Here is a 72089-nt window from a genome sequence, read left to right on the forward strand (position 1 = left end):
TTTGCCATTTACTTTTGCACCATCCTACTTTTTGTCATCATGTTTGCCTGAGCACAATTATACCTTTAGTGGGATATTATACGCCATGTGTTCCCCCAATGGGCCTTCCTACTCCTTCTCCAGAAACTGTCCTACCTGCTATTTTAATTTTAATCCATTCAATCTTCATAACAATTCTGTACTACACTGTTGTTATTATTATCATTATTATCGATATCTTGATTGTATGGATTTGAAAACTGAGGCTCAGAAAGTTAAGTAAATTGCCCCAGGTTATAGAGGTAGTAAAGAATAAAGCTGTGTGTTCCTCCCATAATTATAAGCTCCTTTACTGGTAGAATGATGGTTTCAATCTTTTCTTGGAGACCATAGTCACTGGCACGTAGAAAATGCTCAATTAATGTTCACTGATTGAATTAATAAATTCCTAAGGAGAGGAGGTCTTTCTATATTATTCTAGTGCTTTGTCACATACTGTTTGCTAGAAGTGACTCATTCATTAAATTGACTGAATGCTCCACAGTCCCCAGTTTCTGCAGATCCGGGATGAAAAGCAGGCAGTCCTGGACGTGATTTCTCTGTGTTTGTTCTCCTCTTCCCCAGATGCATGGGAGATAGGATTTAAGAAAGGAACACCACTTTCACCTTGGAGGAAAATATTAGTTCAGTAATTTTCTGATTATTGTACCTTGGAAATAAGAGCTATGGGAATCAGCTGGGAATGGGAAAGAAAGATTTCAGAAAAAAATACTCATTTCCAATTTCTTGGCATAGGAAAGTTGGCCACAGGTTTTGAAATTAGATAGGGATCAGGGATAGAGGAACATCCTCTTTCTCACCTTCTGTCTTCCAACCATTTCAAAGTCCCTCACCAACCTGCACATTCCAAGTGTGCAGCAACCTTGTGCCAAGGCAAATATAGGCTTTGGATTAGCATTTGAACTCATGGGCACTCCTCTGGCCAGTGTTGATAAGGTTATACAGCTGTGTTCTCCCAGCACAATGGGCCCCATGGTGAATGAGGCCATGAATTGGTATTTAGACAAATTGGGCAGTATTTTCTAAACTTTCTGTGCCATATGTCCATTCAAGAATGGGATAATGAGTGCATGTGCAGAGGCAGCAGCACTAGACTTCAACAAAAATAACATTTCCAAACCAGCAAAACTGCAAACACATGAAAGGCAAACGTTTCTAAACCAAATCTTATCCCCCAAATCAGTTGAACTATAATAATAAGAATAACCATTATTCTCATTATTACATAGATTTCTCATCTGTCTTTCATTACTGAGAAACAAGGAAGCCCTTGTAAAGTACTTTTTCTGATAAATGAGGCTTTCCATTCCAAATATCAATGAAGATCATTATAAATAACCTACTGTCTTCTCTGCCTTCTTAAACAAAGTCTCTGAAGAAGAAAAGCTAGTGGAGTTCACCAACACCACTGGGGGGACTAATGTCTCCCAAAATGCATGTTCACTGGTGTATTCGTCAGGGTTCTCTAGAGGGACAGAACTAACAGGATAGATGTATATATAAAGGGGAGTTTATTAAGGAGTATTGACTCACACGATCACAAGGTGAGGTCCCACAATAAGCCATCTGCAAGCTGAGGAGCAAGGAAGCCAGTCTGAGTCCCAAAGCTGAAGAACCTGGAGTCCGATGTTCTAGGGCAGCAAGCATCTAGCCTGGGAGAAAGATGTAGGTTGGGAGGCTAAGCCAGTCTAGCCTTTTCACGTTCTTCTGCCTGCTTTTATTCTGGCCAAGCTGGCAATTGATTAGATGGTGCCCACCTAGACTGAGGGTAAGTCTGCCTTTCCAGTCCACTGACTCAAACGTTAACCTCCTTTGGCAACAACCTCACAGACACACCCAGGAACAATACTCTGCATCCTTCAGTCCAATCAAGTTGACACAGTATTAACTATGACAACTGGGAATCTCAGAATGTGATTGTATTAGTTTGTTCTGGCTGCATAACAAAATGCCACAAACTAGGTGACTTAAACAACAGATATTTACTTCTCATAGTTCTGTAGACTGGAAGTACAGTACCAGGCTTGGGTTCTGGTGAAGGCTCTCTCCTAGGGCTGCAGATGGCCGCCTTCTTGCTGTGTCCTCACATGGCAGAGAGAAAGAGCTCTGGCATTTCTTTTTCTTCTAAGGGCACCAGTACTACAGGGTCAAGGCTCCATGTTTACAATCTCATTAAATCTTAATAACCTCCTTGGGCCTTGTCTCTAAATACAGTCACAACAGGGTTAGGGATTCAAAATATGACTTTTGGGAGGACACAATTCAGTCCATAGCAGTGATCTTATTTGGAAGTACAGTAGTGATTTCGCAGATGTGTTTAGTTAAGATGAAGTCATACTGGATTAGGGTGGGTCCTAATCTAATCACCTGTGTCCTTATAAGAAGTGAAAACAGAGACAGGCGAGAGAGAGAGAGAATACCAAGTGAAGACAGAGGCAGAGGCAGAGACTGAGCTGATGCCACTACATGCCAAGGCATGCCAAGAATTGCTGGCAACCACTGGAAGCCAGAAGAGATGAGGAACGGATTCTCCCCAAGTTCCCAGCCAACACCCTGATTTCAGACTTCTGGCCTCCAGAACTGTGAGAGAATGCATTTCTGTTGTTTTGAGCCACTTAGTTTGTGATGATTTGTTATGGCAGCCCCAGGAATCTAATCCACTGCTGTTCCATTACCGTAATGACCATCACTGCTCTTCAACATGGCGACTTAGCAAGGTGTCTGCTGGGCTGTTTTTGTGTTGGTTTCCTGCCATGCAAGTGTGGGTCTATGGAAACTTGAGCTCTTCCCATCAGTTTTCTTCCTCCACACTGCTGTAGGCATGAAGACACCTCATTAGCCTGGGGTGGTTGGAAGGAAGAGGAGGCTGGAGGTGCAGCAGTCCTTGGCACATGCTAAGTGTTAGCTATTATTCCATAGAGTGGGGGCTGCTGGTATTTTCTCTTTTTATTTCTCTAACCAATATATATCTACCTGTTTAAAGCATTTTGAAATTTATAATGCTTTTTCATATTATCTCAATAGATCCCCCTTGCATCACTAAGAGCTAGACAGGGTGAATATTATTACCCCCATTTTACAGACAAGGAAACAGAGGCTTAAGGAGTTATTTGATTAAAGTCACTTGGCTTGAATATGATGCTGCTGAGTATCAATCCGAGATGACAGGCTCCTTTCTTTAACCCAAACTTACAAGAGTATTGAATGAGGAGTCTCAAGAGAAGGGCTCTGATTCTAGCTCCATCCCAAATTCCCTGGGGTTGCTGGTGGTATACCTTCAAGTTAGATAGCACATTGCATTTTTATGAATGGTATTATGCATTTAAAATCCATTTGTTCCTACAGGTAGATGTAGTACGCTGATGGTGAGAAAGCCACAGAGCCTTGTCTCATGGAGTTTTTGGGTCTGCGGGGAAGACAAGCAACCAAACAAGCAATGGCCATCACGTGAGGCAGATGCTGTGACAGAGAAGGCCCACAGTGTCTCACCTCACTAGAGCAGGGGACAGGGAAGGCTCCCCAGAGAAGGACACCTCGAGTCCAGAGCTTGGAAGCTGCATCTCAGCTGGCTAGGTCTTTAGGAGGCGTGGCTAACCCGGGCCGAAGGAAAAGGCAAGAGACATTCTGCTCTGACAAAAATTGAAGGAAGGAAGGATGAAGGGAGAGAGAGGAAGGGAGGGAATGAAGAGAAGGAGAAAGGGAAAAAAGAAGGAAGGAAGCTCATTCTGGCTAAAACTTAAGAGGGTTGGGGTAGTGTGCAGCGAGAGATGAAGTTTGCAACGGAGGTAGAGGCTAGGTGAGAAAGAACCTGGGGGCCCTTCTCATGGATTCAACATGACCTAAGAGCAAGGGCAAGCCACTAAAGAGTTTCCTGCAGGGGCAACGTGTCCAGATGTGTTTTAGAAGGCTCGCTTATGCTGCTACGGGGAGTCTGGATTGGAGTGGAAGCAGAGTCTATCAACTGGCTACACGGGAATTCAAGTGGGGATTGGGGTAGTGACAGCAGAGAGAAGTGGACCCTTGTAGAGGAGTAGAATCGACAGGTCTGGTATTTAATTCAAGGTAGGATGAGGCGGAAGGAATGGCAAAGACAACTTCTCTTTCTGGCTCAGGAAGCAGCCCCGAGATACACTTTACAATAAATCATGTCTCTTAGTAACCACAGGAGCAAAGTGAAAATGAGTGAGTTTAGAAGTGAGAATGAGGTTCTGCTGGGTTTTAAGTGAAGTAGTGTTTATATTTGAATCATATTTGAATCATATTTTCCATTTTCAATTCTTCACTTGTTTCATTCACACAATGCATTTCTCATGGTTCTGAATGGACTTTTTAGTTGGGATGTTGATTTGGGATTATGATGAAAATAATTCCCTTACATATAATAATTGGTTATATAATACCTTATTCAATGAATTTTCTCAGATGCATGTAGCATGCTGAAGGCTGATGTAAATACATCTGAATGAAAAGTATATTAAAGACAGGCAAGATGGTGCCCAATTATTTACTGGGAAAAGAACAGTGTCCCTGGGAAGAACCTTGACTACTTCACAGAGTCTACTGGGGCTAACTGAAAATATTCATTAGGAAATACATGAGGGGGAAAAAAGAAAAGGAAAACAAGATGTTAACACATGTGTGCATGAGGGATGGAAGGGTGATGAAGTTAAGTGGAAAGAACTCCTTTTGTTCTGTTTTTAAGCTTTATTGAGGTTTAATTGCTAATTAAAATTGTATATATTTAAGGTGTACAATCTGATGTTTTGATATAAGTATATGTTGTGAAATGGTTGCCAAAATCTAGCTAATAAATATATGTATAACCTCACATAGATACCATTTGTTTGCAGTGAGAATACTTGAAATCTACTCTGTTAACAAATTTCAAGTACATAATACATTATTATTTACTGTAGTTACCTGCCATACATTAGAACTCTAGGTAGTGCTATTTATTTATTTATTTATTTATCTGAGACGAGGTTTCTCTCTATTGACCAGGCTGGACTGCAGTGGCATGATCACAGCTCACTGCAGACTCAAACTCCTGAACTGAAATGATCCTCCTGCCTCAGCTTCTGGAGCAACTGGGCCTATAGGTCATACCACCATGACCAGCTAATTTAAAAAAAAAAACTTGTAGAGATGGGATCTCACTATGTTGCCCAGGCTTGTCTTGAACTCCTGGACTCAAGAGATCCTCTCATATCAGCTTCCCAAAGTGTTGGGATTACAGGCATGCATTGCCGTGCCCGACCCTTATCTTATAACCTAAAGTATGTGCCCTTTTGATAAATATCTCCCCATTTCTCCTGTCCCCTAACCCCTGGTAACCATCCTACTTTCTGTTTCCAAGAAGTCAAGTTGTTTAGGTTCCACATAGAAGTGATATGATGCAGTATTTGTCTTTCTGTGTCTGGCTTATTTCACTTAGTACAACATCTTCCAGGTTCAACAGTGTTGTTGCAAAACGTCAGGATTTCCTTCTTTTCTAAGGTTCAATAATATTCCATGACATATATGTATGTGTGTGTGTGTGTGTATCACATTTTTAATCTATTAATCTGTTCACAGATACTTAGATTTTCTCCATATTTTGGCTATAGTCAATCATGCTGTAATGAATGTGGAGCTGCAGACATCTTCTCTAGCTACTGATTTCATTTTCTTTGAATGCATACTCAAAAGTGGAATTGATGGATCATGGCGTAGTTCTATTTTTAATTTTTTGAGGAATGTCCATACTGTTTTCCATAATGTCTGTATCAATTTAAATTCTTACAAGCAATATATAAGGGTTCCTATGACTCCACACCCTCTCTAACATGTATTACCTTTTGATTTTTTTATAACACCCATCCCAACAGGTGTGAGGTGACACATCACTGTGGTTTGATTTACATTTCCTGGTGAGTAGTGATGCTGAGCACCTTTCCATATAACTGCTGGCCATTTGTATGTATTGTGTGAAAAAAGGTGTATTCGTGTCCTTTGCCTATTTTTTAACCAGGTTGTTTTTCTTGCTGTTGAGTTGTATGAGTTTCTTACATATTTTCAATATTAACCCCTTATTAGATGTATTGTTTGCAAATATTTTCTCCCATTCTGTGGGTTGCCTTTCCATTTTGCTGATTGTTTCCTTGGCTGTGCAGAAACTTTTTAGTTTGATGGAGTCTCACTTGTTTATTTTTGCTATTGTTACTTGTGCTTTTGGTGCCATATACAAAAAGTCACTGCCAAGACCACTGTCAAGAAGCTTTTTCCTTATTTTTTCTTCTAAAAATTTTGCAATTTCAGATCTTACATACAACTCTTTCTTTTTCCTTTCAGTACCAATCAGCCTTTTTTCATCGTATTTTCCCAGGGAAAGGAGAAGGGAAGAGAAAAGAGTCAGCATGCCTTACAAAATGATTAGAAAATGGGAAAGGAGGTTCCAGGTACAGCAAAATCAACCATCAAATAAACACACCCAGTGATGAAGTCACAAAAGCATGGAGGGGCTCAGTTTCCTGCAGTTCAGGAATGAGGGGAGGGTATCAGGAAAAGAAAGGGCAGGTAAGTCTTTAATTCATTTTATGTTTATTTTTGTGTATGGTATAAAATTGCAACTTTATTCTTTTGCATGTGGATATCTAGCTTCCCAACATTATTTGCTGAAAGATGATCCTTTCTCTATTGTTTATTCTTGGTGTCTTTGTGGAAGATTAGTGGACTATATACACCTGGATTTATTTCTGAGCTTTCTATTCTGTTCCATTAGTCTATGTGTCTGTCATTATGCAAATACCACACTGTTTTGATTACAATAGCTTTGTAATATAATTTGAAAGCAGGAAGTGTGATACCTTCAGCTTTGTTCTTCCTTCTCAAGATTGTTTTACCTACTTGGGGTCTTTTGTGGTACCATATGAATTTTAGGATTTTTTTTCTATTTAAAAATGTCATTGAAATTTTGATAGAGATTATTTATGTATAGATTCCATTGCATAGTATGGACATTTTTACAGTATTGATTTTTCTGATCCATGAATACAGAATATCTTTCCATTTATTCATTTTTTTTCAATTTCTTTTATTGTTTTATAGCTTTCAGTGCACAGATGTTTCACCGTCTTGGTTAAATGTATTCCTAAGTACTTTATTCTTATTTTTTTGATGCTATCTTCAATGGGCTTGTTTTCTTAATTTATTTTTCGGATAGTTTGTTTTAGTGTGTATAGGACTAATTTATTTTTGTATGGTGATTCTGTATGCTGCAACTCTACCAAATTCATTTATTAACTCTAACAGTTTTTTGGTGTAGTCTTTAAAAGGGCATGGGATGTGAAGTAGAAATGTTTCGGTTTTATTTTTGCCTCAATTATGGTATGATCTAACACAAGTTATAAAATTTATCTGAATCTCAGTTCCTACATCTGTAAAACAGAGATAATAACATTAGAGTTAAAATATTTTAATTATGTATAACCTGGTGCCAGGCATATAATAAACTATTCAGTGCCTAATAAATAACTCTCATTATGATTCATTTCTCTAAATTTTTAGATGTCAGCAGCATCTCCAATTTGAGGCAATGGGATCCCCCCTGTAATGGCTTTTACCAAATGCCTTCTAACATTCACAAAGCAAAGAAACAAATCAAAACTCTTCCTAAGGGGTGGAAACTTCTCAAACGTAACCCAAGCCAAGAACATTGACTTATTTTGGAAAGTTTCTTTAAAAATTCATCAGGCTATTGTTTCTGGGTTTGAGTTTGATTTGGTTTGAATTATGTTAGTACAAAATAAATATTGTAAATAAATAACAGATATACCCTTTAATTTCAGAGCTGAGGAAGAAAAGTACACTTTGTGCTGGATTTGCAGCCAGCCAGTTTCCAGACAGAGTTTCTGAAAATCAGGCCTCTTCCAATAGTCTGATTGTGTGTAAACCAGTCAGCATAGGAATATCTCTATAGCCAGCACCTGGCCAAGCAGTGGTCAAAGAACAAATCATTGCAAGTCCCCATGTGGAGAAGTCATAGTGTCACAAACCTCTTAAGGAATTTTACAAGTCATCACAAATGTGCATTTGGGTCCATCAGCTGATAAAGCTGTAAGAAATGGCCTTAGTAACTGTCAGATATGGACCTCTCATTGATATTGAAACAGTAAAAGTTCCCTTGTCCCCCAGGCAGGGTATGTGACAGGTGGAGTGGCTAGCTTCCTCAGTGCCCCACTGCACAAACCTCTAGGGGAGCATACAAATGGTCAGGCTGTGGGGTGACCCCACAGCAGCGTCTAGTGATGAATGTTTCCCTTTCCTGAATCCCCAGGGGGGGTGTGTGTGTTACAGGGTGCTCTTTCAGCTTAGCCATCCTCGGGTGGCTTGTGTTTAACCGTTCAATCCCAAGGACAGGGGACTTTCTCTATCCTGGGGTTTCTTGCCTTCCTGTACCAGAAGAATCGGATCATACGTGGGCTTGGAGAATGAGTGCAAGGTTTTATTGAATGGAAGTAGCTCTCAGCAGATGGGGGAGGCAGAAGGGAGATGGAGTGGGAAGGTGAAGGTGGTTCTTCCCTGGAGTCGAGCTGCTCAGCTGCCCAGGTTTTCCTCTGCCTGCCCCGGCCAAACTCCGCATTGTTCTGCCGGTCAATGGCCTGCCGGCGTCAGTCGGGGTGCTCTTCCACCGGCGTCCTTTTGATGCCCAGCTACTTGTGTCTCTGCCTGCTAGGGTCTTGGGGGTTTTGTAGGCACAGGTTGGGGGTGTGGTGGGCCACGCTGGTCTTGGGAAATGCAACATTTGGGATCGAAAACAGGAGTGCCTGTCCTCACCTAGGTCAATGGGCACAGGCCCAGGGGTGGAGCCCTAGCCAGGGACCATGCCCTTCCCTTCCCAGCACTTCCCTGCCCCACTTCCATATCAATACTGCAAGGTATCATGATGACTTAGCAGAGTGGTCATGCTGTTTTTTGCTTGTATATCACTTTGCAGTTTGTAAAAGGGTCCCATTTACAGGATCTCCCTTGAACTTCAGAGAGATTAAGTCACCTGCCCACATGAAATAGGCTCTCATTGTCCAACCAAATTTAGCTTACATATTTTTTGAACACTGATATGGTTTAGATTTGTGGCCCCACTCAAATCTCATGTCAAATTACAATCATCAGCGTTGGAGGAGGGGCTTGGTGGGAAGCCACTGGATCACAGGGGCAGATTTCCCCCTTGTTGTTCTCATGATAGTGAGTGAGTTCTCATGAGCTCTGCCTGTTTAAAAGTGTGTCGTACCTCCCCCTGCTCTCTCTTCCTCACCTCCCCTGCTCTCTCTTCCTCACCTCCCCCTGCTCTCTCTTCCTCACCTCCCCCTGCTCTCTCTTCCTCACCTCCCCCGTTCTCTCTTCCTCACCTCCCCCGTTCTCTCTTCCTCTCTCTTCCTCCTGCTCCAGCAGGTAGGACATGCCTGCATTCCCTTTGCCTTCTTCCATGATTGTAACTTTCCTGAGGCCTCCACAGCCAGGCATCTTCTAGAGCCTGGGGAACCATAAGCCAATTAAACTTTTTTTCTTTACAAATTATCTAGTCTTAGGTAGTTCTTTATAGTAATGCAAGAACGGACTAACACAAACACTTTCTATGTGCCAGGCATGTAATAACCATGCTCATATATATGCCCTCATTAGATCTATTTCACCATTCCTATTTTACAGACAAGAAAATGGAGGCAAAGAACATTGGAGTCACTCCCTGGCTACACATGCTGAGGTGATAACCAAGGCAAGACTTGAACACCACTCTCTTTCTGATTGCAAACCTGGTTCTTTTCTTATTATAATGTTATAGTAAATAGCAAATGTCATAAATTGTTATTTACTTACTTTCATGCTGCTCCCACTGGGCAAAAAGAACAAAGAAGAAATAAGAGGAGGAGGAGAGCAAGAGATAGAGGCAGGAGCTGTACTGGCAGTCTACAATAACTCATGGAGGGAGGAAATGTCTTATAGAAGAGGCATTAGATTGAACATCCCGTGGTGTTTTCTACCCCTCGGTTTCTGGAAAACCATATACTTTCATTTATAAACTCTATGCCCAGATCCCAAAGTAGGAATCAAGAGCTCCTTTGAGGACATGCAACCCTTCTCAGAAGTGACTCACATAACAGGATGAGGTAAGATGAAGGCGGCACTGCGGGTCCAACCCTGGCTGAGGATCAGGGTCTGGCACCCTTTGATTTCTCCAGGGAAGATTCAGGTAGGATAGGGGAGAAAGAGGGGGATGAGGTGCTCCCTGCCACCTGGGAGACCCACTGCTTGGTCAAGCCTGCCTGGGCCCTGCCTGGGCCCTGCCTGAAGTCAGCCACAGCCAAGCAACACAGACGATCCTGGAGAACTGAGGATGCCTGGCTTGATTGACAGGAAGGTGGTGGGTTCCAGTAGCATTACTGAGGAGCCCAAGGGCAAGACTTGGGGCACCGCAGTATCCAGGCTGATCAAGGAGCATCTGGCCAGAACTCAGATCAAGGTAGCCAGGGAGCTGCACTTCCTGTGCCTTGAGGGTCTTTTGATAACCAGCCTTTTGTGTGAAGCTGGTTTCTCTAAAGGAACAGAAAGCATGTTGAGTATGGTGAGCTGCAGTATGGAAGGAAACATCTTGTTTACAAATGTCAGGCAGTAATTAGCCTATTTTAAAGAGAGGAGCCACCACTGATGGCTTTTGTTAGCTGAAAACCTCAGTGCTTTCTTGTGGCTGTGCTTGAAGAGGCTGGGTAGACACGGAGACTCTGAACCCAGTTCATAAATCGTTGATTTCATATTTTAAAATCTTGCACTAAAACTGTCACCCCCTCTCGTGGATCACAGATGGTGAAGAACTAATTTGTTACTGTTTGATAACTGCTTTTATGTATCAAAGCTCTTATTTACTACTCTGTGGGGGAAATGACAGACTAAGAGCAATTGTGTGTTTTCTTTCTGTTTGTCTTTAACCGCTAGGCTTCTTGTTTTTACCCTGACGTGTTTTTTCTTTGAAAGATAAAATGGTGAAGCTTTTGCATATGCCAACTTGGCTGAACTCAGTTTTGGGGGGATTGGAAGATGCCTCTCCCAGCACAGACCAGCAGCCTTTTTTTTGGATCCTTTTTCATGTCCCCATGCTCCATAATAACATTCAGGCCAGCCTCTCTTCTCTCTTAAGTCACAAAATGTTTCTAATTATCTATGCAAAGTGAGGCTTTTCTTGTAAAAACTGTGGGGCAAATGTAAGTGCAAGAAGATGGGTAAGGTGAATCCAGTTCACCTGCTCCTAGGACGCAGGCAGACTTTCTTTCCTATAACCACTCACTTCATTCATTCATTCAGTTCATATTTGATTCACTTTTTCATTCAATTAGCCAGTTGTTAATTCTTTCAGACTTTTTGGCTAGATCAGAGCTTAGATTGCAGGCACAGTGGAGGCTGGCACTGGTATGTACTCACCCCTACCACTCCCACCTATGTCCTCGGCCTGTCTTGGACATAACATGAAATGCTTAGAGAAAAAAATCCAACAATTAGTTAGCTCAGTTTAGCAAACTATAGACTGTGAGCTAAGAATAATTTTTATATTTTCAAATGGTTGGGAACAGTCAAGAGAAGACCAGTAATTCTTGACATGTGAAAATTATCAGAAATTCAAGATTCAGCTTTTTGGAACACTGCCCCACCTGCCTGTTGATGTATCATCTGAGGTTGCTTCATGCTGCAATGGCAGAGTTGAATAGTTGTTACCAGGACCATTGTCTGCAAAACCTAAAATATGTATTACCTGGCCATGTGCAGAAAAACCTTACCAATCCCTGAGCTAGCTCATTCCCTGCTTTCTTTAACAGAGCAGGAACATACTTGAACCATACCCATGGTTCAGGCATAGGCAGCCTCGTCACTTGCTACTTACCCTTTGTTCACTGTGCCCCAGTCATCCTGCCCAAGGTCACCTCCTGCCCCGCATCTTTGCACCTCCTATTCTGTCTGCATGCAGAGCTATTCATATTCTTTCTCCACATCAACTTTATTAGTTCTTTTATTTCAGATTTTATATCAAATACAACTTTATCAGAGAAGACTTCATAACTCCCCAGACCAAATTAGCTGTTTGTCGTCTGTTCTTTTATGGACCTCCATTTTTTCTTTTTTTCCTTTGATAAGATCATTTATGAAAGTTTTCAGTTATATTTCTCTTAGTGTCATTATTTAATTAATATCCTTACACTAGCCTTTAAGATTTCCGAAAGCAAAAGCAATGACTGTTCATTTTGTCTTTGCACCCAGGTGCTCAAAAAGGGCCGGTGTGCAGCAGTGAGTGCCAGTTTGAATGAAGGAAGCATGCGTGGCCTGAAGCCTCACCGTGTTCCAGGCGTCCAGTTAAGTGCTCTGCACATAATATCGCACATTGCGCTCCACGATAAGGTATTCATCTCATTTTACAGATGGAGAAAATAAGGATACTTTCTAGAATTTGGCAGAGTTCTGTCTGGCAGATAGAAACTAGTTCTATTTGACTCCAAATCTCTCATCTCATTCTTATGACTATTTTACAGATAAGGAAATTGTGTGTAAGGCATCATGATTCAAATCAATTCTCACTGGGAAAGAAAAATGCCATAGAAAACATTTTATTCTATACACAAAAAGGTTTTCTCAGCATGTTTTATCAACATAATCATCGTCACATTATCATCATTAAGACATGAAAGAGGAGCGTACAATGGAGAGGCTCTCCTTCCCTCCTCAGTCACTCAAGAACGTGATGGTAAATGGGGTTTTAAGCTGTGTTTTGCTCTACGTTTAATCGTGTTTCCTTTCTTGAATAATCACAAGATGCTACAGTGTTAGAAAGAATATTAGAGAGAATCTAGCTCAGCCAGTTTCCTCGTGACACCCAGAAGTCTGAGATCACTTCCCCTGGTCGTAAAGTGTGGGTTGACGTAGATTCCCAGGACAGACCTCCTCCTGCAGTGTTTGTTCCCAGGACCTCTCCTCCACTCTGCTATTCTAAAAGCACAAAAGAAAATCTCTCCAACGCTTTCTATAATTGAGAATCAATTGCCCATTTGCAACTTCATCATGTCGTATTTTGAGATTTGAGATTGTAAATGCATTTTCATGCATGTTCATTCAATGATGCCCCCACACTTACCCTGTTGCCATGTTAGATTTTGGAGCGCTGAACATATAAAATCAAGAAAACAAATTTTCCCATGTCACTCTTTGGAAAATGTTCCTGCCTCATAAATATTGGAATGTGGATTTCATCATAAGTCAGTCTGTGTTGGGTGCCCACTCTTTTCTGAACTCACACCTCCCTGTTACCCTTTGTTCAAGTGAAGTTTAGAAGGGTTAAATGTTATATTATCAACAATTTGATGACATTAAAAATGAATATGAACAGAGATCAATAATTCAGCATGTAGTTTCAGAGTGTCCCTTAGCTTTCGTTAGAGTTAGAAGCTGATAATGATGACAGTTACGATGACTAAAACAATAGACGTTTAGGAGCTATTTTACATTTGGCAAAGCCCCTTCATCATGAATTTTCTCATGAAATATTCACAACTTTTCTTGTTAGTATCATTCGGTATTATTACTGCCTTATGCAAATGAAGAAATAGAGCTACAGAAAGTTTGTAGGAATTTCCACAAATCATATCATAAATACATGATAGAGCTAGGGAAATTATTCTTTTGTCTTCTAAGGAATAGAGGGAATTTCTATGTCACCAAACATATCTTTTCGTCTTTTCTCTAATTCCTAAAATTGCAGTAATGTGAAGAAAATCTCTAAAAGAAAAATTCCAGTGAAAGATTAAAATATTGGAGTCAACTCACATTGGAGCAAAAATCAGTGGCTGCGTATTTACCTGAGAGGGTCCAGCTCCTGCTGCGGTCTCACGTCATAGTTCATCATGCCTCCCTTGCTGTCCCTAGAAGGTCCCAGTTTGGACAACAATCGTGTACTCATGTGATCTCCCCAGAGACAAAGGACTGAGCAGGCTTGCATGGGGGTCAAGGAAGGAAAGGACAGGAGAGGTGACCAAGAGCAGGGGCCCAGGGTCACCTTCTCCCCAAAAGCTGACTCTGAAGTGGTGAAGGCACAAGATGCATTCTGCAGCAGCCACTGACTTGGTGATGTGTGTCTTGATGGGACTTGGTGTTTACACAGCATCCGGGAGCTCCGCATCTAAGCCCCCTTTGACAGCCTCCATGTGAGCATCTCCCATCTCCCCAGTACCCTGCCGGCCCCTCCACACTGCCCTGTCCATCTCCAGCCATTCTCAGCTTTGCTAACATTTCATGAAAAAACACCTTCTTTCTCTTTGAGCCATGGTCTTTTTCCTTAATTATACCAGAGCACCTCTCAGGTCAACTAGTCTAAGCATGTCCTAGAGACATCCCAGCCTTCTTTCAGCATCACTTGTGGAGAATCTGCAGCCAAAGTCAGTGTCCAACAGAGACCCTACATCTGGCCCTGTCAAGCAAGATCACATTTCTCCCCGACTCTCAGGAAAGGCCCACATGGATCCCACAGACTTCCAGAATCCTCAGCCCTCATTTCCTGGATTGCAAAGACCCACCAACCCAATCACCCAAATTTTTCTCTGCAGCTTTGCACGTGCAGCTCAGGTGTGTGTTTCTCTGTGTGTGTGTGTGTGTGTGTGTGTGTATGCATGTGCGCCCGTGCACGTGTGTATAGGAGTTGGGGAATAAAATAGAAACCTCAGATAACACATTCTGAAGTCATCCCTTCACCATCATCTCTCATATGTTTTTGTTTTTCGGCTAAAAGTGACGACATGTTTACTATTACTCTGAGCCCCACATGGCAAGAGAAAGGCTCATTTCCTACATTCCTCCTTGCACATTCTTCTTAGGAAGCACTAATGTGCATACTTTTCACCAAAAAAGAATCAACTGTGCCTTCCTAAAGTACACTTGGTGCCTGCAAGTGAATGCATTCAAATCTTAAATACGTGGAAGTATAGAAAAGGATTTCTGTATACTTCTTGAATATGTTTATATTCTAACATGGGAAACAGATGTGAATATAAAGAGAGGAGATGTGTTTCCACAAAGCCGAAAGTATGTGAGAAATGTTTAAAATGGTCACAAAACTGCTCGTATAATCCCCGGCAGAGGAGTTCAGGCCGGCACTTCTCTTCGGCCCACTTTCTGTATTACTCTGGCGGCTGTATTGATTTGATTTTTCGAGTCTTCATGCCCTGACCAAGGTCCTGCCTTCTGAATGGGCATCATTAGGGCTTCTTGGTTTGTTTCTCTTGAGGCAGAGGTTTTATGACCTTGAAGATATCAGTTTTCATTTAAGTGGAGGATTTAGAGATGCCAGGCTAAGGCATTATTTGCCTGAATTTTAACTTAATACACAAATCAGTTCTGAATTTCTGCTTGGAAACAGGAAAAGGGTCATTTAAACAATTTAAATATTATTAACTTGCTTAGGAAAAGGAGAAAAAAAAAACCCTCAAACTATAATGGCATCTACAGCTGACAGGATAGATTTATGGAAGTTTTTATTCCATGGTAGAAATATATCTACAGATGCCCCATGGTAAAATTAGGTAGGCTTATGGCACTTAGAAAACTGAAATCTAGAAACACATGGAATGAGTAAGATGATATTTCCAGCAATCAATGCATTCTATAAAGTGATTGGAGAGAGCTTCCTCTACACAACAATTTTGGACTTGAGGTTCCAATTCAGTGTTTCTTGCCCTAAATTATAGTAAAGGCTAAATCTCATTATGACAAACCGTAATAGATCATCAAAATTCTTGAGTTAGACCTAGAAATCTGTTGCGTTATGCGCCTTGATCTAAATGTGACTGGGACTTGGAAACCTTGTTATACTGAAAAGTCTGGCTATACAGATATTTGGCTGATGTATTCAGTGATTCTCATTCCTAGAGCAGGAAAGGGAATGAAGTATACAAGTTTCAGATTGTTTGGTGAGCCGGATCAGATCACAAAGTTGGTCATGAGTCCAGGATGGGGGCACTGGCAGCTCCTAGGAAGCTGCTGTAACACCTGTTTACTGCTCATCCAGCAAGCAAACAAGCTTCGAGAACTCTTAGAGCTCCCTGGGTGGATTTGGTCCCTGAGGCTGACTGTGTTTCTCATGGACGTGGGACTCAGGACTGGATGATCACAGCCTAGCCTGAGCAGAGCATAGATTCTTCTAGGTCGCCAGAGCTGTGGACTGACAAACTTCCCCCAGGCAGGGCAGGTGCAGGTGTCCATTCAGCACCCAGCTGGCCACTCATTGTCATACAAAAGAGTTCTTCGTGCATGGCCATTATATAGGTCTACTTAAGATTTCAGTGCAGGAGGACTAGCTACAAATGAAACTGCTAAAATAGTCTCCTGAAATAAAAGATTACGCTGATACCTGATGTATTAGTCTGTTTTCACACTGCTGAAAAGAACTACCTGAGACTGGGTAATTTATAAAGGAAAGAGGTTTAATTGACTCACAGTTCCACATGGCTGGGGAGGCCTCAGGAAATTTACAATCATGGCAGAAGGTGAAGGGGAAGCAAGACATGTCTTATATGGTGGCAGGAGACAGAGAAAGCAAGCGGGGTATGTGCCACACTTTAAAACCATCTTGTGAGAACTCACTCACTATCAGGAGAATAGCAAGGGGGAAATCTGCCCCCAAGATTCAATCTCCTTCCACCAGGTTCCTCCCCTGACACATGGGGATTACAATTAAACATGAGATTTGGATGAGGACACACAGCCAAACCATATCACCTGTGTTTGAGAAAACACTCTCATCTGAAGGGTAAGATAGTAAAACAACTTTATTTAAAAAAATTAAAAAAGAAACAGAAGCTAGCATTTTAGAACCCAATACTTTCTTCCTGTTTGATGATAGACTGCCAAATTCCTTTGGGCAAGCTCAGAAAAAGAAAACAAAAATATATGAATAGGGCAATTTCCTCTAGATGTGTAGCTTAGCGTACTCATCTTATATGGAAAAAATATCAGCTTTACTCTTCATCCACTAGAGAACTAGCAAAAGAATGCATTCCTATGGGAGTTTGTACTCTAAGAAGTCTTTCCATATGCGACAGAAGGGGAAGAAATATCCTTTCACACACGTGCCACTGAGCAGTCTGTTCTTTTAATTTGGCCAAATGTTGTCTAGGCTCTTCTTGGAGTCTCATTCACGGAGACATTTATTCCCTCATCTTACCCTTATTTTAAGGTATATTGAGAAATTAATAGGATGTGTGAACTGTTTTTTGTAGTTCATGTTAATATAGTTCTGCCTGAGAATCCTAAAAGGAGTTGTCTGAGAGATTTCTAATATCAGAAAAGTTATCTGAAGTTAGGAAATAGGCAAAGAAGATTAGTAAGTATTTTCTCAGTGCAGAGCTGGTTTTGCGTCTTTGATTGACTTTTTGTTGACTGAGCTATTTTACAGCTTCGTTAGGGGCAAAGTTATAGATTTTCATCTGGTAGAGATGCAAATAATTACCATCCACTGGGGGAAACCTCCTCCCAAATATGGCTTATGACCTCACAAAATATCAATTGTGTCTCTCACCTAAGCAATCTTTTCCTAATATCCTCATATTAAACTGTCCATAAATATCCAGCTTCTCAAATTCTCCTTTGAACTCCTATTAACATCTTAGTGGCTTCCTCACTAATTAATGAGCTGAATAGAACTTGGACATCATGTTCATATTTGTGTGAGGGTTGTGTTTTTGAACCTTTTGAAAATTAGACAATAGCTCTAGGAAATAACATGGTCCGGGGCCTAGAAATTTTCTTTGAACATTTTACATACTTCTCTGACTAGCATTCCATTTTTGTACCTATTCTCTACCCGTGGAGCTTTTCTGAGAAGGATTCAATAACTATCACTCTTCCCAAGAAAAATGTACAACTCTCTCTGCACATGCCAGTGCCATCTGGAAGGAGATAGGACTCCACAGCAAACAGGATGAGGCAAAGGAAGTCCAGTGGATATTCCCTCATTTAGAAACTCTGACAGCAGGATGTGGAGGTGCCAATCAGAGTCAGATGCTGCTCATGACTGTGATAACAGCTGCCACTCAGAAGTCTTACGCCCCACCCTGTGGTCCTCTCGGTCCCTCTAATCAGATCCATCTGCCTAGAATGACTTGTGTCTGCTTCATTCACAGGGGCAAGTAAAGTCTCTGCTGAGGTTTTACCTACCTGCCCCTTTCGCATTGGGAGCTTTGCCCTCCCTGTCCAGGTGCTGTCTTCGCTCCAGCCTCGTATCTGTCCCCAAGAGACCTGCTTTGTCTCAGAATGCCACAGGGCTATTAGCACAACTCTTTCTGATGGTTATTCATGATAATTTGTACCTCTGGCTTCACCACTATCTACAAAAATGCACTTCATGCCTCCTTATCTGTTCCTGTCTTCTCCGGTTTTCCTTTTCTGGGCACTGTACTCACTCTTTGGGTACCAAGACTGCTTGGAATCCTCTCTTTTTGTATTGTTGAGTAATTCATCTCTTCTTTTCCAGTGCAAGTCTTGGGGATTTCAACTTAGAAAATAGGCCACTAAGGTATTTTGCTAAGCAAAAGAATTATAGACTCCAAGAAATGTCAATTCTCTAGGAATTCGAAATAGCCATAATCAGTGTTTCTGTCAGTCTGAATGGCATGATTTTTAATGTTCACCCTACACTAGCAAAGGAAGCTGCATGGGAGGTGGCACCAGCCACTGAGGAAGTATCCTGGAGAAAGAATGGGTTTAGAGGGACAGTGGGAAATTTGGTTTTGAAACAGTTCCAAGGGAATTTCCCACGGAACATCCACAGTATCATGTGATGACTTCCAAAGCTTGGAGAAGTTTGCTTCCACCCTGAAACTTTCTGTCCTTCTGCAGAGGTGAGGAAAGCCTTTTCCTCATTTTGGCTGTTAGTCATTGGGAAGCATTTGTTTCTTTCTCTCCGATCCCCTCCCATGAGGTTCCGCCATTCTGAATTACACAGAGGTAGCTCCTTTTGATGCTCAGGGTCCTGTAAAACAAGCAGAAGTTACAGACTTGGAGTGTGACCCACGTGGCAGAGCCTGGCCCCCGCCCACAGCAGCCCTCCCCAGGTCTGCACATATGCCCGTCCCAGTTCTGTGTGGTCTTGGCTGCAGCGGCCGAACATAAAGCCTCAGCTGCTGTTTCACAGCTTGGATTTTAAAGAGCTCATAAGGAGAGATTGAAAGCTGAATATCTAATGCTGTCTTCAGATGCAACATCTATCACCCAGTCTGTGTACAGCATTAGTTGCTAGAAAACTGTCCCACACATGCTTTTAATATCACCCTCAACCAAAAAGAACCCCTCAAATGTACTAATCAACCAACCGGAGTATGCAGATCTCTGTTAGGCCAGAGCAAAGCAAAATTGTTCAAGTTCTAAACTTACATGTATGGGAAGTGAAATTAACCTAAACTCTTACCGTTTGTCTTATAAAAATGATGTCCTGGAGGATCTTAGAAATTTCCTGGGAAATATTTAATTACCTATTGTAGAGTCTGATAGTTAAATGTAGCTATTATGGAACAGACTTGATACCATTTTGACCAGCCGTAGTCCAACCTGCCTAGGAATCTATATTGTGCCAAGAATCTTTCAGAGGTAATTTAGAGTGCACATTTAAAAAAAAAACTAATTAGTAGAAAGATAACTGGATAGAAAGCTGGAGATTTAGGTTCTAATTTGGGTTTGCCTCCTAACCAACCATGCATCCCTGGAAATACGACCCTAGCCTTTCAAGGAGCCAGTTTGATCTGTAAGGCCAAGTAGTTGGATAAAATACTTTCTAAGTGTTTTAGAAAGGTTCTTATAATAAATACTTTCTAAGGGTTCATCAACAACCTTTGCTTACTTCTATGTGCATTTCTAGTTAAGTTCCATTTAAAGAAAAGGAGAAAGATAGAGCTTCTACATTGTCCCTGTTCACTTTTTTCCCCCAATCTAAGGGATTATGGAGGTCTTGTCATCAGGTAGACACTGGCCAAAGCTATTGCTAAGAGCTTCCTCCAAACTTCCTGCTTTTTCAACAAGGTGTTTATCATAATGAATCCATCTCATATTTTTGGCTGCCAGCACCAAAGCATATATTCTCTGTTTCAAGATCTTTGCTACTTTTATGGGGGCCCTGGGAGCCTCGATGGGACGTAGAAGCTACCTCCCATCACTGAAATTTCAGATGCCAGGTACTTGGCTTTGACGACCTCCCATGCACCTTGGGTACAGACTTGGAACTTACCACCAGACAAATATGCCATGGACTGTAAGTCCTCAGTGGGGCAGAGACCACAGAGATTCCGTGGCGTGGCCATGGTGTGGCTGTGGTGGTTGTAGTCCAGTTGCTTACTTGGGAAGTGGTGCTGGTGCCAGCATACAGGGACCAGGTAAGTGGCATTGAGGTGCAAGATGCAGCCTGCTGCTGGGCCACAGGGCTGTCTTCAGCAGACCAGTTCTGTGGCCTGATTTAGGGGAACTGTTCCCGGTGAACCACCTGTAAATCTGCTGCTCAAACCCTCTCAGTGATTTTGCAAGCTAATCTGCAACATTTTCATACAATCCCTTTATGTCTAACTCAGCCACACTCAGTTTATTTGTTTTGCAACTGAGTACTCTGACGTATATAAGTATAACTGGACAAAAGATAGAGGTTTTCTTATTTCAACTGTTTCCAGAGACCAAAGCTAGATAAAATCATAAATCTAAATTTCTGTCTCCTCCACTAATCTATTGGTTGTTTGAGATCAGGGATGGTGCCTTGTTTATTTCTACTGCTTTAGAACTCAATGCCCTATGACGTCTTTCACAGAACAAATTCTCACATGGGAACCGAGCAAAGTGTAATGGATGTTCCCAGGAGCTGCCTATGGGATTCAAGAAAACTGTATGAGAGGAGTAACATTTGGGCTGGAAGCGAAAATACAAGTAAACATATGTCAAATGGGTAAGTATGGAAAGTGCATTCCAGTAGAAAAAAGCAAGTGTAAAAATACAAAATAGGCCATTTAGAGCATAGCAATTAATTTGGTGCTTGAGGACTATAGCAAGGTGTTTCTTTCCCCACCCAAAAGTCTAGCAGTAGAATTACAGTCATGAGTCACTTAATGACAGGGATACATTCTGAGAAATGCCTCTCTCTATGATTTTATCGTAGTGTGCACTTACATAAACTTAAATGGTATAGCCTACTATATACCTAGGCTATGTGGCATAGCCTGTTGCTCTTGGGCTATAAACCTGTTCAGCATGTTACCGTACTGAATACTGTCGGCAATTATAACACAATGGAAAGTATTTGTGTATCTAAATGTAGAAAAGGTACAGTAAAGGTGCAGTACTATGGACCACTGTCCCATAAGATTGTATGTGATGCATTATTGACCAAAGCAAGATATGTGTGCTGCATGACTCTATAGTACTGTCTCATGAAATCAACACAGGTCCGGAGCAGCAGACAGTCAAGAGCACGTTCACAGGTCAGAATAGCTCCCTCTTTGCCAATCTTAGCTTGAGCTTGAGTGAATTCATTAATTAATTGACTGCTTTAACATATCCAGAGGCAGAATTGGCACATAAAAGGTGAGTGGATCAGCCATGGATTGGCATCTGGTTTATAAATCAGTCTTGCTTACTTGGTTAATGTGAGACTGTCATGAAAGATACAACCTTTCTATTTTGATGATGATAAATTAAGGTTTCCAAACCGGTAAGGAGCAAACTAAGGATAGAGGATAATTTACAAAGAAAATGCCACCTTGTGAGAAATGACCAGCTAGCTCTTCCCTTATGCCATGGTTTGGCTATTTGCAAAATATCCCTTTACTTTGAGTTTTTGTATTTCGTGTGGCTAAAAAGTAGGATTTCTTGAATGTGGGCATGGCATGTATGAATAGTAGGGCCAGAAGAAGAGTGTGGAAGCTAGACGTTTGAGGAAAAGCAGCCCCAATTTTGCATGCTTTATATACTGGGCAGGAGTAAAGCTTCCAGGCTGTGAGTGGGGATGAAAGACAAATTAGAAAAATCACTTTGCTTCAACAAACATTATTTGTGTGGACTATGGAGATGTGGGCTCAGCAAGATGACAACAGCTTTATCATGTTCTCCAGGAGGTCACTATATAGTGGGAAACAGATGAGGGTCTCAGAATTGCAGGACAAGTCCAACAACAGGTACCAGCATGAGACATGGCAATCTGACTAATTATCCACATAAGAAGAGATTGGGAGGCCAACTGAACCCAATCTGACAGCCTCTCCCTGGCAGGTTGGGCAAGGAGGTGGGCTCTGTAGTTAATATCCAGTTCCACTTCTCATGCCCCTCTTTGTACTGTGGACCCTCAGCCCAGCACCTCCAAGAGGATGTTCTGGGAGGATGAAGTTGCATCCACCATCTCCCTGGTCCTGTGGACCGTCAGCCCGGCACCTCCAAGAGGATGTTCTGGGAGGATGAGTTTGCATCCCACCATCTCCCTGTGGGTATTCTCCATATCAGTTTCCTCTGATGGTTCAATTGTCAACGAGTGTCCAGCCGTGTCATCTTTCAGAAGTTGACTGAAGTTCTATACTGGCTGACAGTCAATTCCTCCTCCTTCCCTTTTGGGACAATTTTGGTTTATGGATTTTTTTTTTTTTTTTTTTTTGAGTGTGAGTTCAATAGTTCTTAAGGCAGAGGAGAGGTAAGAGGGTTCGTCCAGCCTGTCATATTTTTGCATTGCTCATTTCACCCTCACTCCATCCTGGAAAGGCAGGTAATATTATTAATCTAATTTAAAAGATAAGCGTGCCTCTGTGAGTTAGGAAGCTTGCCAAGGTGGCACAGCTGTAAAAGGCAGAGCCAGGCTGGATCCCCCAGCAGCCCCCACTGTGCTTCCTTGTGCAAAGTGGGCTAAGGCCAGGGGGTGTGCAGCAGGGTGCAGCCAGTGTGAGCTCAAGGAGGTTGATGTGGTTGGTGGGCCTCTAGAAGAACCTTGCAGGGTGAAAGTGTGTCTTAAAGCCGTGGTTCCCATACTTTGCTGAATATTAGCGCTTTTAAAAATCCCCATGCATAGCCACATGCCAGGCCAATTACATGCGAATTTCTGGCGGCGGGATTCAGACATCCAAAATTTCTAAAGCTCCCCAAGTGATTCCACTGCAGCCAGGGTAAAATGCAGATTCAGATTCAGTAGCTGTGAGCTGGGACCTGAGAGTCCACATTTCTTTCTCTCCTTTTTTTTTTTTTTTTTTCCTGAGAAGGAGTCTGGCTCTGTCACCCAGGCTGGAGTACAGTGGCGTGATCTCGGCTCACCGCAACCTCCACCTCCTGGGTTGAAGCATTTCTCCTGCCTCAGCCTCCTGAGTAGCTGGGATTACAGGCTCCTGCCACCACACCTAGCAAATTTTTGTATTTTTCATGGAGACAGGGTTTTGCCATGTTGGCCAGGCTGGTCTCGAACTCCTGACCTGAGGTAATCCAATCTCCTTGGCCTCCCAAAGTGCTGAGATTACAGGCGTGAGCCACCGTGCCCAGTGGAGTCTACATTTCTAACAAGCTCCAGTGGATGTGGATATAGCCGGCCCCCAGCCCACATGCTGGAGAGTAAAACCTTAGACATGTGCAAGACCCTTTATTTCAGAGTTAATTTTCGGAAAAACAAGCCTGGTTTCCTTGGAGGAGTCCTTGCTGGGAGCAAGTCCGTCCTCAGGTGATGCTGCCTTGCCAGGCCACATCCCTGGTATTGCAACCACTCTGCCAGATCGGTGGCAGTTGGAGCACCACCTTCTGCCTGCCCCACCGTTCCTGCCAGGCTCAGCTGAAGTTTTGCCCTACAGTTGGGGGAAGTAAGTATCAGACGTGTGTGCGGTAAGGAAAAATCATTTTACGGGGAAATCTACTTTGACTGAGAGTTAACAAAATCAAGTTGGAAGAGGGGCATTTCAGTTGGAAACTAGGGAACATTTTTCCCCGTGGCACTTTATTAGACAGCGGAATGAGTTTCCCGGGCAGTAGCGGCCACTTGTTTCATTTAAAAAGACCAATATACAAGAGGTGCTGGCAGAGGGATAGATGAAGTGACCTAAGAGGGTTTCTATTGCTCCAGCTTCTGTTGCCAAATGAAACTCAAACAGCTTTTTCATATCTTAAACAGACCTACATAGAGCAACTATGAAAATTCCATCCATTATAAATACCTCTTTTAGCAGCAGTTCAGAAATATGCCTCTTGGGTCCCATTCATCCTCAGTAGATGGGATTTGGATGGCCAGGTGGGAGAGGACTTGTGGCTGGGGAGAAGGAAGGTAAGGTCTCCCCGCCGCATCTCCGGATCCCAGCCCGAGGAAGTGGGCCTGGAGAAGCAGAGGTAGGGCGGGCAATCACTTCTTCAACTTTTCTTACGGTGTTTTACAAAATGATGCTGCCCTACCTCTCACCAAGTAAACAATGCAAAGCAGGTGACCATTTGCAAACAGGTTTTCCAGGGGCAGCTGAATTCCTCACAAGGCTTCGAGTTGATCACATCCATTTTGGGTCTGATGACCCTGGCCACGCGGGAGGAGCAGGCAGGTGTTTTCTCTCTGGCTAATCCATGGAATGGGCCGCTTGGAGACAGGCGTGTGTGAAATTGCTTTTCACACCGTTAGGGAGCTGGGATGATCTCTCAACAGCGTAACTGCATGTGAACACTGGCTGGAATATTTTCATTTTAGAAAGGATCGGAGCAAAGTTCTCATTTTTCATCAGAGATACACTGGAGTAGGCAGAAGTCTTTCTGTTCCCCTTAACAAGGTGAGTGAAGAATGCAGGAACAGTGCAAGAAACAGATTAGACTTAAGAAGTAAAGCAACTTCCCTGACCGACTCAGATTTATGGCTTTAATTAGGAAGGCCAACCAGGGTCCTAGGAAAAGCAGAGGAATGACAGACCTGGGTTCAAATCTCATTTCTACAACTTGTTAATTGTGAGATTTTGGGCAAGAACCTCAAACAGACTTCGTTTCCAGTGGGAACAGTCATACCATCAAAACCAGTTGGAGTTCAGTGTAGCAGAACTTGTAACAAAGCCTGTTTACTCTCTACAAGTGAGTCATTATTCCTCACTGACATGGTTTGGATCTGTGTCCTTGCCCAAATCTCATGTGGAATTGTAATCCCCAGTGTTAAAGTTGGGGCCTGGTGAGAGGCAAGTGGATCATGGGGGTGGATTTTCCTCTTGGTGCTGTTCTGGTGATACTGAGTTCTCATGAGATCTGGTTGTTTAAAAGTGTGTGGCCCCTCCCTGCTGTCTCTTGTTCCTGCTCCTCCATGTAAGACACCTACTCCTGCTTTGCCTTCCACCACAATTGGAAGTTCCCTGAGGCCACCCCAGAAGGAGAAGCCTCTATGCTTCCTGTACAGCCTGCAGAACGATGAGCCAATTAAACTTCTTTATAAATTACCCAGTCTCAGGTATGTCTTCATAGCAGTGTGAGAACAGGTTAATACATTCACTATATATCCTTTCTTAGCTGAATTCCTAGGGAAAACACCACTGATGAATTATAAAGCTTGCCACAAGTTTTGATTCCATGATTAATGCTCATTCTATAGTAGCTGGAGAAATAGCTTAAGATACCAACAAGGCACCCCAAGGTGCCATCAAATTAAGCCTCAGTGAAAATAGTTAAGATGAAGAATAAGAAATATTAGTTATTATAATTTAATCACTTACTATGTAACGTAAGTTCTGAATTAAAGGGTTCTTGGTGGATGTGTTTGTGAAGACAAGGCTGCTTTGATTCTGTGGGAGTTTTAATATTTACATCCATTTCATTATGTAAGATAAAAATTGCTCTAAATTATTACCAAGAAAAATAAATTATGAAGTAATGTATGCAGCAGAAATTCTCACCTCATCCTTGACCTTTAACCTCTGGTTAATGGGGTGAGGGTGGGCCTTTAGGAATGGCCAAGAATGACATGATAATGAGAGACTGGGGCAGGAAACAATTTAAAAACAATTGAATTTACATATAGTTAATGAGTATACATTTTAGAATATCCAAGGAACATCTGTTACTATATTCATGGTATATATACACTGGAAAATTAATTTAAAAATAAATCAGAATGGTTTGTTTTTGGATTTAAAATAGATAAACTTGTCCCAGTGCCCACTGTGTTAAACATCCAACAGTCTTTCAGGATGCCATGTGATCCCAGCAGGGCCACAGAGATGATTCACACATGAAATCTACCCTCAGCTCCTTCCAGACCATCGAGGTTAGACGATGGGAGTGTGAGTCCACTGTGATGTTAGACACACAGTGACCAGGGCCGCAGACTGGTTGAGCCCATTTCTGTGGAAGGGAAGAGGAGAACGGCTCATTTAGAACTGCAGAGGAAAGCCAAGGTTCAAGGAGAAGAGGCATTTGAACTGCATCTTCATCTTTTATTAGGATTCGAATTCAGAATGAAAAGAAAGGAAATGTTTAGCCTGAGCTAAGGATTGGGGTAAGAGTGTAAGCTGCCAGAAGGGGAAACAGTAGGAACTTGAGTTAGGATGAGTTGTGAACAGGTGTTGGCTTTCAATGCCTAGCTGGAGAGCTAGGTCGTTACTTCCTGGGTCCTGGGGAGCAGGTGAACTACAGGAGGGTAAGGATGGTGTTGACAGAAATCTGAGTCTGTTAGCATTTAGTGGGGCACAATGGAATGCCCTTCAGTGGGGAGGCTGGGAGAAGTATTGTGACTGTCCCCATGGAGTAACAGCTCTCTACCCTGACTCAGACAACAGATGCTGAATAGCAAGGGTAGTGGGTCGGCTTCTTAGACCTGCTAGAACCAGATCCTGTTATTGGTGTGGATCATTCAGCACATGCAGAGCCAGTCCTAGAAAGGGCCTCAGATAGTTCTCCACATTGAAAGGGACAACATTTTACCCCCTGAAACTGAACAGGCCATGCTTTCTGTAACAGCGTCATCAAAAAGATATTCGGCAAAAAATGCACTCAGCAGGTTTAGGTGCATTTGTCAAGTCTGGAGTTTTTCAGGTGCAATACAATCTAAGAATAAAAGCAGGATCAACAAATCCAATAAGAATGCTTCTTTAAGGTCTCAGGAGATGAATGATGAGACTAGGTTTGAGTCTTCAGGAAATTCAGAAAACAGAAAGAAGGAGACTAGTGATTATCAATCTACCTACACATCAATGCATTGAATATATTATCTCTAATCTTCATAAAAATGCAAAATCAATTATGACTCATTCTACAGTTGTGGAAATTGTAGTTTAGAGTAAACAATTAGTCAAAGGCCACAGGACTCACAAATGTTGAAACTGAAGCTTGACTTTTGGTCAGACTGACTCTTAAAAATCTCTCCACTGGAACCGCTTATTTCAAGGAGATTAGAATGTTTCTCAACTTCTGTTTATGGAGATCATTAGGACATGCAAAAATATAAAATTCATGACAGTGCAGTCTACACAAGAGCATTGAGGGTAGTATTTGAAATAAAATTCTGCGATTTTAAAATTCCTTCTTTCCATGTTTCTCCCCTGCTCCTACTAGCAGTGTTCTTATTAGAGAAAGTCAGAGAGAAAAGCATTAGTCATAGCTTAGTTTTGCATTTCAAAATTTAGCTGTGATTATCAGGAGCCAAAATTTGGAGAAATTAGCATCCAGTTTATCTCCAAATTACAGGGTTTCGTAGACCGTGAGCCGAACTGGTCCCCTTTGTCTTCTATATACCAATTCTATCCCAGGGAAGGGAAATCAAAAGTCTTCATGGATTAGTTGTACATGTAAGATTTGTTCCAAAGAGTTGAAGAGAAGCAAGTGTTAGATGTGGGTGTGGGTTTCCTGATCCCCATGCTAACTTCCAACTCTTCCTAGAAAGGGAGAAGTTGGAGAAGTTAGGGATAGAAACTTCCTTAATGTGAAGAAGTCCAAAAGCCTTATGCTGGCTTTTTTAAGCACTTAGCCTAGAGATTATTAGGGACTACTTGAAATCTTGTTGAGATTAACATCTGCCTTCCCTTTCTCTTAATGCTAGGAGAAATATTTTGATTTCACAGAAACCTCTAAATGGATACAATGAGAAATAAGAGAATAGGGCTGGGGGTTTCAGGTAGCTCTTTACAAAGTCTAATTGTTGGTCCGGTACATTTTCTGGGAGGAAGAAACATTTGCGGCATCCAATGGTCTCTCTGCCGCCAACGCTGTCCTTGAAGCCCTCACCGAGGCCCCAGCACCACACATACTTCCCCTGTGTTAGAAAGAAAAGCTAACTCATAAGCCACCTGAGAAGATACCTGAGTCTTGAGGGAGTAGAAAGGGCATCTTGTAAGGTTGTTCATTGCAATGTTATTTATCACAGAAGGAAAAAAAATGGACACAACAGACACAGCCAACAAAAGAATTGATTGAGTAAATCATATCAGTAGCTATTCTGAAAACTATTTTTTACACAGGCCACTATTCGTTACACATTTATGAATAAAACACATATTTATTATGATCTGAGATTTGTAAAAACAATTATGGAGATGTAGAAACATGAATAAAAGATACGTAAATAGAGGATAGGATGGCTAGAGAGAAACATAGATGACAAGAGACACGGACATATATAAATAAGCGAATGTATAGAGATTACTAGTGGTTATTTGGGGATGATAAGATAATGGGATTTGTATTTTCTTCTTTAGACTTTTTGGTATTTTCTAAATTTCCTACAAAATGAGCACATATTACTTTTACAATTGGGGAAGAAAGAATTAAGTCGTAATTATTATGCTATTGGAAAAAGATCCTCCTCTGGACATGGAGTTGGAAAACGTGTATCTCCTCCTCATTTTCTGGAGGATACTGGGATGAGGCAAACAAGTGACCTCCGAGAGAGGAAGGGCGTGAGGAGGGAAGAGAGAGACAATGAGGAAAATAACAAAGAAAAAAGCAATAAACAAACATCAAACCAAACCAAAGTGCATATGGTCAAAATAAATGGACGCTAGTCTTGGCTGTCCTGGTTCCTGGCTGTGTGGCCCTCAGCAAAAGGTTCCTCCTTGTCGGGATTAAGAACAGTGCTGTTCACTTTGTTGTTAAGCTTAAAGGAGGATTTCAGGAACGCCAAGTAAACTGGGAAGTGCTGCCTACCACCTAAATGTTCACTTATTAGGTTAGAAGTGTTATTTCTTGGAAATAGTCTAATGAAGAAACCTGAAAGCTGGATTCAAATTCGGGCTCTGTACTGCTTTAGGGATATGATGTTGACCCAGTCCCTTCATTGCTTTAGGCCTCAGTTTCCCTATTTTAAAAATTTGATCATTATCACCCAATCCACTAAATATGATATGTTCAAAGCCACTACATATAAAAAGAACTATGTTCTTTAAATCAGTATACCTTAAATTTTTACTTTTAGGCCAAAGACGATATTTCTGAAATGAAGATCTATGGTGATGATGTTTAATAGGCATGTTCGAAATCTTGACAATAAAAAACACAAATATCATATATATGTGAACATATACAGTAAAATATATCATGTAAATGTATATACCTCTTGGTCGAATAACACCTGCAAATGTACTTTAGCACAAAGGTCTCAGAGAGGTACCGCATTGATTACAGATTGCACACAGAAAGTTGTGGGATGTTAAAATTAAAATTAAGGCAGATTATCTGAGATGTACACTGATAATCATGTGAATAGAACATGATATACAGAAAATCCGGGTGGTCTCTGAAAGCCTGGGACATCAAGGGGCACAGTGTAGATGATCTCAGATGAGCTTTTTCCAAAGATGCCAGAAGGAAAAAGATAGCAGGCAGGTGTTTATGGAGCAAGCAGAATGAAATTTGTGTTTCTGATCATCAGATATGTTCTAGAATGCGGAGGTGGGAAAATGATAATGGCTTAGTCCCCGTGTTTGCAGGCCTCCTCTTTACAGGAGAGCAATGAGGCTGTCCCTGAAGATACTTCAGAAGCTCAAGAACAACGTGCGTGTAAACAGTGTGTCCTGCTGGCTCCAAACCAGCATGGACATAAATCACAGCCACTTTGAACATTGTTATTAAATACCGTGAGACTCTAGGACATGCAGCGCTGCTTCTGCAGGGCCACCTTTCCTAGCAAAATCTCCAGAAGCTCGTGGGTGATTTTTAGTGTTCAAAGTTCGCTCTGGAAGCTCCCATCTCATTGTTGGGGCTGGAAACCAGAAACACCCCGTGCAGTAGAGGAATCGTCCTGACCGCCAAACCCAGTTCCTTCCAAGGTATCCGGGGGTGGATGCATCTGAACCCCAAACTCCTGCTCTAAGCCATACTTTATGGGACCAGACACTGTGGTTCTCTTCAAGTAGAGACAGAGAACAATCTTGCCCACAGAAGCTACCTCCACATGCATACCACACCAACACCAGCCTGGGCTCCCAGGAGAGCTGCTTCTGAGAAGGTTTGGGCACTTACCTCCTCCTAGATGGCAGTCTACATTGTCCTTGTAATGGCAGATTCTCCATGGGATTGGCCCACTGGTTGTCTCTCTATATCCCATGATGCTTTTATTTCGGGAGGCTCATCAGACTCTTCTTCCAGGAAGCCTTGGTCAGAGCCACTCTGGGCTGACTTTCACTGCACCAAGCACCATGCTAAGACAATCAGTTAAGTTTTAATAACTGAGCCTCGGGAGTAAAGTTGGGCTTTCGGTTCCTGCTTTCTCAAAGGATCCTGGAGCTCTGCTGTGCACGTTTGCTCACCTGCCCTCCTTTTCCCCCAACCCATCACAGGTCAGTGCTGTCTCGCACAGGAGAAGGTGCTGGCTTCCCCTGACGTCCTCTGTGGGTAGACTCACAGGAGCTCTGCATTCAGTGATCATGTGACGAGGATCAGGAATTTCAAAGAGGAATTTCAGCACTGCTCGCACTGAAACAATCAAGTTAGACCTCACAAGGAACAGCAGGTTGGGCAGAACGTTAAGTGTCAGGCAGCATGAGAGCCCACACACAGGGCACGCAGCCTGGGACTGAACCAGAAGAGGGTCTGCCATTGAAGACTTAGCAAGGGGAGTAGCTCACGATGAGGCGAGAAACGACTGTTTCCAGTCAGGTCCAACAACCTCCCTGAGGTAATCACAAAGTCATTCTAATATCTGGACTATAGAAATCCAAATTTCGTCTCCATCCTTTGGAGCTAAATTTCTGAGGCCCCTTTCAACAAGATGAGAACCTGCCACTTTGGTCGGAACCAGGCCCTGGGCCTCACTGTGAAGGCTGAACGAGGATGACCAGAGCCGGGACCTTGGACACACTGGGAAGTGACCGTCCAGCAATGTGTCAGGCCCCGGGGAAGGAGGAAAGAAAGCAGCCGGGGGAGGCCTTGGGGCAGAAAAGAGATGGACTTGGAGGCCATTCAAAGCAGGGGAGAGACTCAAGGCATGAGAAGACAGGCCTGAGGTTCAAGGTGGATCTGTTAAGGTCCGTGGTTACAGCCCGCTGCCCCAGGTGAGGGAGGATGCTACTGAAGTATGTGGAGTTTTTTAGGGAATTACCATGCAGGTTTTCCCTCGACCATCCCTTGATTGACCTTACCATTCTCCCTTCAGGTAAACTGAAAAACAAAACCATAACAGAGGGATACTCACTCTCCACTCTGGTACATATTCATATTTCCTTTAGACCCTTCTCACCGGATCCTAGATAGGGAAATAACTTCAGACAAAACTTGGAACAAGACTCCTATCTTCACATAGCTGCCCAGTAGCACATAGGTAAGTCACCTGAGACCCAGAGAAGTCAACATTGTTTGTCTAAGAAATCTAATAACTGGCCAGGAGCGGTGGCTCAACCCTGTAATCCCAGCACTTTGAGAGGTCAAGGCAGGCGAATCACGAGGTCAGGAGTTTGAGACCAGCCTGGCCAATGTGGGGAAACCCCATCTCTACTAAAAATACAAAAAAAATTAACTGGGTATGGTGGCAGGTGCCTGTAATCCCAGCTACTTGGGAGGCTGAGGCAGGAGAATCCCTTGAACCCAGGAGGAGGAGGTTGCAGTGAGCCGAGATCACACCATTGCACTCCAGCCAGGGCGACAGTGTGAGATCCAGCTTTGCTGGTTTCGATGAGCTCTTGCCCCATCAACTTCCTAAAAGCAGTTACCAAAGTCCCTGTTAGAATACCAAATGGGCAAGGGCTTGGTGTTAGGGAATGAGTTCCTCTGCTTTTGACTCCAGTTAGATAAAAGGGCAGGTCCTGATTCCCCCGGGGGCATAAGCGTCAGAAGCTGAAAGCTGGAGACCAGAATCCAGAGCCTTTTGGACAGTATCGATTCACCCTTGGGAAGGCAATATAACTGATACTTCAAGTTTATTTGTTGTGTGCTTAGCCTAGTGTGATAAGTCTTGTTTCCTCATTCAACAAATATTTCTAAGTACCTGCCTCTGCGAGGCATGCTGCTGGTTGCCTGATATTGTACTAAGCCCTCCCTGACTTTCGTTATGTCCTCTATCATTCACAGCAATTCTGACAGGGAGGTTCTCTAACACTCAGTGTTTTCAGGGTAAGAAAACAGAGGCTTAGCAATGTCAAGGAATGTGCTCCCCTGATGACACAGCTCATAAGGAGTAAAGCTGGGATATGAACCAGGCTTATCTTCCTAGAGGCTTCTCAAGTTAGCACTGTTCATTTTGGGCTGGATGATTCTTTGGGGTGTGTGTGCATGTGTGTGTGTGTGTGCGTGAGAGAGAGAGAGATAAAAAGAGAGAGAGGGAGCTGCTCTGTGCCTTGTAAGGTATGTAACAGTCTTCTTGGCCTCTACTCACTGGATATCTGCAGGAGCTTGTCCCCGTCCCCGGTTGTGACAACCAAAAACATCCCTGGGGGCTGAACCACCCCAGTTGAGAACCACTGGTCCAACTCTTTATCCCTGCTCTAACCACCATGCAGTGTTTCATCTCATGGGCAAACAAATTTTATCTAATACATGCAGTTTGGTAGAAAATAGTTTCTCGTTGTCTTCCTGGGAGGAGGAGTGGCAGAAGGTGAAAACATGTTTACTGGCCTAGCTTACCCACAGCAGGGAAGGCAGTTTTTCTTCTCAGTGTGTGTAATTTCATTCCATTTTTCAGAGAAAGCACTTTTTTTTTCTCCCATCAAGTAACATGCTCGTCAAAATAAGAATCTTTTTATTAACATTCTGATCATCAGATAATTGTATACGTGTCCATCTCTACGCAACAGATTTCTCCCTTTTCCTTTCCCAAGCTGCCTCCGTGTTTCCCAATCACTTCCTACCTGGTACTAGGGGAAGACAGCAGTGTGTGAAAATGCCGACTCTTACTTCCAAGTTAGTGTGAAGAAGGAGGAAAGTTTACAAGAGTTGAAAAAGTCAATCCCTGAAATTAAATGGCAATTGCTTCTCCTTAGTTGTCCAGAGAAGAACCAGAAGTTGCCAAGATTTCTGTCCAAATTGGTCATTAAGGAGGTCTGATGCCACTCGAATATTACCACCAGAAACTGCAAATTTCATTGCTACGTGGGCCTGAAAGCCCCTGTTCTGCATTCAAATATAGCTGCAAGCAGCTGTGATAGAAAATTGGTCATTTACCAGTGCTTAATGACTAATGCCCTACCCAATCTGAATTACCAAGATTTATGACAGAATTGCATTGTGCGGCTGAACTCTCTGCTGTTCTCAAAGAAATCATAAGCATCCGACATGAGGGAGAGATAGTGTTGTCTGCGCCTGATGGTCGAGGACAAGCATTTACTCTCTACCTTAGAGGGACAGGGCCTGGGCAACCTTCCATCTCCTGACCCGTTTTAGAATCAAGCTGCACACCTCCAGTATTGACCCAAGCAATCATTCCTGAGGGTCATCCTAAACAACCCTGGTTGAAAGGTATCTATGGTCAACTCCAACTTGAGCTTGCCAAGGCAAAGAGATTCACTTTCCTTATTCAGGCCAGATTCCAGCTCATTTCCAGCCACCATCATCATCAGCATCTTCATCTTCCATAAATGAAAGGCATATTTTTAAAGGATAATAGTCTTTTAAACATGTAGACCTGAATGTTTTATTGATTCACTTGTATGTCTCTTTATCTACTCTTTTAATCATCCACTGACATAGTCACTTAGTCTTTATTCCTTATTCATCAATGAATATGTTCCCCACACTGAATTAGGCTCTGCAGAAGCAGAGATAAGAAAGAGACATTGCCTTCGCATCGCTCAGGGACTGGTGAGAAAATCAGCATGAGCCAGGTGGGCTGCAGTGCATTGTGTGAGGAGCTGATGTGAAGGCGTGTGTGGCCCTCCCTGAACAGTGGGGTTGGGACGGTGGCAGTGTTTTATGGCAACACTGGCGGAAACACTCTTTGGCACCAGAAAATTGAGCTGTGTTATTTAACTCATGGTAACAGACCTGTGAAGTACATTTTCTTATCTCAATTTTACTGAGGAGGAAGGCGAGGCTCAAAGTCTACATGCCACCTACTAGTGGTAGAGCTATGGTCAGACCTAGACTTGGCTGCAAGCCAAGGACAGTCCAGCTCACTGTAACTCTGGATGAATGGGGAGGGGTAGAAATTCAACACAGAGTTCCCCAAATCAGAGACTCATATTCCTTTTGCTTCGTAATCTCACTTTAATGAGCCAAGCATCCATGCCATCATCTAGTAACAATTTTCAATATGCACATTATATTATACTGGAAACAAAGAATACGGATTGTGTAGGGAAGAGCATAGAGGACCACCATCAGCAACCCTCTTGATTCCCTTCTCTACCCAGGACTGACTTCTGCTCGCAGTGCATTCTGTGTTCTTTTAGGTCTTTTTTGTGCACTTACAAAACAGACATGAATATACTTATATATACACACTTTATCTATGTCTTCTTTAATCACACAATGACCTTTGGGGGCTTATAAATGGACAGACAAGGCAATGTTTCTCTCCATTTTTTAAACCAACTTAACTTTCCCACATGGCCGAAAATTATTTCTATATTTCTAGGGCAAAAGCTTCCTCCATCAAAACAGCAGGAGACTATCCTAACCTGAAGGCATGGCCAGGGTGAGCTGTGAGTGAGGGGAGGCCACATTGTTGCCCCATGAGACAGGTTCATCCATCTTGAGCTCACATCTCCTGGGAGCAAAGGACGCCCCCTGTGCAAGTGTCTGCTCTTGTGGAATCGGTGAATAATGAATGCATTGCTTCTTTTTGATGCCACACACCCCCGAGCCAGGTGGCAAGCTCATGACAGGCAGTTTTTTGCTCCTGGAATGCTCTGGTCCCAAGCCACAGGAGGTGGTCCACTGGGGGACCTGCACCTGTCAGATTACAGGCATTGTCATTGATTAGACCACTCCTCCAGGCTGGCTGGAGCCATACGTGCATCTCAGAGAGAAATGGACAAAGGCTTCCCAGAACAGATGTTGCTGCTGGAAGGGAGGAAATTTCCCTCACTGCCTAGCGCTGCTGGGGCCCAGCTGGGCACAAGAGCCAGGCTTCAGCCACACACACACCCTGGGCTCCAGGCCCTTGCAGGTAGCCAGACGTGCAGAGGCTGACAGATGAAAGGCTGCTCTCCAGATGTCCCCTGCCGTGGGTGAGGTGGCCTGTCCAGAAATGTCGTGTTTGGCAGCTGCTGAAAGCCCCCTCTCCCTGCTGTTGGCTCATGGCTCCTGCATGGATAGGAGAGAGGCTAGCATTAAAGTCTAAAGAGACAGCATTAAAGAGAATTTAAAGGGAATTTTTGCCCTCACTCATATCGATACAAAACTGATAATGGGATGCACCTTCTTGGTATCTCATTAATGACATTTTATAACATAATGAGAGCCACAGGATTCTGCTAACCTGTACCTCTGATAATGCCACCCATCCATGGCTTCCCAGCGATGCCAAGACAGAATTCAACTTGTTCAGATGGCTTCAGCTTCAAGATGGACAATTCCACACACCCTCAGCTCACATGTGTAAATAGAACGTGGTTTTTTTATTTTTCTGTCGCTTCCATAACCTACTTTATGAGTGCTCACCCTTCTGGGCAGCAGAAAAATATGGAGTTCCCAGATGAGGAGTTTGTAGCCTCTTTTAGTTTGAATGCATACTTTTACTTTGAATATTGACTATGAACAAAATTCAGCTGTTTCTCATGATTTCAGTGGCTGTTTTTAGCTATTGTAGTATCTTGTAAATGCTAAGTGACTGTGCATCCCCGGGGTCACCCACCCACACCGTGGTGGCGTTGTCTGTGTAACGTCCCTATTGGCTGCATGGATAACTTAGCTCGTTGCCTCTGCATTGCCACGTCTGGGAAGTGGTGACCTGGGAAAAGATGGATAAATAAACAAAAGAAGAAATGAAAGCGCTGTTGTGAGCCAGGGATTTGTGGCAGCGAGGGGTCGCTGGGCTGTGTGAGTGGCTTGACTTCAGTGGCGGTTCATCAGGAGGGGCGCCGAGGAAATGAGGATCCCAGGCCCTCGCTGGGGTTACAGCCCAAAGACCTTGAACAACTGCATTCTCGGCATTTTGGTATCATTTTTTCCTTCTTGTTTTCTTTTTTTCCCCCCATTTTTTGTTTGTTCCTAGAAACGTGGCCAGGAAGTATGCAGTCACTGTTAGCCACCTCACCCCGCCAGGGCTGAGCCTCACAGGGCTCTCAGCCACAGCAGCGGAGGCTCCACTGAGAAGCCTGTGCAGGGCTGAAATCTGGCGGGGAGCAGGGAAGGGGTGGGAGGTGCGGGCCGAGGTCGTGATTTCGCAGTGCACGGAATTGGAAAGTTCAGGACTCTCATCTCCCGCTTTGTGAATCCGCACAGCCGACTTTGACCAAGGTCCACCTAGACAATTGTTTCTGCAAAATGTAACTTGGAATAATAAGATCGGTGTCCACTATTTCCATGGCAATGGGCAACAGGAAGGAGGCTGGGCTGCCTTCTCCTTACTACATTATCCCTTGTTGTCATAATGCTTTTCTTAATGAAATACGCTCACGTCAACTTGATAAGAAAGAAAAACTTCAATCCAGGGTTATTTGTCCCTGCAGTTTTCTCTGAAATTAAATAAATAAACATACTAATAGCCAACATTTGCTTTATGTTATTCGCTCTCCTAAGTACCTTACATTCATTCATTTGCTTAATTTCCATAACAACCCTATGAGATAGACCTTCTTATTGTGCCATTTACAGAGGACACAGAGGCACAGAGAGGTTAAGCTACTTCCCTGAGGTCACACAGCTAATAAATGGCAATATCATGCTTCCAACCTGTTGTTCTGGCTCAGAGTCCATGCTCCTAACAGCTTTGCTATATTGTCTTTCAAGAGAAAATGGAGTTGTGCCATTTCCAGGACAGTGACCATGATGGCAGGTGGCTTTGCTGGCAGTGAGCTGAAGGAGGAACAGGGTGGCCCTCTCTCCCTGCCCTGGGAGGGAAGTAGCTCCACCTTGCAAGATTTGCAGGAAACCTGGAGGCTCTTGGAAGCAGCCCCTAGGAGAAGCTTTATAAACTGACTTTTACCAGTCCCATGAAGGCCTGGCTTCCCTAAAAACAGCTCCAGAGAAGGCCTTCCTTGTCTTTTGGGCACAAGCCACTGCTGGTGACCAGGAAGGATGCTCTACAGTGGGACAGAGGCCATGCCACTCAGGTTAGCTCAACCAGAGTCAACTCTGAAGTGTGAACAAAGGCACATGTGGTACAGGCCACACGGTGGGGGCTGGGCCCGCTGCACCAGCAGAGCTGGGCTTCCTGTGAATGGTGTCCACCTGCTCACAGGCCCTGTGCCTCCCTGAGGGCATCTGTTCTGTCCAGTTATGGACCCCCCTGCTATAATAAGAGGTCTAAACAGAGAGCAGTCAGCATTCCTGATGGGCACAGCACCCGCATGTATACCAAGACGTGCCTGTGTATTCCACTACCTCTCACATACATGGAGAAAAGGGTAAGGAACACAGTATGTGTTCAGTTCCACCCTTACCAGGTGTCACATGGCCCGGGAGATGCTCTCACATAAGTGGCCACGTTCGTTCTCATCACCGCCCTGGGAGGTGGCGTCCTCAGCTTCATTGCCTCCAAGAAAGGATCTTCAAGACCTAGGATTGCCTCTGAGTGACCCAGCTGATAGATATGGGAAACAGGGTAAGATTTCAGGTACCAGAGACCCCAAAGCCCTGGCTTCTCCCCACTATCATATTGATGTCCTGGGAACCTTGAGGAACCCCTGAGTACAGAGGGTGATTTAGAGAGCTTTTACCTTCCTCTTTCAGTGGAACATCAGAGCTCCCCAAAGCAGAACAATAAGGCTGATAAGGCTCCTTCTCCCGTGGAGGGGGGGGAAGAAAAAAGAAACTTGATTTCCACTGGGCCTATTAATTTTCCACCTCTGCTTTATAGAGAAATATGACACAATGGGAGAAAAATTTAAAAGAAAATAAGTGCTCACACCCTCTGTGGCTGACTCAAAAATGTCTCTGGGTGCCCTGTATTTATAGCTGGAAAGAGCGGAGAGGAGCAGCTGCTCGCTGTTATTTCGAAGAACTTCAGGCTTCCGACCAAAATAGTCTCTGAACTTTTGAAACTCATTCTAATAGTCTCGAGGAGGAGTGAACCAATATCCTAGAATTTGAGAAGATATTTTTAGTCTTGAAATGAACGGTGCCCTTCCCTCCCTCCATCACTCTTTCTCACGCTGCCTGTTGAGCTATGTGCTTTACCAAGGGCGGGGCGGTGGGTGGCGGCACACAGAGGGCTGGTGCCCAGGGAAATTGGATTAGGGCTCCATTAAGTAGAAAAAAAAAAGAGAGAGAGAAAGAAAAGAAGACTTCAAAATACGTACAAATTAAAAAATGTTCCATTGAGTCAAGAAATAATTTAAAATTTGTTCGTCAAACTAAAAAAATATATAAGAAGGCTGTTTTTAAGCTTAATAAAAGTGCTTATTAAAATAGATTTGCAGATGCTATGGCCCATATGCATCGTGCATATCTGTGTTCCCTATATGCATATATTAAGCTCAGCATGTTCTATGCCATATGCATCTATTCTTTCCTTTAATAAGGCAGTCCTGGTGATAGATGAGGATGAATCGCAGATCATCGAGCCCATTGAGTGCCATCCTCAATCTGAAAGCTTCGTTCTTCCCCTCTTCTTAACCCTGACACGGACCCCATCAGCAAGTGCTGCGGTTCTACATGTAAACTCGATTTCAGGTCTCTCCTCATGTCCTTCCCTGCACTGCTGTGTCTGGTCCAGGCCACCTTTGGCTCCTGCCTGAGTCGCTGCAGTCATTTCCAACTAATCTCATCTCTTCCACTCTTGATTCCCCCAAACCAGTAACTGTGGTGGAGTTGGAGTTGCTTTTTATGCCCTTTGAGGATCAAAGTCCTGATTTTGGTGAAGACATCATCATCGTCCCTTGAGAACAGCTTTTCCTCCATTGCATTAGCCTTGGTGGGGCTATATGTTGAGGATCCACCCCTGACCCCACACTTCTGCCAAGGGGTTTGTGTGTGATCCAAGCTAAGCACTCAGATGCTGACTCCCAAATTGGAATCTTGAGCAAGGATGACAAGAATTGGGACTATTGGAGGCTGAGGATCAGCTCCTTCCTGCTGTTGAGATGCTTGGAGAGGCTTTCTAAGAGCAAGTTTTTCAGAGGTTTTATCCTTTCAGATTTCTTCATTTAGCCAGAATTAAATCCTTTTGTTTTTAATCAGAAAGACTTAACCAATCCAGCAGTCTATTGAGAATGTAGTGGGGAGACATTATTTTTCTGCTTATGAGTTCATTGGTGTCCCAGTGTGCTAAGAATAAAATCCAAGCATTGCAGGGTGCTGGACAATCTGGCACTGTCTATGTATCCAATGTGAGATTTGATGAACACCTAGTAGGCTCATTTTATAGAACAGGAAGGAAATTGAGGCTCAGCTGGGTTAAATAATTTACACTAAATAACAAAATTATAAGCAATGAAGCAGAGACTGAAATCTTTCTGACTACATAAATCTTTGCTCTTTCCTTCATTTCATAGGATGTATGGTTTCTTTTCTCACTAACTTATTCCCTACAATCAGAGCACAGAAACCCATATACACAATTTTTCTTATGGCAAGATCATTTTCAGAGACCCTGGAAGAGTGTGTATATCTTTCTTCCATCCAACTCAGTGGGTGTCAAATGACCCCAAACTCCAAATTCCTTGAAAGTTTACCTTAATATCAAGTTAATTGTTTAGTTTGTTTAACATCTTTGAAGATGCTGTGCAAGTCTTTTTAATTACATGGAAAATTATGTTTGCAACAGAGCAATTAGGGAGGAATTAGTTCAGTATGGTAGCATTTGGGGGCATGTAATAGGCATGGCGGGATCTTGTTGTAGATCATCAAATATTTGTCCCTTTGGGTGAAAGGGCATTGTGAAATTCTCCCACACTTATAATCCCTAGTTTTCCTTTCTCTGTTACATTATTTGCATAAAATGGAAAGAAGACTTTACAGGAACCAGAGCTGAGAACAAAATGGGCCATGTCTCACTCTTTTAGCTCCTGCCAAATAATCTGTAAATTATAGTCCATTGCCGTTTTTTCATTAATTGCACATATTCTTTTTCATTTGGCTGCAAATTCCATCACTTTGGCCAAAAATGTGTACTTCTGTGACAGCACAAAGTAAGCACTTTGAAAGGACAGGCAGTTCAGAAAGAGTAAGTAATTATACCAAGAAAACCAAATGCAAGAGGACAATAAAGCCCCAAGATTGAAATGAGAGAAAAAGATAAAATAAAATGAAGTCACCTTATCATGTTTTATGTGAATAGATTGATAAATGGTGCAAGCATGAAAGGCCAGATGTGCTGGCTAGCTCTTCTTCCCCCTCATTCCGTCACGTGTCCATGTCTGAGTGGTCGGATTCTTTCCTTTCATCCTCCTTTCCAGATGCAATGGAGGCATCCAGACTTGAGGATGCAGGATTCAATTCACCCCTGGTAAACACTGGACTCACCAGGGATAAGTCTTGAGTGCCAGAGGTACCACTGACTCCACGCCTTCTACATGTGAAACACCTCACTCTGCATTTACTGGTCTCAGTAGCACTGTGTCATATGCATCATTGTGCCCATCATGTTTTTCAGAAGAGAAAACTAAGAATTAGTAACTCCATTGGATTTTCCCAAGAACTCACTGGGCAGTTTGGTAGGATCAGGTGTAGACCCTGGCCTGTGTGACTCCAGGGCTGGGCAGACACACCTGCTGGAATTCCTAATGTCATCCATTTGTCTTCCTTCATTGGAAACCTTGAGAGACTGCTGGACGGGATGGGGAAGTGCCTCAGCACACTCTTCCAAAGATGCCTTTGTATTTATGTTTCAGATCCACCTATTAAAGTCCTTGGGTTTATTTGCAAGGGCGGGGGGCCAAGTATGGTGGAGCTACTGTCTTTATTGTGCTGTACTGTCCAAATGTACAAACTCTATATTGGAAGGGGGAATTTCACTATGCATAAATTATATCTTAATTATAAAAATAGAAACAAGTATCTCATAATTTCTATGTCTTGAGAAACAAAAACCAGAGATTGTGATGATTGACCTCATGGCTTAGCAGAGTTCGGGCTCCCAACAGGGGAAGGCAAATCATCATTAGAGGGACAGGATCATCAGTTGCTCTGTCTCTCATCCCCTGAGCTGGGTACCTTTGAAAACCCAATCTTATTGGGAAAAAGTCAGACTTAGAGGTGATTAAAAACAAACAAAAATCCTCTGATCTATGATCTTAGTCCATCCTAGAGAGGGGGACTATGTTTGTGTGTTTGTTTTTTTAAACAAACCATTTGCTTATGGTTAGTAGACTGTAAATATTTTGCAGGACATTACTTCCCCATATTTAATCACTTAATTATATGTATTTTAATGGGGATCTAATTTGTAATTTTGAAATAATCAACATCCTGCTGTGTCAGGGCTTTGAGAATAGTGGAACAGTTTCCTTGACATGGTATACATTCCCAGTGTATTTCAGAGCCCATTCCAGAGCTCGAACAATACCATTAGAGGGAGTGAAGAGCAATTTTTTTTTGTTTCTACTTAACATCTCACCTGTTTTCAGAATGATCAGAGTAGAGAAAGACCAACAATATCTGAACTTTTCAAGCTTGTTGGATCTTTACAGCTTACAAAAACAGAAAACTTGTGTGGTGGGTGGAAACTTGTACACAAACTTCCAAATGCCCAGTGCTAGTAGACCTGCTATTGTGAGGGATTTTCCCAGAATTATTTTCTAAGGCAATATTGTTTTGCATCTCACTGGTATTGACCTCTTTGACTATGCCGAGGGCCTTCCCTCCTTAAGACTTTCCCATGCCATGTCAACATGAGTTTGTATAGAAAAATTGAGTTATGGTGAGTATTCTGGGAAAACGGGGCTTACTATGAGCATTAGGCTTTCATGAACACTGGGAGAACGTGGGAGAAAAGGTCAGGTGCACTCCAGTTGAAAGATGAGAACAGACACTGGGACCTTAGCCTGAAACGCCAATGGTGGTTGTTTCCACAGGCTTGCCAGGAAACTGCTACAATTTTCAAGAGTGCCTTTGAAAGCTCCCACCAACTGCCGCAGTCTGCATCAGCCAGGCATGTGTACCCACACAGCCCGCCCAGCACCCTGTGTGAAGCCCATCTCCACTTCCAGGTCTGGCTGTGTCCAGCTCTAGAGAGCTGTGGAGTCAGCGCCACTTCTGCTTCAAGATCCATGTAGGTTTCTCTTGTTGGCAAACCGGGAATCTCACGGGAAAAAGGATCCTAAGATACAGCATCATTCCCAGCTTCTGCTCCCACTGTAGAGAGTGGGGAGTGGGGCAATGCCTTGACAACAGAGCATTATCACACACCTGCTGTTCCTTCCTCTGGGAACACTGTTCCTTCCTCTGGGAACACTGTTCCTTCCTCTGGGAACACTGTTCCTCTCACTCTATCCTTCAGGTCTTACCGTAAGTGTCGTAGACTTGGTGCAGTCTTCCTGGACAACGAAATCTAAAGTTTGAGCTTCCTAATTAATCTTTCGTAATACTCCAATTTTTCCTTCATAGAGCTCATTATGATTCATAGCATGTATTTGTTGGTTTTATTGTTTATTGTCTAGCTTCATCCTAGAAAGTAAGTTTCCATGAGGGTAGGTACCAGATCTACTCAGTTTGCTACTACAGGTCTAATTTCTAGCATAGTACTTAAAAACAAATATATTTTGATTACATTTCTGAATTTTAATTTTTTTCTCAGATATTCGGAATTGTAAATTTTTTCTCAGACATTTCTCAGATTTTCAGATACTCTGAATTTAATTTTTTTCTCAGATATTCTGCCACTCTTTATCATACACAAGGTATATATGCTGATCTAAATAATAAAATAAGAAAAACCATGGAACATCAGTTATTTGCAAGGCAGTCTTCTAGAGTCTTAAGGAGGGGCCTACAGATATTAAACAGAATGAGGTTCATGGCTCTGCTTTTAAATAATTTAGTCTTGAACACATGGGTTCCAACATCACTAAAAATCTCACCTGAAGAGAGCCTTTTACTTGTTTCTACTTAAGTCTGATATGGCCCCTATGTCTCATAAAAAAATACAAGCCTCTTTTATTTATGTAGTTTATGCAGTGGTTTAGAGTAGAGGAGCTTATATTAGCTTTCAAGGTTGTAAACAGGATATATGAGCTGAGAAATTTGGAATTAGTCTGCATAGCCAGGGTTTCTGACCAACACAAATACTATTGCCTCAAAACAGCAGAAAAACTGCTTATGACAAGCAGCCTGTGGCGCCAGTGCTGTGGGACATGAAGCTCTATATTACCATTTCAAACAGTTTCAGGCAAGTTTAGGGCAAAAATAAAAGTATGTGAACCTCCTTTGGCTTTGGATGACACAGAAATACTATAACTTCAAGATCTCTATTTTTTTTTCTGTAGGAGGGAGAAGATTCTTTTAAAAAATTGTCTTCATTTAGATGTAGTATTACAGCATCTACCCACCAGGTTAGATGTCTATCTAGTTAAGAGGGGGATTTTAATTAAAGAACATAAAATTTAAATGGTTTGGAAAATGTCAACATGGTTTCCTATTTTGAGCCCAACACAGATGATAGAACAAGAGGGTATAAATGAAAATTAAAGAAAAACAAATTCAGAACAGATGTCAGGAAGTGTTTCTTCTTCTTCTTCTTCTATTTTTTTTTTTCCGTGCAGAGAATCATGAATATGTGGAATAGCTTACCAGGCAATAGTTAAGGCAAAAAGAGAGAGGTCATTAAATCAACAATTAGATTTCAAAAACAATGTGATGTGGTGAAGCGAATGGTCTTTCTCTTTCCTCACGTTTATATTGTTTCAGGATGAGTGCCATCTCTGGACATCCCTCAAGCCTTCAGTCTGTAGACCCTGCAGAGAGAACTTGCAGATATTGTAATGTCTGCGTTCCTACACTTCAAATGTGAGCTTGTGGGGTGTCATCTTGGAGATTTTCGTGTTGGAAATCTTCCACTCAAACACATGTGCTTCAGGAGAAACACGAAGTGTGAAAATGTTAAGTTCCAAGAAAGCACAGACGTGCGTCTAATGAATAGATTTGGAAATGATGGGTAGACACGGACAAGGATCTCATCTACTGCATTTGCTAAATAATCAGACCTGATCTTAACATTTTAGCTCGTTCTACTCGTGGTTGTCCATGTGGCAAGGAGTCATGAAGTAATAACATATCCTCCGTAGTCAGTGCCTATGAAGGGGTGACAGACATCTGCATGTACAGGATATGCTGTGAATTTAATGAGTTTTGTCTTGTGTCCTATATTGACTTTATCAGGAAGCCCTAAATGTCCCAGACTCAGCCTTTACCAATACATTACAAAAACTGGCACATAGAGCTATTTTTCTGCCACGGTAATTGGTGCTTCAGTCATTAACCTAGCTGACAATCATACCTCTACACACAAAAATCTGGACAACCTCTTCTGGTCTTTCCCATAGGGTCAGCTGAGGGAAGACCAAAAGAGGGGACTGAGAAGAATTAAAAGTACATCTTTTCACCCTCAAGAAAGGAAAAGATCACTCTCTGGCCTGAGTCCCAAGGAGTGAACAAGTGCCCAGCGTTAATGAGAGATAACTTTGCATCAGTGCACATGCTCTGAAAATCAGCCAATCCCTGATAGCCTCACTTGTGTTGTGCTTCTGAAAAGGAGCCAGTCAGCAACAGCCTCGCTCCAGTAACTACGCTTCTGAAGATCAGCCAACCAATGACAGCTCCAGCTCCTGAAAGTCAGCCTGTCAGTGACAGCCCCTCACTTACAGACAACAGCCAATCTGCCGGTCTTCACCCCGGTGACAGTGCTTCTGAAAGTCAGCTAACTCCAGTGACCAGGGGCACAGCTGACGTGCTGAGTCCCCCACACTCTCACCTCTGGAACCCACAAGCCTCTCCAGGATGGGCTTCTTCAAACCTCATCCAAGATCAGCTCAGGCTTGATTTGGGAGAGACCGTTCCTCCCTTACAATTTCAACGCTTCCTTGGAGGAAAAGGAGAAGTTTTCCTCCATAACAGATATTGAGTGTAATTCATCATTAGCTTACATATTTGCAACCATTGTGACAGTTCATTCAGCCCCTATTCACAGTTCAGACTTGCCAAAGATGGACATTAAGATGCTCAAATTTAATCTTTTCCATTTTTGTGACGGTTGCTATTATCCATTTTTATTTGTGTACTTTTGAGTGCCCAAAATGCTAAAAGGCAAATGTGAATATCATGATAAATTTTATGAGCAGTAGATATTTACCAAACAAGTGTATGTCTTTTTGAAGCTCTTTGTGTAGTATGCAATTGTGCATTCAATACGAAAAATGGTGGAAAGTAAGATATAAGTCAGCAAATACTAATAGCTAAGCATGGGAGATGCATGATATCCTTTATCAGTGCCAAAGAAAATAATAATACATTTTTTGTGTAAGAGAAATTCAAATGAAACTGATATATGAGTGGCAGCAGATCTTGTGATGGCCTTCCACATTGTCTGTCAGTCATCCATCTTTCAGCTTAAACCACTCTGTGTCCTTCTACCATTCAGAAGCACTGTCTAATTCCAAATTTGCAAATTTGCAAATAAATTTTTTAAGTGCCAGGTGAAAATTTACTTGCATAATTTAAAAATGTAATAGTTCCACTAACTATTATAGAGATTATCAAAGATATAAATGCCCCACCTTTTATGGCAACTGCGGGTACAAGTAATCAAAACGCAGATCAAATTTCCCTTTGCTTTTGTAATATTTTTTTTCTCATGTGAAGACCCTTCCAAAGGCGATTTCAGAAACAAAAGCAAATTTTAGGAAACTCATATGTAGGGTTGAAGAAGATGATAAAATCTGATGACAACATGGTTTTTTTGTTTGTTTGTTTGTTTGCTTGTTTGTTTTGGCCAGAAAATAATATTTCAAGAAGCTGATCAGGAAATTCAATATAATCCTGAAGTGTGGAAAAAATAAGTTATACCATGAAACATGGTTTGTACTTGAACAAATCAAATTTGAAGAGCAATTCTCAGAGTGCCAATGTTTAGTCAATAAACTTGTCTGTAATGATAATATTGAGCATAATTTTCAATTAACAAAGAACAGAATAAGTTAGATGTGCAGAAGCTATGTTTTGAGGTAAAGAAACAGAGACTTTAACTGTAAGGAATTGTGTAAGGAAGTTCTGTAAAGCAAGGAACTATTAAGAAGAGCCAAATCACATGTAATAAATATAGTTAAACAAGTATAAAACATAATTATTTCAGATTAGCCACAATTAATGTTTTAGTAGTCATATGTCTCATGCAACATTTTCTTTTATTTCAGTGTACATATGTACAGGCAATTAGAAATAACTCAAATTTAACTGGGTGTTCTATATTTTTATTTGCTAACTCTGGCAACTCTACCTCACTGATACTTAAGGCCTATAAATTTTACTGATATAAAGGACAAGTTATCTGATTTCTTTTCTCTGTTAGCCATGAAAGAACATGTCATATTGCTTCTGACAACCCAATTCAGTGCAAAACATGCAACTTTAATGGCTAGAGAAGTGGAGAGGAGGGATGGTTGATTCTTTTGAATTCTAAGCTTTCCTGGTAATGAACGAGTTGACTGGGAGGAAGTTAGTTCTCCTTTCTAAGTTTAGAAATACTACAGTGAAAACAACGTATTTTTAATACTTCACTGCTTAAAACAACAACCACAAAAAATGGCTGTCTGAGCTGTATGGGAAAAGGAAGGAAAGAAGGAAGGAAGGAAGGAAGGGAGGGAGGGAAGGAGGGAGAGAAGAGAGGGAAAGAGGCAGCAAAGCTCTGCCTTCTCAGATCTCATATCAAGTTTTTTGTTTGTGTCTTTCTTTTATGTTATTAATTTCAAATACGTAAAGTTACTTAAACTGACATAAGAAACCATACTCTAGTAGATGTAACCAGGTTAATAATTAAATCAGAGTAATTTTAGTAAAATACATCATTTTTAGTTATGAGTATTGAAATGCACTTCAAGCTGCCCATTAAAATATAATATGCTCTTATAGGATTTCAAATGTTTTTCAATCAATATAGTTCTAATAAGTGGGTCTGAAACAATTGTAAATTTCAGCCAGCCCACTTTAATATTGGTACTGGTATCATACTTTCTTACATAGAGAAGTCCCAACTGATGATTCTAAAATCATAGACTATATTTTATCTTTGGTACCAATAAGCATTTTTTCTTGCCATATGAATATATTCATTATCTGATAATGATGCTAGTTTTTGTTTTTATTTGTTGTGGAGGAATGTCAAATTAATGAACCGGTTACCCTTCTCAAAGACTCTCAACACATGTTCCTTACAATTGTCAAAGTCAGAAAAGGTTCTTTAGATGTCACATGCAAACACTTCCTAGATTTCTTTTGTGTATGTGAGATTATCCCCTTGCCTTAACCTGCCCGTCATCTTTGTTGACATTGAGCATGAGCTGTTTTCCCTGGATAGAGTAGTTTTCTGTTTATCTTGTAGAGCTTAGGTCTCTATTGGGACCACTAAGGACTTATAATGGCCTGGCTTTCAGGCACAGAGGGACAGACTAAAACATAATTCTGTCAGATAAAAACAAATACGCATTTAGGTAAGAAAAGATATTTTTCAGAAGGATTTTTGCAATAAGCGGGGAAGAGACTACTGCTGTAGAGAGAATGCTCCAACCATAATATCTACAAGTCAGAAATGAATTTTCTTTTATAGCGGGATGTAAGTAAGGCTAGAAAGAAACAGGTACAGGGGATAGGTGTGAGCAAGTGGCGTGGTGGTTCCAGCGCTTGGGGATGGACCAAATTTAGGGTCCTGTAGGGGAGGAGGGAAGCTTAAATAGTTTGATTAAGGCAAGTTAGCAGGTGTCTTGTCCAGATTGGTCAATGGGTACAAATAATTCAGTTAATCATTTATGGGGCAATGAATGGAATTTGGAGGGTCTATGTCTGGCTGTGTCATAAGCAAATAAATAGGCACCTATGAGTCTTCTCTAAGTCACAGGAGGAGAAGTGCTTCTTTGCAAAAAGCCTTTCCCAGAAGACAAAACGTGAGGAGATTTCTTTACTCTTTCCTGTTTTCTAGTATCACAGGGCTTGGGTAAATTGTCAATCTCATCTTGCAGTAAAATAACTAAGTAATAACTAACCAACTAATCTATACATCCATGTGAGCTAGAATGCAGAAATATAATGTACTTCCTGTAAAAATGAAGCTAAGCTATTTCATGTCCAAGCCTTAGCATACTGACTTGCAGTAAGCTCTAACCTCACTCCCTGGCCCTCCAAGCACACTCTGCACTCTGACTACATGGACACAATCATAAGACCTTTCTCTACCTCAGGATTTGTCTTCATCCTGTTCTCCATGAACAGCCCTCTCCTATTTCTCTGACTATCCAAATTCCACCCATTCTTCAATATCCAGCTCAAATGCCACTTTTCCCCCTAAATTTTCTTGGTAGCTCATTTTCTCCCTCCTTCCTTAATCAGACCATCTAGCACACTTTTGTATTGAGCACCTACCATGTAGAGGGGCCAATGCTAGTTGGGCTTTCTTTTTATGCTCATTGTTTTACTCGTCATTTGAGTATTACTCACAGTTCATGATTTATGATTCAACTTTTGTTGTCACATAACCAGTGGCATGCTGGTTAATGTTTAGTAATAGCCTCTGTGGGGCGTGTGTGTGTGTGTGTGTGTCTTCTGATTTGTAGCATTTTCTAATTTCAGTGGTGTAAGCTACTCTAAATTTGGAAAGGAATATATAGAATTGGTTCTCAGGAGCCTGTATGAGCCAGCCCCAGCATACCACTATACTTGACTGTGTAAACGATGTTTAAATAAGAATGTGAATGCCTTGTTTACCTCACCAGATGACAAGACTCTGTAGGACAGGTAGTAGTTTACCAACTAACAATAGTAATGAGGACACTACTATTTACTGCATGGATATTCATTGAGTAAATGAATGAAAAAATAAGTGAATTGAAACATGTTCAATATAATGTATAATTGATCATGTTTTCCCCAGTGGCTTGCTGAGAGTCTTGCATTCCATAGGTACTGAAGAATATCTGCTCATTTGCTGAATGAGGCACTGCTTTTATGGGGTTAATTTCTGTTCACTGGCTTTAGGTTTCATCATGAAATACATATGTAGCATGATTCTGTTAAAGCAGATATGTAGCATCTGGATCCACTCCCTTGCCCTTGCGTCTTTCTTGTAGAGGCTACCTGTGTTTGATGTCCTCCATTTTAGCCACTTGCTTCAGGAGAGTGCCCAGTCTCATGTGTGTCATGATTGGTTCAAGCCTATCACAGTAAATGTTTTGCCCTCACTGCTGATTGATTGGCTGAGGCATGCCCATATGCTGGCAATATGGCCAATGACACTGACAGAATGCAAGCCAGGGGGCTTGTGGGAATTTTCTCTCATTTCTCTCATTTAAAAATTGAAGTCAAGGAGAGAATTTGCCTCCTCTGACTTTATTTGCTGTATAGGGATGTGTGCTGCAGGGGTCTGTCCTGTGATCACAAAGGAAGGGAGCTTGAGGACAAAAATCAGCACATTAAGTATGGGGAGCAGACAGGAGGAATGAACCTGAGTTCTTGGCAATGCAGTTGAGCAGGAGAATGGACTAGTCAAGGAATTCTCCTGTCCCTGAGTATCTTATGCAGATAATGAATGCTTTTATTGCTCAAGTCACTTTTACCTACAATGTATCCTGGACATATTAGTATTGCTATGATGATGATGATGATGATGATGATGATGATGATGATCAACACCATTGTTATTATTTTGTTAAAAGCTGGCCTTGTTGCCTTATTAGGAGCAAGGAATGCAGACAGATGCTTGAGTAGGTGAGAGCTGGTAGTGCATCCTCAACATGGTTTACAAGTGAGGTGGGAGTATTACTGACTGATAGTTGGATTTGAAATGGACTGTCTCAGCATTGTAGAATGGAGTCCTAAGTGCAGAATCTTCAGGGCTGTATTTGACATTTTTAACTAAGCAGTCTGATTAAGAGAGAGAGCAGATATGCAGATATGCAAACAGGAAGGCAGAGCTGCCCCTTATAAAATTCTGCCCTGGTGATATCAAGTTCAGAGCAATTTGAGAAACAGATGAAAAACACAATCGTAAGATATCTAGTAAGTCTGCTCTTGGAGGGTTTTGCACCAGAAGGTAAGATATATCCCACTAGTGTAATGCCAAGTGTAAGAATATTTCTGTACCCAAATCAGCATGCCCACTGTATTACTCATAATTCTCTAGAGGGACAGAACTAATAGGATAGGTAGATAGACAGATAGATAGATAGATAACAGATAGATAGATAGATAGATAGATAGATAGATAGATAGATAGAGCATATTAAGTATTAACTCACAAGGTCCCACAATAGGCCATCTGCAAGCTGAAGAGCAAGGAGAGCCAGTCCGAGTCCCAAAACTGAAGAACCTGGAATCCGATGTTCAAGAGCAGGAAGCATCCAGCAGGGGAGAATGATGTAGGCTAGGGCCACAAACCCCCTAACTGTCACCAGAATTGGGGGGTGGAGAAGTAGTAAGGACTTCTTTTGCACAGTCAAAGCATGGATGTAGGAACAGAGACTCAAATCATCCATCCTTTGTAAAGTCACCTTGCATTTCTGTCCCACCATTTCAAGCACAGATTTAGCACCATCATTTGTGGCAGCTTCTGGTTTCTAGATCAGTATTGTAAAATTACAGGTTATCCAGGAACGTAAAAGATATATTTTTTAAAAGTTGTAAAAGAGCTTACCACTCCTATTTAAAGTCAATTAACTTTATCTAGAGATCTTTATGAGCCAGACCAGGAACAATTAGGAAATGAAAGATTTAAATAAGATGAAGGTAGTTGTTCATTCCTACTCATATCTTCCAAATATTTCAGCATTTCTGGGATTGTTTTTAAAAGAAATTTTTTTGAGAGTTGGTTTTTAGGGGAATGTTTTAAACATTGCTTCTCATGTTATCATTCTCCTGATGCAGTCTGCCAGGATGTTCCATTCAGCTGCCACAATCTGCTCATCCCTGTCTTATAAAGGAAAACTATTCTCAAATGAAAATCTCTCTCTCTTTTTTGCACCAGTATATTTCACAAAAGAATAAAGGTGTCAAATTTCAGAATTTTTAAAAATTTTAAAATATGGGCATTTCCTGAAACCTGTCTTTAGATGATCACATTCAAGGTGTTCACTTACGTATTTGCTACTCTTTCTTGGGTATCACTGAGCTTCACCACATACTGTTTATTAATTCTGCGTATTAATTATTTAGAGATACAGGGCATTCACTGAATGCTTAGCAAAGGTAATATCTAAATACCGGGAGCTGAGATCTACAGAACATATATTCCCTGTCTCATAGAACTCAGGGTCAAGTGGGAAAATATGTATTTTGTGTATTCTCATCAGAAAATGAGTCCAGTGAGACAGAAATTCAGAAGAGCAGTTTAGCACCAGAGCATGCAAAAACACAACCTTCTCCCACCTCAATGCTCGCCAAGACTAAGCAAAAGGGGTTTTTGAAACATATATGGATTTGAACCCTTCTGCAACTTATTAGGCAGCCACATCCTTATAGTCACATATTTGATTTCTTGCAGCCCAGGATTCTGCAACCGTAATTTAGCCACCTTGCTGTATTGTTATAAGAGATAAGAGAGACGTCACACAGCAGTTACCATCTTAGGTGATCAATACATATCAGTGGCCTTTCTCTTCCCGTCTTCTCCGAGAACTCCAAGCCTGTCTCTGTATGCTATTTTATCCTTTTCATACTTCTAATTTGGCCTATCAGTATAATAATTTTGTCATGGTGTTAAGTGGGTAAATAACTTCAAAATATTGATAATCAAAATGGGGAGCAAGAAATATATCAATGGAATATTTAAGCGATTCAATAGGGTATAATTTAATGTCGGTGTGCATTCATATGACTAAAAGAACTGTAGGATGCCGTGTTTTTTCTACCATTAGCAAGTTTTGATCTTCTTGAGAACAGAGTACAGGCACAGGAGACGTCTCCACCCATGAAAATATCTTCATTTATTCATTTGTCCATTCAACACACACTCACAGAAAGCTTATTTTGATATATTTAAAAATATGTTATGAAACTTTACTGGTCTAGATATATTTGATAAGTGCTTGAAAAGAGAAGGAGCAATGAATCCTCCCATTCCCCCTTTGAGAGGGAGGTGCTAGATTTATCCTTCTTGTGCTAAATCCCTCCACCTCCCCTTAAAGAGGAAGGGGCTAGATTTATCCTTGTTGGGCCAAATACACCAGGGCTCAGCTGGCACAGCCGCTGCACCCTCCACTCCATGTAGTCTGAGCAGGGAGAAGCTGATGGATATTGAAGAGGCAGCACGGGGTAGCCTTGGCTGTGATATGGAGCTTCCCCTGGGCTATGCGGATGCTGAAGAAAGTAGCCAAACTTGGGATGCTTTGACGAGACCAAGACCAAGAGAGCAGCCAGCATCACAAGGCTGTGGGGTGGAGTCGCAGGTGCAGGAGCTGGCAATGAGAGGGAGGGCACCAAAAGGGGGTTGACAAGCTCACCATGTGTTTCTGGGAAGCATGTAGTATTCATGTTGCCCATGGCTTCTGAAAAACTTGTATATCTGCCTCCAAGGAAAACTCCAGTATTGGAATGTCAGTCACGAGAAGGACTTCAGTGAACATCTCATAACAAAAGCAATCCAGTTAAGACTTCTGTATGTTTTCTTAGGTCATCTTCTACTTTACTCTGACTTGTGTGGTGCTAGTCTCAGGAGTAAGAGCAGGTAACTAAACCAGACAAGAACATGAATATCACAGCACTATTCACAATAGCAAGGACATGGAATCAATCTAGATGCTCATCAATGGTGGACTGGATAAAGAAAATATGGTACAAATACACCATGGAACACTATGCAGCCACGAAAGAGAATATCATGCCCTTTGCAGCAACATGGATGGAGCCGGAGGACATTATTCTAAGTGAACTAATGAGGAAAGAGAAAATTAAATTGCCATGTGATCTCACTTATATGTGGGAGCTGTACATTGAGCACCCGTGGAAGGAAATGACAGACACCAGGACCTAATTGAGGATGGAAGTTGGGAAGAGAGTGAGGATAGAAAAACTACCATCAGGTACCAGGCTTATTACCTGGGTGATGAAATAATCTGTACACCCAACCCCCACAGCATGTAATTTATCTGTAGAACAAATTCTGCACATTTACCCCTGGAATTAAAATAAAAGTTAAAAAAGAAAAGAAAAAAAAGAGCAGACCAAATCCCCTTCTGCACTGAAGGCCCTCTAGCTATGGGTCGGGCCTGAACTGGGAATGGGATGAAAATTTGAATCAGGTGAAATGGACTTTTCTAAACCTTAAAGTAAGTCCTAATTACCAAATTAGAAGATCATAAAAGAGACTGGCCAGAAATTAGTGTAAACATGAACAGGAAGGATACTGCTCCAAAGCGTATTTGAAAGCAGTAATTGGAGGAAAAATAAAGCTCTTTTCCTATTGCACCCAACCAAGTTCCAGCCCTCTCCATACACTGCTTAGACAGCAGTGAACTCTGAACATTCATCACATGGGGCCCGATCTGCAGATGCTGCTGGATGGGGCCTGATCAAGAGTAAGAAAAGTCATGCTCCCAACTCAGTTCACACTTTCACTACCTGTATAGTCGTGGACCAGTCTTTGAAAATCTCTGACTAGAATGCAAAGCTCATCGCTTTCTTCAAAGATAATCCGACTTGTATTATTTTTCTACTTTACTTTAGCCCAGACTTGAACTTGCACAAATTGAGTAATGAGAGCCTACTTAATTGAATATACACTTATTATTAAAAAGATGAAGAGAATAGGAAAAACCAACTGTACCTCCTCGCTCCTTCCATTCACTATACTCATGGAGCCTTAGATGCCTCTTGAAGGTGCTTTGGGGGCTATGTACTGATAACTGTAATTCAAGGGACCCATTCCCTCTAGGTAGTGACCATAAACATGGATCCATTAATACTCATTGATGTGCAAGTAATGAATATCTCAGGGAATAGCTTGGACCCAGAGGTGGCAGAAATCTGGGATGAGACTGATAAAATCACTAATTGTATGACCCTACAACATGGGCCTTCACTCAACTCTTTTGGATGAGGGGCTCCGGGAATACCAATTACATATTATAGCTTTAGGCTCTAGAAGCAAAAAATCTAGGTTAGTAGTAATGTATTTTTAAATAATTCACAAGCATACTTTACAAAGGAGTAAAATGGAGGGTAAAAATATTCCTGGTAATAAAACACTGAGAAAAATACTTCTCCATTTTATTATCATAAGCATAGTAACTACTATGTACAAAACAAACATAGACCTTGCACTTTGCAAGCCTGATTTCACTTCACAAGTATTATGCCCAGGAAGAAGACTCTAAAATTTAGTGTCCTTTAGTTAGTCAGTGATAAAGACTGGATTCTGTCTCAACTATGGCTGTTTCCAAAGTGAATGCTCTTAACTGCTGGGTTATACTGCCCTTCCTTCACGTTTGAGTGGAGTTTGGGACAAGACTTCTCCAATTAAACCTCAGAATGATGCCTTGTCATTATTTCTCAGAACAGTTTGACTTCAATTGACAAACATTCATTGGACACTTACTATTTTAATAATTCACCATCCCTTGCAATCCATTTCCTTAGTAAGAAAAAGTATTGGAACTCCTTTTTATCCACTGAAAGAATGTTGGCTCCTGGTGGCTAGAGTTGCACATCATCTGTATTGGGAATAATTGCAAAAAAAGAGGGACGAAGACGTCATCAAGAGAAAAAACAAACAGAATGGAGGACATTAAAAAACATGATTTGTGCAATGAGGTCTTGAGAGAGAGAAGGAAGGAAAGATGGAGTGATGGCAGCCTAGATGTGGCACTGCATGGCTGGGTTCCTCAGAGCTGGGCACCCCACAGGGACCTCATGGCCCACACTCTAACATGGGCTTACATGGAGAAAGCTAGTAAAATCTAGGAAAATGGTGAAAAATACTTACAAACCTTTTTATGTCTCACAAATCCACAAATCTTTGCTTGTTATGGCATAACCTAGGGTGCAAAAGGAAGGACATTTTCATACATAAGACCAAACATTTGTTAAGTGTTTTGATGAAGGACCAGATGAAGGCAAAATAAATCACCTCTAGTCTGTTTATAATCTACAATGAAGTCAGGTGAATTTCACAACCATCTTAATGACACCACAAAAATGATTATTGAGACTGTCTAAAGAGTGATAAAAGGAAATTAATTTGCAAAACACATTATTACTCAGCTAGCATTCTTAGAATGACAGTATTGATTTGTTTGTTGTAGGTAGCTTTAATATTGTATTTATTTTTTATTCTGGTAAAATATAGATATCATATAATTTGTCATTTTAACAATTTTTTTTAATTTTTTTATTATTATACTTTAAGTTTTAGGGTACATGTGCACATTGTGCAGGTTAGTTACATACCATTTTAACAATTTTTAAGTGTCCAGTTCATTGCTATTACTGTGTAACCATCACCACCATCCAGATTTAGAATTTTCCATCTTCTCAAAGTGAAATTCTGTACCCATTAAACACTAACTCCTCATTTCTACTCCCTTCAACCCCTGGTAACCTCCGTTTTGCTTTCTGTCTTTATGAATTTGACTATTCTGGATACCTCACATATAATGTTTATCCTTTTGTGTCTGGCTTGTTTCACTTAGCATAATGTCAAGGGTCATTCATGTGGTAGCACATGTCAGATTTTCCTTCCTTTTTAAGGCTGAATAATATCCCATTATATGTATTTACCACATTTTGTTTATCCATTCATCTGTCAATGGACATTTGGATTGTTTTCACGTTTTGGCTGTTGTAAATAAAGCTGCTAAGAACATTGGAGTACAAATACTGTTCAAGTCCTCACTTTGCATTCTTTTGAGTAAACACTCAGAAGAGGAATTGCTGGATTTTATTGTAACTCTGTGGTTAAAATCTTGAGGAACGGCCACACTGTTTTGTACAGAACCTGAGCCATTTTACATGTCTACCAGCAAAGCCCAAGGGTTGCTATCTTATATTCTATTGACTGTGAAAACACTTACTTCCTAAGAGTTTGCACACCCCCTCCCCACTACATTTTCTCCACATAGATTCAGTTCTAGCCTTTTTTATTGGTCCATTCTCAAGCTGCCAATAAAGACGTACCCAAGTCTGGGTAATTTATAAAGAAAAGGTTTAACTGACTCACAGTTCCACAGTGCTGAGGAGGCCTCAGGAAACTTACAATCATGGTGGAAGGAAAAGCAAACACATCCTTCTTCACATGGTGGCAGGAAGGAGAAGTGCTGAGTGAAGCAGGGAAAAGCCCATTATAAACCCATCAGATCTTGTGAGAACTCACTTACTATCACAAGAAGAGCATGAGGGTAACCACCCCCATGATTAAATTACCTCCCACTGAGTCCCTCCCACAACATGTGGGGATCATGGGAAATACAATTCAAGATGAGAAGTGGGTAGGGACACAGCCAAACCGTATCACCCTTAAACCACAAATTCACCTTGGCAGGTTGCCGAGTGGAGGGATATTCTAAATGGGATTTCTGTGAGACGGTAGAAAATAATAACAGAGCATCTACACTTTTTCAAACATTTTTTTACAAATATTATTTCATTTAATCATCACAATACTGTGAAGCAGGCATCATTATCATCACGATTCTCAATTGACAGGTAGGTTATTGGAGGCTGATTGGCTTACGTGACTTCCAATGTGCTATGGAGGTGCCCAGGGTGTGAAGTTCAACAGATCTATCTTGCTCTGCCGCTCTGAGCAGGCCTTTAGCAAATACTGTGATAATTTGCTAAGGTAAGTACCTGCTTGTCCCCTGCAGCTGGGGTCCATGACTGAGCCCCCCTACTGTGACAGCTGACTCACTCCTGGGTGGCTCGGAGTGTCTCTGTTTGCTGTATATGCAGCTATTTGTATTCAATTATTAAAAATTTAGTTTGTCTGTGAAATAATTGTCCATCTCTCCCCCCAAAAAAGGCCAACTGCTAGTGCAGATGATGAAAATGAAGAAAAAGTGAGACAAGCTAAGGCACGTAGGTTTCTTCGCCAGAATATAAAAGTGAGTAAACTAAAGAGAGAAATGAATTCAGCAGTGGCTCAGATCTGAGGAATGAACAAGTTCACCAATTTCTCTCTACAGAAATGAGAAAAAGACATTTGTGAAACTGTTGCAAATGATCCAGCCAGTGAAAAAATTGCTCATCAAGTGAGAGATAAGACTTAAGTGAAAACTGAAAAGGGGGTTAATGTGTGGAGTGAGAACATGCACAGGAAACACACGACTTATGATGGAAACGGGGCTCGGCAGGAAGCCCAGATCCTGTACAAACATTTCCATGAAGCAGCAGATGGGAAGGCTCCAGAGTGGCTCCTCAACCAACCTTTGCTGTGAGTGCAATTGATTGGAAAACTTGAAGAAGCATTTCTTTTTTTTTTTTTTTTGGATGATGCAAAGTAACGAGGAGAAATGGCACCCGTTAACCTCTTGGTTGATGTCCAGTTTTCTTCTGCACTCAGAAGGATCCTCAAGAGGAACGTGGTAGACCAGAAGAAGAGTCAGGCACTGCTTTAGACACCTCTGTTGGGGCCCAAGTGTCTTCTGAACACAGGTATCCAGGAGGAAAACGAACTCTAAGATTAAAGGCAGCCAAAGACAGAGTCTTCTAGACTTTGGGGACATGGTGGGCTTTAAGGTGGAGCCACGTTTGCTGAACCATTCCTTAAGCCCCCAGACATTTAGGAGTAAGGCTAAAAACTTCATAGCCATGTAGTAACAATGTAGGAAAACGGTGTTGGGATCATGGCACATTTCCTTTTGCCCAGGACAACTATGTTGTCCGAGTAGAATTTGGATTTCTAAAGGTCTCAAGACCCTTGTCTCCTGCTGTAGCTGGGGATGTGGACCCTAAAAATACCCTGGTAAGAGGTGGGTGGACCATGCTTCAAACACAGATAAACTTGACTCCAAAATCTAGGCCCTTTTGACTCTTCTCTATCAACTTTCAGACGTTGGTCAGGCAAACTTATTCCCCAAGACCATGGAATTGGGGCTAAGATTTCTGCAAAGGTCTAGAGTTCTTTTCTGGTCCCTCAGCCCTTCCTTCCCTCTACTCTACTGCTGGGGAGTTGTAGGCAGTTTGCTCAATGGCACCTCCATCTAGGCACATCATATATAATAGAGCAAACTCCCATAATGTGATAAGCTCCATTTTGATTTTATATGTTTTAAAGATATTTTTCTATCAATACCGTTCACAATTTAATTACAATAATTAACATAGTTTTCCAATATTATTTTTGCATTTGATTATATGCCTAAAAATGTTGCAGCTGTGTTTACCTATATGCCTTTTGTCTTAGGCTTCATTTAAAATGAGAAGTAAATATCATTTTTATATATAGCTTTCCACTTGCTTTGTGAACTATTTTCATAATACCCCAATTTAGCCACAAACATCCTCTGGTGTGCTCAGATCTCTCCAATTAGGGTGAGAGGGGGACAGAAATCAGGGGACAACATCGGTTCCCTGGCCTTAGCAAGCAACGATTCCAAGTGCTAGGAAAATAAATATATTTTTCTTCGTAAAAACAATGTAGATAATTTGTAGTCCTATTTGGCTATCCATATCGTTGCAGGCAAAATGGAACAAAACAAAATCCTTTTTGGCGACTCTACCTTAGAGGAGGGAAAGAAAGCGAGTTGCTGACCAGAAGCCAATTTCATCTTGACTGTTTGGAAAAAAAGAAAAAGACAAAGCCTTTTAAAGACCATATGGCACAATTCAACAGCAGATCAGAGCATTAGGCTGCTTCTCCACGTGGAGTCTGGGTTAGGGCTGGAGCACACTGTGGATGCCGCAGGGAGGAAGCGAGGTCGAATTGTCAACTCAGCGTCCTGCCTAGATCTAGACCATGACAATTAGTATCTGGAACTTCAGACAGATTCTGGAGTCCAGAATGCAGAGGGTGCAAGTGGATAATTCAGATATACATAGGCAGGTCTGAGCACATTAATTGCTGACAGGGACTGATGATTTCAGTGAAGACGGAAGAGATTATTGAAACATAAATGCAGAAAACTCAATCACACACTTGGGAAACATATATAAATCATGCATCTGCCAGGAAGGCCGGGCATTAGAGTGGTTTGTTTGTTTGTTTGTTTGTTTGAGGCGGAGTCTTGCTCTGTCGCCCAGGCTGGAGTGCAGTGGCATGACCTTGGCACACTGCAACCTCCACCTCCTGGGTTCAAGCAATTCTCCTGCCTCAGCCTCCTGAGGAGCTGGGATTACAGGTGGGCACCACCATGCCTGGCTAATTTTTAGTAGAGACAGGGTTTCACCATGTTGGCTAGGCTGGTCTCCAACTCCTGACCTTGTGATCTGTCCGCCTTGGCCTCCCAAAATGCTGGGATTACAGGCGTGAGCCACCATGCCTGGCCCTAGAATGTTTTTCTTCTTAATGTTGTTTAGTCTTCCGGAAAGTATAATGTGTTTACCATGGCAATCTCAGGGTGATTTTCCATTGAACTGGGATGCAAAAAGAGACAGAGCTAGGGTTGGATTGCCTGTATGGGTGTGCAGGTTGGGAATTGAGAGGAAGAAAGGGATGGGAAAGGAAAACAGGAGGTAGGAAGGGCAGCTCCTCATGGGTGACTTCTGTGCCTCCAGGCTTCTGATGTTGACATTTAACTAGCATGCACGCGCACACAAACACACACCCACACACACGCTTGGCCTCACAGGCACCCTGCTGGCCCTGGCCAACAGCTCACTTAAGGTATGACTATGGCACTTTCAACAGTAGTGCCAGGTATCCCCTTGCCTGCACATTCTAGGGGCCCTGGTACCTGAGTAGGGATTCTCCCCTCCCCAAGATAAGGCCCCATGGTGGGGACATGAGACTGCTTGTGCTGAGGACATCCGGGTGTGTAGCTGCAGCCTCTGATTCCAATTTAGAAGTTAAGAGGACATTCTGGAATTCAACATTCTTGAGGTTCATATTTTGATTTTTATCATTACACTGCTATGTGATGCCAGGCAGGGTATTTTACCTCTTTGCACCTCTAATTCCTAACTGTATAATGGGAATTCCAGTTATGTAAGGGATTGTGAGAATTATATGAGATAAGGTGTGCACGCTATTTTATAGGATGTCTCAGGGCCAGCAATTATTATAATTTTTCATCACACAAATGCACCCAGATCCCGGGAGTGAGTCTTCTGATGAAATTCACTCATTCAGTCAAATACCTAAAACACTATTGTTTACCAACCTGGTTATAAACTCATATAGTAGCTGAAACAATTTGGAACATCATTGGAAAAGACAATAGAGACTTAATACACAGTATCCACGGGTGTTTCTCCAAGTCAGATGGCAACAGTGACTCGTAGACATTGCTATTTCTCTTCTTTTGGGATATTGCCATGCAAACACATAAACAAACATATTCAGCAGAAGACGTGACTCTGTAGAGTGTTTCAGAAGTAACAGTTTATTAGGTAACTCAATTATTTTAGAATAACAATTAAAGCTCAGTATTTAACAGTGTCAGAGAAGGTAATTTACCCTTTTCAACCACATGTAAGTTAATTTGGTGCTAATTAGCTAAAACTAAAGAAACTAAATTGTCATATGAATATAGACTCCCACATGTCCAGCTACATATATCTTTTATATGACTGACCAGAAACATCTCTCTCTTCTTCATTGAGAAATTTATTTTCAGGTATTCATTTTTTAAAAAGTTTGGATTTATTATGTTTGCATTACATAATGTATCACAGTATTTAATTGCACAATTTTCTTGTAAACTGAATAACTTTTTTGCATTTAATACTGTATTTATCTTTCATTTATGTGATGGCATAAATGTTTACCAATAAATTTATTTGAGAATAAAAGTGAATCAATTTTAAAAATATGTGAATATTAGTATGAATAAATATTGCAAACTTGAGAATGACTAAATTTGGGAACAGTGTTCCAGGATATACATAGGCAATTGATTGAATAGAATGCTCTGCATATAGTCTTGTTTTAATAAATTTAAGAATTCATATAGCCTAGAATTTAAAGAGCTACTTTGTATCCTTAGAGGTAACATAATACATGTCTCCTTTCTTTTTATATAAAAAATTGCTCTATGCTCATTTTCTTTTTCATTTATACTATATATGAGACATTCTTCCATGTCACTGAATGTCTCAATAATTTATATTTTAATACATAAATGATGTTCTTTAATATGGATGTAATATAATTTATTTTATTATTCATTTAATGACATTGTATTTCTAATTGTGGACTATTACAAACAATGTTACAAAAAACAGTATTCAAATATTCATGCACATGGGTAAATATTCCCCTGGGAGAGGTTGCTAGAGATAGAACTGGTGAGCCAAAGTATTTTTTAAATCAACATATGCAATTAAAATGTCCTTTAAAAGCCTATTCTACTTACAGAAAGCAACACTTCATGATACGGTCTGATTTTTCACATTCTGTCTTTATATATTATAATTCTTTGAAAATTTTTACCAATTTAAAGAATAAAAATAGTATCTTACTAATTTTCATTTGTTTTTGTCATCTGTAATATGTCAGTTTATATCCTTTATTTATTATTGTTTAAAATTTACTAGGTGATTCCTTGTCCTTAATTGATATATACAGTTTCCTTTCATATAGTTTGGATACACATCATATTGTGCATGTGTGTTTGTATGTGTGTTTGTGTGTATGCACAGGTATATAACAAAGACGTTTCTACAACTGAAAAATTGTTTTTTAAATCTTGAATTTGTTTTTCTTCATAAGAAACATTTACATTTTTATGTGGTCATATTTGTCATTTTTTTCTTTAATGTCTGTATTTTATACCTTGCATAAAAATGCCTGTCTTACCAAAATGTTACCTAAAATAGGCTCCATATTTTCTTTTACTTTTTTCTTATGGTGAGTCCTTTGTATCCTTGGGTTCCACATCTGCAGATTCAACCAACTATACATAAAATAATTTTTTTTAATTTACAAAATAAAAATAGTGATACAATAATTAAAAATACAAATAAAAATACAGTATAATATCTATTGACATAGCATTTACATTGTGTTAGGTTTTGTATGTAATACATGACTTCAAGTATATAGGAGAATGTCCCTGGGTTATATGCAAATACTATGCCACTTTATTTCAGCAACTTGAGCATCTGCAGGTTTTGTATCTTTGATGGTTTGGAAAGCAATTCTCCACAGATATAGAGGGACAACGGTAATTTCATTAGGGCATTATTTTTGCATTATATGAAAGAAGTCTAACTTTATCTTTCTTTAAGTGTAATGACAATTTTTTCAACACTACTCAGTTTACTCTTATTTGAGATTTAATAAACGATTGCTGTATTAGTCTGGATAGGTTAGGATACACTATGGCAATATATTAACTGCAAAATCTCAGTGGTTCCACATGGCAATGCTCTTTCTTCTTATGCATACCAATGTCCTTTGAAGGTAGCATGGGCTCAGCTCAGCACAGCTGCTTGGGAAGCCAGAGTAATGAAGGTCCCACCATCCTGAGGCTGCTCCAAAGGCAACGTGTGTTTTTCCTGGGCACAGCATTACAACATAGGTGAGGCTGAAGGATCACCAGGTTCTCTGAAGCTCAGCCTGGGAAGGGCTATCCTGGGTCCCTTCTGCTGGCATTGCTTTGGCCAAAGCTAGTATGAGGGCCTTGCCTAATGTAGTAAAGACATAGAGAATAGGATGGAATGCAAGTTTTTCTCCAAATTCAATCTATTCCATTTCTAAAGTTGGAGAGTGAGAATTCAATAGCAAGTTCAGATAGTGTGGAAAAAACTGTTCTCCAAATCTCTTTGATCCTGAGTTTTGAATAGCAAGTAGGGAGAATTCATATAACATGGGGTAATCCAAAAACTGGTTAAATCTATTCAGTGTCTGAATTTAGAAAGCAAGAATTGGAAGAGCAAAGGATACCTGTATTTGGTGAATGTCGCTTTTTCTGCCAGAGCTATCTATAAAAATAAGTAAATGTATGCAACGAAAACCAAATAGAGTGATTTGCAAATATAATCATCGACGGTGTCCACACTTGATAAAATCTTTTTATTTAAAAACTTTAATTATGAATTTAAATTTCCAATAGTTTTCAATTACCTATTTGCAAATTCTTAAATTATACTTGAACCTGTATCTTTCATTCAATTGATAAAGGACTTTAACTGTATGGCAATGTGAAAATTGTTAAACTTCTTTGTGTGTTGGTTGCTTCATCTATAAATTGAGGATAATAATAATAATATTATTATATTATTATAATATATTATAGGAATGTTGGAGGAATGTTGTGCATATTCAATGAGTAAACATATACATATACATGGACCTGGCATATAGTAAGTTCTATTTAAGTATGAGCTATTATAATAGTCTCATAGTTGGTTATTTAAAAAGCTCTAGGTGGAAAATGATGGTTTTCAAAATTAAGCACCCCCTCTTCTCAACTTATATTCTATGTCTGATTGGATTTCCTAGAAGCTGAGCCTGAGACAGGATTCTTGGGCCAGTGGTTTCCAGGAAAATGTGTTCTCAGGTGAAACCTGTCAGAGACTGAGGACAGCAGGCCAGGGCAGGGGGAAAGCTGTGCAGCTGTGGCCTCAGCTGTGGCCCAACCTCAGCCTGACCCCACAGGGCCTTCTGGCTTGCGAATAGCATCATAGAGTTATGCTACTTTGAAGCAAGAGGGCTACCTTCAATATCAGTCAGTCATTGCCCTGTATCAGTCAGTCATTGGCTACAGGCTGTATTAGGTGATATAAGTAATATAGAGATGATTTCAAGTATGTGGGAGAATGTGCCTGGGTTATATGCAGATACTACACCATTTTATAGCAGGAACTTTAGCATCTGTGGATCTTGTATCTTCGAGTGTCTGGAAAGCAATCCTCCACAGAAAGAAAGCAGAATCTTCTGGGCATTTCTGAGCAAGTGGACTTCCTTCAGCTGAGCACAGTCCTCAGGAGAAGCGGACAGGTGCAAAGTGTTGGAAGCCAACACTCACAGCAGTTGGGGGTTGGAGTGCTCTGGCTTCCAACAGCATTGAAACCAACAGCATTGACTACAGCGAGTTTCTCAATCTTCAGAACACATCCCAGCCTCCCTGGGGGCTGCTAACGCACAGATTGCCGTTTCCCACTCCAAGAGTTTCTGATTCCAGAGGTCTGGGGTAGGGCTCGATAATTTGTTCTTCTAACCACCTAATGCTGTTGGTCCAGTGACCACACTTTGAGAAATGCTGTACTATGTTTTTTCATATATTTAAAAATTCTCACCTCATTTATGGTTTAAAACTTCTAGAACAATTCTGAATAGTTTTTGTAATAGTGAGCCTCACTTTCCTGTCTCTGCCCTTAATGGGAATGTCTCTATAATGATTCACCTTTCATACGGGGACTTGTTGTGGTTTACTGGGCAATTCCTTTTGGCAGGTTAAAAAAATTCCCTCTGTTTCAAGCTAAAACCATTTACCAGGAAGAGATGCTAAGTTTTATCAGAGGGTTTTTCCAGTAACTATTGTGATAATCATGTTTTTTTTCCTATTTATTAAGATATCAAACATGAAACTTATTTGAAGTCCTGGATTAAACACTGCTTGTTTTCTATAATGTTTTGTTCCTTAAATGTACTGACAAATTTAATTTATTGTTTTTTTAGGATTTGAGGTACAAGTTCATACGTGATAATGACTTACTGTTTTGTTTTCATTATTTCCTCCTTCCGTCCTTTCTTGCTATCCTTTTTATCTCTTGGTTTCAAAATTACACTAGCGTCATAGAATGAGTTGGAAATTAGCCCATTATTCTCCATGCCATGGAGTGTTTTGCAAAACATAAGAATGATCAGTTCCTTACATATTTGGTAGAATTTACCTTATAAAACACAGTAGGTTTCGTGTCTCTTCTGGAGTCCAGATACTGCTATGGACTGAATGTTTGTACCCTCTAAGATTCATTAGGTTGAAATCCTAGCCTCAAAGTGGTGGTATTAGGAGGTGGGACCTTTGGGAGGTGATCAGGCCAAGAGGGTGGAGCCCTCATGAATGGGATTAGTGCCCTTATCAAATAAGGCAAAAGGAGCTCTTTAACCTCTCCCACCATGTGAGGACAAAGTGAAAAGACACAATCTATGAACCAGGAAGCAAGGCCTCACTGGATGCCAAACCTGCCAGCACCTGGCCCTTGGACTTCCAGCCACCAGAACTGTGAAGAAGAAATTTCTGTTGCTTATAAATACCCAGTTTACGGCATTCTGTTATAGAAGTGCCTAATAGGCTAAGGCAAATACTATATGGTATTTAGGATTGCTTCTGTATATTTTTAAGACTTTTTTATTTTGGAATAATAATAATTTACAGAAAATTTACAAACAGAGAAAGTCTCCACATGCCCCTCACCCCACTTCCCCTAATGTTAACATAGCCGTGGTCCATTTGTCAAAACTAAGAAATGACGATTGGTACCATACTATTGACTGAATTACAGACATCACTTGGATTTTGTCAATTGTTTTACTAATATTCTATTTCTGTGTCAGATTCCAATCTGGGTACCATGTTGCATTTGTTCATCACGTCTCCTTTGTTTTTCCTGGGCTGTGACAGTTTCCTATTCTTTTCTTGTATTGCCTGGCTTTGAATTTTGAGGGATTCTGGTTAAGTATTTTGTAAACTGTCACTAAATTTTGCTTGTCAGATGTTTTCTCCTGGGTTAGACTGGGCTTACAGGTTTTGGGGAAGAACTCTACAAAAGGGAAATGTCTTTCTCATCTAATCAATGGATATAGGACATCAACTTAACTCATTGCTGCCAATGTTAATCTTGACATCATGATTAAGGGAGTACCTGCCAAGTTACTACAAGGAAAGTTTCTATTTTTTCATTCTTATACTCAATTCTTTGGAAGCAAGTCACGAAGTCCAGCTCACACTCAAAAATAGGGAAATTAAACCTTACCTTTTTGCATAGGGGATACGAACTTTAAAAAAACAATCTTCTGAAAGGAGTCTTGTCTCTTGTAGTTCCATATTTAATGCTATCATGTATTTGTTTTTATTAATATGAACTCATAAATACTCATTTTATTGGAATAATCCATTATTGTATATTTTGTTGCTCAGAGTATTCCAGCTTTGACCCCTGGGCTTTTTCAGGGTGACTTCTGTGTCCTTTTGACATGCCCCCATCTATTATTATTTATTTTTTTTGAGCAGTTTCTTACTTTTGTCACTTCAAGATGTTCCAGACTTAGTTTGTATTTTTCTTACTCCATCTTTAGAATCAGCCATTTCTTTAAGGAGCTTTGGGTTCTTTTATTGGAGAGTGGTATTTGGAAACCAAGATCTGGGCATTAGGTATGCTCATTGCTACCGGGATGTCACTGCTTCTAGGCCCTCTCAGCTGGACAGAGGTATGACATATATGTGTGTAAATTAATCTACATATATCGACATATCTATAATTAGCTCTGTCATATTCACTATTTAATTTACAACCTCTTTTTTTGGTAGATGTTTGCAATCCATATTTTACTTACTGATTAACAGTTTTAATTTTTGGTAACAATTCATAAAATAGAAAATTGCAATTTTAATAGAGCTTTTCCAAATCTGGAATTATATACTCTCTCTGGAGTATACATTATTCATCAATGTTGTTTCTTCTTATATGTTCATTGGATTTACCAAAGGCTTATGTATTTAATCTAATTGTTTCAAATATAGTTTGGTTTTACTGATATAGCCTAATCTTTGTTTTTATATATTTAGAATGTATCTTGCTACTTTTCCAAAACAACCATTAGTTCTAGTAATTGTTATATTCCTTGGGATTTTCTACATACATAATTCTGCCATCTAAAGAAAAAGGATTTTTACTTCTTTCTTTCTTTCTAAACTTCATAATTTTTGTTTCTTTTCATTTATTTGTTTTAGTGCACTGGCTAGAACCTCCAGTATGTTTAAAAAGAAGTAATGAGAGTAAGCATCCTTGTCTTGACTCCAACATATTGATTAATTTTTGAATATCACAAAAAACTTCTTACTCCAAAACTAAATCTCACTTGGTCATAATGTAGTCATTTTATATATGTATGTGTGTGTATGTGTATGTGTATATATATATATGTATATGTGTGTATATATATGAATATACATGTATATGTATATGTGTATATGCATATATGTATGTGTATAAATATATACTGTACATATACATATATACACATATACCTATACATGTATACATATACGTATGCATATGTATGGCTACATTACATACATGCACGCATATGTATACATATGCGTGTGTGTGTGTGTGTGTGTGTGTGTGTGTGTGTGTATTTGGATTTAATTTGCCAATATTTTGTTGAAGAACTTTGAGTCGATGTTTATATGGGATATTTGTCTGTAATGTCTTTTGTAACACCGCAGTCAGGTTTTCACATCACATTTACTTATCTTATCCATTTGTTATTTCTCAGTCTGGATTCTAAAGCACTCATTGGCCTTGAGCACTGAGGAATTTCTTTGCTGCTTGCCTCCCCAGATGGAGACTTTCAGCTGCCTCTGGCATTAGTGTTCAGCTTCATCATTCCATGTGAGTCCTGAAGTACTCACCAAGCTCCTAGTATGCATCAGGCACTGTTCCTGGGCACTGGGTAGGAAGAGCAGAAAAACTGTCAAAATGAACATCAAACCCAAGCAGCCCTCAAGTTTAAATTTCAATGATATTTTCAAAGGCTCTTGGCCAGAATATTTGGTGCTCCCCTAACTGACACATTTGGTGTTCTGCTGAACCTTTGTAATCCTTATTCATGTGACCTGTGTTATTCCACATCTCCAGTTCCATTTGAACCTCCAGCTTGGAAACAAGTATGACTTTATGGCTACTCAGGACTGTGTGTATTCACCCCTGCTGCCTGTACCACTTCCATACCTCTCTCATCCCAGGACTCAGTGCTAAGACAGTATCCAATCATTATACCTAGAGAGAACACATACAAGCACTCAGATGAGTTAGGAAAGTATTTCCCCAACCCTGACAGCTGTGTAATTCATAATGACTTATTGATTGATTTAATAAATATTTATTGAGTGCCAACTACATGCTAAATACAAGTATATATTGTATTAGATCCTGTGGAACCAATGATAAGTAAGAAAGAAAATATTTATGTTCTCCTAAAGTCTATATCCCATGGGACAAATTGCAGCTTCTAGTACTGCCCAGTGACATGAAGAAAGTACACAGACTGGTTGTGCTGGAGAGTGCTAGGTACTGGGGCCCACATGTGTAGATTCTCATGGAAAACCTCTAGGAGATACTTTACTTGAGACCTGAACAATCAAGAGCATATAAAATTACTCAAGTACCCGGTGAGAGATTCCAGATAAAGTGGAAAAGCTTTGATGTGGGAACAAGCATGGCGTGAAGGAGGGTGGGAAAGAAAGCCAGTGGGCCAGGGCACAGTGAGCACAGCAGGGAGTCTGTGATGTCAGGACAGTGGAGCAGAGGGCGGGGCCATCACACAGAGCTCCCAGTCAAGGGGCGGGGCTTGGTATGTATTCTGATTGAAAACCATTGGAGGGGATTAAGCAAGGATCTCAGATGAGCCTCTCCTTAGACATTTTGAAAGTTCATTCTGGCCGGGCGCGGTGGCTCACGCCTGCAATCCCAGCACTTTGGGAGGCCAAGGCAGGCAGATCACGAGGTCAGGAATTCAAGACCAGCCTTATTGAACCCTGTCTCTACAAACATACAAAAAAATTAGCCAGGCATGGTGGCATGCACCTGTAATCCCAGCTACTCAGGAGGCTGAGGCAGAAGAATCGCTTGAACCCAGGAGGCGGAGGTTGTAGTGAGCCAGGATCATTCCACTGCACTCCAGTTTGAGTGACAGAGCGAGACTCCGTCTCAAAAAAAAAAAAAAAAAAAAAAAAAAAAATTCTGATTACGGTACAGAGTGAATTAAAGGAGAATTCCAGAACTGAAATCAGAGAAACCAGTTAGTAGAAACAACAGCAGTCCAGGTGAGGCAGCAACATGGCTTGGTCTGGATTTATTTCAGTGACTACAAAGGTGAACATCCTCTATTTTGGACATAGAACCAATAGAATCAAATGATGACTATACTTGGAGTATGGAGAATAGTAAATAATTAAAAATGACTCCTAAGTTGTTAGTTTGAGCAACTACATTGATGGTGGTACCATTTATTGCAATGTGGAAAACTCCAGAAGAAACAGATTTGGTGGTGGTGGGAGGCAGAAATTAGGAGTTCTGCTTTGAAAATGTTAAGTTTTAAGACCGATTAGACACTCAAGTGCATAGTGTATGTCAAGTAGGCAATTATATGCAAAAATCTCGAATTCAGGGGACAAGTCAGAGCTGGGATGTAATTTTGAGTTATCCAGGAAGATAATATTAATTACTAGACTTGCGCTTATACTCCCAAAGTCTAATCAAAATTGCTCTTGAAATTCATTTTGAAAAATGCCTTGCATGGGACTGACATACCGCCTCTAACTAGTCCAGCACAGCCATATTCTCCTCTGATGTTCGAATATTTACCATTTTTTAATCTGTTTCTTTGATGAGGCCACACTGGCTTGTACTTAGCAGTCATATTGAAGGGAATATACATTTTAAGGCATTATAATCACATCCAGCATAAAAGTGTAATAATAGACCTTTCAAACTAAAGATTTCCAAAACAGATGTCATGGTTTCTTTCTGAAAACTCTATCAAATTTATTTCTACCCGGTAACCCCATCTCAGTCCATGGTATCCTTATTCACCTTGTTGCTCAAACAACCTAAGAATAATTGTCTCTGTGAGAGGTTTACAAAATGGTAAGATTGAAGGAGTGAAAGATTTTATTTCCTCTCCCATTTGTTTGGCGAGTGTGGTATCTGGCCTGCAATGTGGCTCCTGATGCCCCCATCCCAGTCATTCATACCCTTGTGCTGTCCTTTCCCACGCTGTACCAGGGTTGGTCTGTAGGACAAAGAGGACATGGAGAGCTGATGGTGTGTTACAAGATTAGATGTGAAAGGCCTGAGCTTCCATCTAGGGTTCTTTCTCTTGGATCACCTGCTCTGAGGGAACCTGGCTGCCATGTCTTGAAGACACTCAGGAGGCTTCATATGGAGAGGCCCACGTGAGGAGGAACTGAGACCCCCACCCCACTCCACAAATACAACAGCCAGGAAGAACTGAGGACTGTAGCCACCAGCCATGCGAGTGTGCCATTTTGGAAATGGATCCTCGGCCCTTCCAGGATGTTCATGATACAGATCTGACCGACAGCCTGACTGCAGCCTCATGGGAGACCCCAAGCCAGAGCCACCCAGCTAAGCCAGGCTTCCGACCCTCAGAAGCTGTGTAAGATCATAAATGCTTGTGGTTTTAAACCACTGAGTTTTAGAGCAATTTGCTATGCAGTGATATATAACTAATAGAGCAAGAGAATATGTCCATTCTACGTAAGCTGTGATCTCCAGCTCTGAAGGCAGCTTGATCTCCTTCCTCCCTCTCTCTCTCCCTCTCCCTCTTCATTAACAGTGAATTCACCACATTTCCACTAGTGTCACTGCTCCACTCTAACAGTGCCTCTCTCTACATGCATCCTTTTAAATCTGCAAAAGAGATAAGCATGTTACCGAGCTTCAGCTGAAAGGCACCACACTTGGGCTAGAAAGCAAACCACTCATCACGTTTACTCGCCAGGCTCAATACCTAAGTTGCTTTCTATCCTTTTGATAAAAGGGAGAGTGATAAATGAATTCTGTTGACTTTTAAAATTAAAGACTATATGGGTTCCTTGAAGTTTTTGGTAATTTCTGAAAATTAGCCCTATACTTCCAAAAGAAAGCATAGAATACACCAATTGGAAAGGAAATTGGAGATTATTTACTCTAGAGTGCTGGTTTCTTTCTTCAGGGAGAACCACTGTGGTCCACAGTGAGGGAGTCAGAGACCAACATGTCTTCGCTGATTGAGTGACAACTTGGATGAGACCTCAGGTGTTTCAATTCGGTGCCTTCACTATACCTCCCTGTGTACTGAGCACCACGGCAATGACCCATTGTCACTCACGACAGAGCTGACACTCCCAGAGCTCACCATGGGCCAGCGCCTTTCTACATTTGTTATATTCACAAATTCCCTCTCTTCTCATAGGCTGGTTAGGTCAGTACTAGTATTATTCCCATTTTGCAGGCAAGATAATGAGATACAGCGAGGTTAAGGGGCTTGCCAGCAT

The 72089-nt window shown here is 41.2% G+C and overlaps 1 long non-coding RNA gene across 1 annotated transcript; it reads left to right on the forward strand.

Moving 5' to 3' along the window:
* The first annotated feature begins 5856 nt into the window (after positions 1-5856).
* LOC129397198 (uncharacterized) lies at positions 5857-47600 on the forward strand. Its single transcript, XR_008624433.2, has 7 exons — positions 5857-5948; positions 6404-6594; positions 9727-10184; positions 12322-12459; positions 20888-21022; positions 42588-42784; positions 44419-47600. It is a non-coding gene; the product is annotated as an uncharacterized LOC129397198 (long non-coding RNA).
* Positions 47601-72089: the final 24489 nt, after the last annotated feature.

Source organism: Pan paniscus, chromosome 12 (assembly GCF_029289425.2).
Source record: "Pan paniscus chromosome 12, NHGRI_mPanPan1-v2.0_pri, whole genome shotgun sequence".
Classification (NCBI taxonomy): Eukaryota; Metazoa; Chordata; class Mammalia; order Primates; family Hominidae; genus Pan; species Pan paniscus.